The sequence below is a fragment of the Poecilia mexicana genome, unplaced genomic scaffold, assembly GCF_051168715.1.
Source record: "Poecilia mexicana isolate PSO_F unplaced genomic scaffold, ASM5116871v1 scaffold_23, whole genome shotgun sequence".
In the NCBI taxonomy this organism is placed as follows: Eukaryota; Metazoa; Chordata; class Actinopteri; order Cyprinodontiformes; family Poeciliidae; genus Poecilia; species Poecilia mexicana.
This window is the reverse complement of record NW_028263392.1, coordinates 7,803,756-7,866,838: the sequence shown is the minus strand read 5'-3', so window position 1 is coordinate 7,866,838 and position 63,083 is coordinate 7,803,756. Positions and strand designations below refer to the sequence as shown.

The following is a 63,083-nucleotide window of genomic DNA, read 5'->3' as shown; positions in this document are numbered from 1 at the left end:
CGACTAAAAAATTTAAGTTTTAGTGCATTTTATGTAGTTCTTTGCACTGCTGAACCCTTTTCCATTTGCAGTAATTGTCCACTAGATGGCAGCAATATGTCTACTAACGAGGGTCTAAAACTAGGAAAACTTCAGCCCAGTTCTTAAGTCCTTAGCTCCTTGTATCTCAGAGGATAGACTTTAAGATACTTGTGTTGGTCTATATTCAGTTATTCACTGGCACCAAGAAACATTAAGTATCTTTTGTCATTGCATCAAACTTCCAGAGCACTCAGGTCTTTTGGTTCAAGTCTACTTTACACCCCATGTCAGAACCAAGAATGGAGCAGCAGGATTAAATATTTATGCCCCTCTAATCTGGAACAAACTTCCAGAAAACTGCAACTGCTGAAACACCTGAATTCCTTTTAATCTATGCTAAAAAACCCTAATTGATTAGAGTTTCCTTTGAGTGAAAATACATTCATTTTCATCTGAATTGCAGCTTTTCATTACTTCTCTTTATTGTCATGTAATGTTTCTCTTTTTGTTGTGATATGTTCGTATCCTGTAAAGCACTTGCCTTGTTGCCGAAATGTGCTATACAGATAAATTTGACTTTATTTGTAACCTCCTAAGGTCATGTTTTGGCCTTGATATCAAAGAACACAAGGTTATAAAAATGTGAAATAGCTAAGCATCCTCAGGGATAAATAATCACTGATTCAACTTGCCTCAGTCCAAGGGGAATTGATGACGACGCAACACTCCTTTCAGTTTCTTTCCCACAGTGCATCCTGAGAGCTTGAAGGGGCCATCATTCACTTTCTGCAACAGCTGGTGGGATGTGCTATCCAAGCAACAGTAGGCTTGCAGTTCAGAACAACTTCCTCATTGTTCCATTCATTCTGAACTCTTCCTCAATGCAGTGCAAGAGACTGTCCGAGTCTTAAACCATACACTCCGACAAAGTTTATTGCTGCCAACAGCCAATGAACTCCGAGTTCATTGGCTGTTGGAGGAACACACCCGTCATCTTCAAACACTACATTAAGAGGAGAAAGACGCTGCAAACGAACTTGCATTTAACAAATGTACAAGAAAATCAAAGATTTCGTCAACATAAGGATCTCTTCAGAATCATGAGTAACCTTTGGGTATTTATTTTCTCAACAACCAAAACGATTCACAGTTGGGGGTTCTGCAGCTGATTTAGGATCTGCAAGTCAGCAAGTCATGAGGCAACATAGGGAAATAAGGGAGGAAAAAATAATAGTAGTCCTTCTGATCTTACAGCTGATTTTTTTGAATCACCAATTAAATATGACAGTAGTTCTGCTTTTTCCATCCACGCTAAATATGAATAAATTGAAGTGATATTCACACTCAAATGGGTGTGAATGTCAATAAATCAACCTTTTTTTTTTTTTTAAAGAGATGTAGGTTCATAGTTACACAGAAAGTAAACAGTAAACCACTACCACTTGGGATGAAGACCATCAGATCATCTGCAAATTTAAGATGGTCTGTTGGTGCTTTACCAAGCATACTTTCAGCTGTATGAACAGATTATTTACATGCAAATTAAATAAAACTGGAGAGGAAGCCATATGTTCCACATTTACATTGAACAGTATCCAAACACATGCACAATACTTAGTAAATGTAGTCGTACTCTGATAACTTTTTCACATTTTGTCATGTTACAGAAGAAAAATTCATTCATTGCGACACTGGCTGTATGTTGTCCTGCTGGAGGACAGAACCTCTGGCCCTGACCTCTACTCTGTTCCACCTCCTAAAATGGTTTAAGAGTTGGGACTGTATTTCACTCCATACTTCTTTGCAAGGCAATGTGACAGTTTAAACTTGTGGATCTTGGCCGTCTCCACTGGGCTCTGTCATGACAATATTATCCTCCATGTGTGCCCAGCACTACCACTTCAGGGGAAAGTAAACATACCCTAAAATTAAGGTATTTTGGGCAAATAACTCAATACTTCACAATCACTGGAAGCGGTTTTTATACAGGGCAATGCCTTTTACTTTCTTCACATTGTGCCAGTGTTTTAGGCCTTACAAAGGTTAAAAAGGGTCAAAATGTCTGACGACTAATGAGTTTTCCACCAGGTCTTCCCATCAGCTAAACCACAAATGCTGTCTGGCGACTTCTTTTTTTTTTTTTTTTTTTTTTTTTTGGCCACATTTCAAGGTAACTGCTGTGAAGTTTAACAATCTCCAACAGATGTGGATGATGCATGTTGCATTAGACACCGGTGATTAAAGCTGCCAAAATTACTCACTGGGTTTCTGCTGTGCTTTGGGAAACTTAAAAAATAAAAATAAAGACAGGTGGAAAGTTGCAAAAACAAAAAAAAATTATTGTTGCATCCATATTTTTGCCAAAATAAAATAAAAAACAGACCCCTCAAAACAAAAACAAAAAAAAACCACAAACTGTAAATGTACTTATCAGGTGATGTGACCAGTACCAGTTTATTGTTGAACTGTTCCCACGCGCATTTCAGAGTCTGTAGGAAATATTTTACAGATTTTCCCACACACATTTTTCTTGTTACTGTCGATCTTGTGAAATACTTTTTCATTCATAGGAAGACGTGGGGAAGCAGGCAATAAACACATACTTAGAACCCAAAAGTCCTAAATATCACAGCTTTTGGAAGCAGGATCTTTTAAAAATTAAAATTTTATGGCCCTTAAAAACCAAATCCAATTGTAGACAGCAATGAGTCACAACAAATGGGGTAAAATGGTAAAGCTTCTGCTACTTTTGTGAGCAGTTTCCCAATTAAGGAGGAGCAATGTTATTCCAAGCCATAATTCTCTTTTTCTTAGCTTAAACGTCTGTTAACAGTCGGTAGATATGCTAGCCTGGTCAAGCACAAGTTTAATAGACTACTTGCAAAATAAATAGCTGGAAAACAGAGAATTGCTCTTGGCAAAATCCATGTCTGATGTCATTTCTCCGAGTCTCCACAGGATCCCTGCAGAGAATCCAGAGCATTGTTCCACCATGTCAGCTTGCTGACTCCAGACTGAAAGACCCCCCCTTACGCATGAACTCATCTGACTCATGTAGTTCTTCCAGAAAAACATAAAACATATGTACTGGACAGCCGTCTTGGTATTTCCCGAATCTATGTCTCGGAGGAAAATCAGCTGAAGTCCCGTGTGTGTGCCAGTAGCAGTCATGGATAGTTTTCCAATATGACTGAATTGGGATAACGTGTCATCTTCGTTAGGTGTCATAAACTTGGTCTGTTGTACTTAGTTTCCAAAGTCTTTTATGTCAGCGTCTGATGTGAATTCAACATAAATGGGGTGGACGGACGGACAAACAAATAGGATTAAGACACTTTATCAGGGTTTCCCCCCTCGTGTATTATAAGCCTGGCGGCCCGCCATGCTTCACTAGCTCCCCTGCCAGGCTAAGCGCTTAATTTTTCTTATTTATTTTTTTTAAATCAAGCAGGATTGCAAGCTGCTCTGTTGCTCTGAGCGTTTCACTGGCGGAGCATATTTATTCCTAATATACAGCTTTAAAGAAGAGAGGTTTACACTTGAAGATAGGTCACCTGGGGGCCTTATGGAGCCGCTGACTTAATTTGGATTAAACAGAAATGCAAATAACTGACCTTCATTTTAACTGTATTTTTTTTATTATTATTATTTGTTGTTTTTAAGATTCTATAGTTGTGGGTTTAAATAGCGTTTCGCTGGCAAAATTTCCCGTAACATCTAATTACCCAGTAATATCTTTACACTTCCTGTCAACATAACATCTTTTAATACAAAAACACGGTGGACCCCCTGGCTTAGCAAATTTTCCGAGGGGAAACCCTGGAAAGAAAACCTTTAGAAAGACAATTACATGTCTTTTGTGATGCCAAGAATAGTTCTTACTATTCTTTGCGAGACATTTTTGTCCAAAGTTTCAACACTTGTGTGTTAGGCGGTGGATTAATTGATTCCAGGTACGTGACCCAACATGACTCAGTGGTGGAGGCTTTCCCAGGCCTCTCCGAACGTTCCTGAGGATTAGGGTAAAATTGCAACCAGCTTCTTGTATCCGCTGAGAACATGATCATAAGTTCTGTCTGAATTTCAATAATTTTTCACAAACATACATGAACTTCACGGTCAAGGACCTGGGGGTAACATATTAACTTCTTGAAAGGAACCCAAATGCACACACTGGATCGGGTTGTCTTGCCAAAACACATAAAAAACACAATGACTTTGCCTTCTGGAAACGAAGTAGTCATAGAAACAGAGCAGGATTTAATTTGCACAGCATGAAAAAAGTAAAATTTTCCTGAAGAGGCTTTGATGTAGAAAAGCCCCAGTAGTCCTCCTCTTAGTTGTTGCGCCTGGTTTTGTTTTACACCCTTTCAAATGTTTGCATTAGACAAAAACAACCAAAAAAACTGAAAGATAAAAAGGAAAAAAAGAAATTTAAGGACACACGAGGCGAAAGTGTATGTTTCCTTATTCTGGGTAAGGACACCAAACTATTTCTAACATTTTCGGACAAAGTGCTCTTTGACATCCACCTCTCAATTTGCTCAAAAGCAAGAAATTAAGATCACGCGGAAAGGTCCAACCAAAGTCTGATTTAAATTCCATTTGAGATTCTGGAATGTAACCTTAAACAAGCCACTCACAAGCCTGCCTGGGATTATTCAGGGTATTTATTGTTACAAAAGATTGCAATCCATCCTCCTTCACTCATGCTATTTTGTTTGAGGTCTTAAAGAGAAGATGCACACAAGATTACAGCAATCTCAAATCGTTTCAAGACAAACAAAATTGTTGTCTTTTGCTCTTATAGCTGCGATTTTTTTCAACAATTCAGGGAGCCGCATCTGAACATCTGTAGCCTACAGATCTTTGGCATTAACCGATTTACGGGTAAAACTGGGACGTCATGTGAAAATGATAGAAGGAAGGAAAGCTAGACCGAAAGAAGCAGGAAAGAGCTCCTTTTTTTGCACGCCGTGGATTAGAGGATGGAAACAATTATATCCATCTGTTCACCAGAGCTTGAGGACAACCTCTTATATGCATACATTTTCAGTCTGTCGGTACGATTGTGTGCTTTCCACTGAATCAGAGAGGAATCCTCCAGTCTGGCTTCTTTTCTCTTTGATTCAGGCAGCCAGGAAACAGAAACATCCCTGGTAACACTGCCTTCTGCAGTTGAAATGTTTAGGCTTAAGGTTTAATCTCATTTCCTGTCATCACCAATGGCTCTAACCCTGTGTTCCTTAATTAGACGATTCAAAGAACATTGATTCGGATTTGTCGTTGGCTATTGCGGATTCCTTTTAGGTACACAAGACGTGACATTCATTTTCCATCACATGGCATGTTTATACCTCTGCTTGTCCACAGTGCCACAGAGATCACAAGAAGAAGGTATTTTTATATGCATTTTAAGGGAGATCGTGCACCAATTTAGATCCTAACATCTTCATCTCTTGGATGGAACAGTGACCAATTTTTTGCATCTCCATCAATGATTTATCGGCAATCCTTCTAAACTCCCGTTAAGCAGCTACATGTTTAAAATTTTAATTTGCTTAGATTTGGTTCTTCTTAACTTTTACACAAAAGCACAAAACATCTGGCACAAATTCTTTGTGACCTTTCTGCTAGCTGTAGCTTTAGCTAAAAGACGCAAATGTGAAGGAAATCCTTCATCGACGATGTCCAAGGTCAGTCCTCGAGGGCTGCATATTTTAGACGTTTCCCTGCGTCAGCACATGGGTATAAAAGGAATTGGTAATTGGCAAGTTCCCGAAGAGCTTGATAACCCGATGAGGAGCTAATTAAGTCATTGAGAATCAGCTATGTTGGAGCAAGAATACATCTATGTCCAAATTATTTGTAAAAGTGTAATTTTTTACATCACCATTTACAAGGTTTACAGAACTGCTGTATAGATGGACTCAGAAGTTGTCTGATGAACAGTTTTTTTTAATATTATTTTCTGATGTCTAGGCATGCACTTATAGAAGCTTATTGTTGCAGAGGATATGTAGTTTTTTTTAAAACATAGCAATAATAATACAAAAACTGACCATAAAATGTTGCTCTTTTGAGGAAAAAAATCTATAAAGCGTGATTCTTAAGAATTTCACAGACAGTCTAAAATCAATTTTTTTTTTAGGTTTTACTTTAGACCAAGTCATATTTTCCTTACCATAATATAGTGGCATAATCTAACTGAACAGCATGAAAGGCTAAAAGCAAATTAAGTTGTAAATATGAAACATTTACATCACTTTGTCGTACCCGCATGTCTTTTTTGCTTATGTTTTGTGCCTCATTTTATGTTTCCTGTGTTTACATACGTTTACTCAACTTTTATGCACGATTTTTTTGTAACAGTTTTCTTATCTTTACAGTTCTGCACTCATGCAGCGAAAAAGTACCAGACTCAAAATACTCCAGTGTTTTCCTTTGTTTCACTACTTTGCCAGAAAGCCAGACCACAGAGGAGCAGTATAATTTTCCGTGGTTGGTGGTTCATCTTCAATAAGGCACAGTTAAATTTTATGAGATGATATGCTGCATCAACAACTTTTTAATGTGTTTGTGCTTTTTTTTTTTTTTTTCCCTCAGTGGAAAAGGGGGTTTACTGTTGAGTCCTCAGGGTGTAGCTGTCAAAGGAAAAACCAAAATTACAGGGAAGAAAGCTTATATTGAGCTCGAGAGGGAATACAGAACTGTGGTGATACAATACGTCTAATCATCGAGCGGCCATTTTTACTCAAAATCCTAGAGAACAGCAACAACAGAGGAGGCATAAACGACAGAAGAGGGACCGCCTTGTCTCTGCGGAGGTCGTTATGACAACTTGAAAGTTACTCTTTTCAACGTGCAACTGCTATAGTAGGATCCTGGCACTTCAAACAATCTGAACAAACAGCTTTATCTGTGGCTCTACCCTTTTTCTTTATTCAGCTAAGACCAGACAGACTTCACATTCTCCTTCTAATGACTCACTGGCAAAACGCTGAGCTGCAAGCTGACCCCCCGCCTTGGTCCATTCTTCACGCCCTGACACAAAATCCCAAATTCTCTTCACTTCAGTCACAGCTAATAACAGGTTTATTTGCTGAGTCAACAAGTTCACACATGTATTGCGTGAAGCTGGGCGAGAACCAGATGTTGAGGTCAGGGTGAAGGTATGCAGCTCCAGCGTCTGCTGCCGGCTCCCTTTGCGACCTTCGAACCACAACTTGTTTGGGGGCTAGCGGGTTGGGAAAGTAAAAGCTGTGACCTCCGTGCATCCACCCACAACGGCATAAGCCGACAAGATTTTCTGGATTAGCATTCGCAGTACAATTAGAAAAAGAGAGAAAATTGGCAACGAAACCAAACCACGGGTTTACTGCAAACTATGAAAATCCCACTTAAAAGAACTTCCAACTGGAAAGTCGCACTGTACTTTGCGTTACCACATGCTGGCGTATTTAAGCAGGCTTTTTATGAACGCATTAACGTAAAGAAATTAGGCGCATTTTGTGAAACACCAGTTCCTGTCACGCCCATCAAGAACATGCGTCACTCATGACACGCTTCCGTTTTGTACCATCGGATGAAAGATGTCGAATTTTAGATTAGAACAGAATGTATTGTTCGTCGCTGTACGCATGTACAATGAGATTAAAAACAGTGCAAACTCATGTAGGAAAATATGAACGATATAAAATATACACAATATAAACATAAATATGGTGATATTTACAATATTGAATACATCTGCACATGATGACTTCCTCTTACTTACCCTGCACACTAAAGTATGTGAATGTTATTTGAAAGATCACAAGCATGTTTGCAATGCAACACAGAAACGTTCATGCGCAGATCTACCCACAGCCCAAGGGGAAGTAATTACGTTGTCAAAAAGCAGAATGATTTGTTTACTTCACAACAAAAGGTGTGAAGCAGATTGTGTCCAAGCCAATAATGTACTATAATTCTAAATATCTCACCACAAAAAAAATGTTTTCATTCCAAATTTCAAACAATGTTCTCCGGTAATGTGTGTTATGTAAATTCATTGCTGTGTATTTCTTCATAAGATTTTGAGCATCCTCTTAGAACTGTCATACGACACCAGGCTTCGTCAGATTCCTGTAATTCTGACCCTACAGGAGGTATTTCATGCCAACAATCATTCATATTCAACAGATCTATGAAGAAACCTCTACAATATGAGATGGAATATTTATTTTCCATTTGGCATTAAGTCATTAACTGAGGTTGAGAATTTCAAAGTCTTTTCTTCGCTCACTCTTTTGTTTAGATTACTGGAATTTTAAGCATAGCTAGTACTGATTAAATACGCGTATGTCCAAACATATTAAAAGTCACAGGCTTTCATCACATCTGTCCCCACAGAGGGGGGAAAAAAAAGGCGATCGAAAAAGCCAAAGTCAAGACATAGATCTGTCCGCGCGGTCTTATTCGGTATGCAGGCAGGAACTTTGGGTGAAAGCAGAAAAGGGAAGAAAAGCGAGCAAAGAAAACACGGGATGTGGGTTAAATGAGAGGGTTGCTGATGGTTTGGATGGAAAGAATCAAAGGGTGAGGCTGTAGAATGGAGGGTATTTTTTGCTCTGATGGGCTTGTTTTGCCCTCAGTAGAAAGAGCTTGCTACGGTTTCACTGGATGCCGACGGAGATCCGCTTCCCTCCAACACGTTTTTCCACACTGAATATAAAGTTGTTCCATAAGTTCTTTACAACAACAAGGATTTGTAGATTATATATTGAAAAAAAAAAAAGAAATATCACATAAACGGGATCCTTATGCGGCTTCTTTATTACGCCAAAGAGAAGAACCCACTTCCTAAAAAAATAAGTCTATAATGCTATATGTTTATGCCTCATGGAAAGTGGCGATCGCAATGACGACTGCCCAGGCTAGACTAATAAAACTGTACACCGTAAGCAGAAAAACACCAGCCATGGCTAACATCTTCATCATAATACTTGTTTACTTTTGTGTACGTGCTCTTCTCTTTTCACAAACTGCAAAACCAGTTTGTAAATTTGCACTAGATATTTTCTAGTGCTCACATCTTAGAACACTTGAAATAAGACCAACTTAATGAGTTTTCAGCAAGAAAAAGGAGCTTGTTTTAAGTCAGTAAGTCCTTAATTTTGATGGAAAAAATGCCAGTTCCATTGGCAGATTATTTCACTTAAAGCAAGATATTTTCCCCATGTTGTCAGTGAAATAATACGCCAATGAAACTAGTACTTTTTCATCAATATTAAGACATTACTGACTCAAAACAAGGTCCTATATCTTGCTGAAAGGTCGCATGCAAGTTCGTTTCGTCTCATTTCAAGCGTACTAGAAACTAGACCAAAATTACTTGGTAAGATTTTGTGCTTTTGCAGTGAATCCTATAAACGGCAAACGTACAGCACAGCCCTATTAGAGGTAATGTGTGATCAAACACAAACGACAGCTCTGAAGATTGTAAAAAGCGAAAGAAGCTCCATAAGGTCCAATTAAATCAACCCTGAGGCTAAAACAGCTGGACACAAACTGCTTTAAAAGGTTGTTCTTCATAAAACACTTCTTATAGTTCCTTGACTGCCTCTGATTTGTTGTTCAGATGGGAATGTGTTTAATATTGGTTCTACTTTGAAGCAGGCAAATTGTGCAAAATATTACTGATTGTACTTGTAATAGCTGTATAATTCGCATACAACTATTGAAGCACTCCCAGATATTCATTTGGTTATATGAATGAAGGTTTCCTGCACTACAAAATAAATATTTTTGTTGGATGAAACATTGGAACAATTTCTTCTTCTTCTTTTTTTTTTTAAAGGTTTTAGGTTAATCGTAATTTCCTGCTGTCAGTGCGATTTGGTGAATTGTTTCTTGGTCGTGGATACAATTCGACACACGTCAGTGCAACAGCTGCTTTTGCTGTTTGCTTAGATTTTGTGCAACCACCCTGTCTTTGATCAGACGTTTTACACACACACACACACAAAGAGGGGGGCAAAGTACACATAGTGGTTGACGAAAGCCCCCTCCACATTTTTGACAGATGAAACAATCTGTTATAGTAAAAACATTCTCTCTTTCTTTCAGACAGAGTCCAAATATGGGGATGTTCCTTTAGCGATTAAGCAGGTGTGCCAGCAACTGGCACCAACACCGGTGTGTGTGCATGCGTGCATGTGTGTGATTTGGAATTGGTGAAAGGTTGCAACAGTGAATGCAAGTGATGTTAATTTGAAACACTGCGATTACTCCTCTTTTCCAAGACATAAATGTCCTTATGACAGATTTGCATTCATCCAAGTGAACCTGCAACAGAGAAAACCTGAAATTCTAAATTTAATCTACCAAGTTATATTTCTCATGTCTGTTTTTTTTCTTTCTTGTCGAGACAAAAATTACATAAATTGTCTGGAATTGTCAAACTGCCTTTCAGCTGTCCACATCAAGCGAGCAATTAGCCCAACCACACTTGCGCCAAAGAAAATAAAAAAAACTGTTCTGGAATGAAACTTGGCATTATAGAAGCTTTTTTTTTTTAAACGTGGAACTTGTATTGTGTTTGAATATATAAAAAAAAATCTGTTGGACAACTGTTCCTTTTTAAGTCACAGCTTGTCATAACAGCAGCACAAACCAACACTATGAATCTGAAAAAGCGAAAAAATATGGGACAAAAAAAGGGCAATATAATTTACATGTAATTAGCTGAAATTTAATTGAATTAGTATGGGATTTAAAGTGTGCCGTCTATTCCTTGATCTCCTATATGGAAAGCTAAGAACATGAAACGGCTACATGCAATTTTTGCCCATTTAAATGAAAGAAAACAAAATCTGAGTTTTCTTGAGTAACTTTCTAAAAATGCAAAAAAAAAAAAAAAAAAAAAATCAATTTTACATATACATATTTTGACCACTGTCATTTTATATCACTGGCTGTGGGTGGCATGAAAAGAGAAAGAGAAAAAAACATGAGACTCCCATAGAGTCTCTAAAGCACAATTCATGTGGTGCTGCTGGTTTTCCTCAGTGGTTCAGAGACACTTTGATTGAAAGAACTAGACATGCTTACAGTGAGGTTGGTGGCCAATATGTTTGGCAGGCTGGCTCACATTTTTCTCTCATATCTTATGCAGGATAGTCAATACAGGCTCTCCGAATTTGCAGGAGCAGCCAAACTTTTTGGGCAAATGACTTTTACAGTAATACATTTTTGTGTTTCTCTTTCGGCCCTGTAAACACTGAACATATGCTGGAACCGATGTTTTTCTTGGCGGGAGGACTTTCCGTCGTTGGATGAATTGCCTTTGTGACTTTACATTGCACATCCCAAAGGGAGAACAGGTATGAAGCTTCTGTGGTAGTTTGATTTTTAAAGAGTTCACTCGTGTGCAGATCTTTGAGATTTTAAAGAGTTTTCGTACTGATTTATAAGAACTGAAATATATAGCACAAAATAATTTCACCACCTAGATTAACTGACTACCAAAAAAGCAGTCTGTGTGATGACTGTATCCATGTATGCATGCAACTTGCACACTAAAACAGAAACTAAACATAGTCTAAAGATCTCTAAAATTTGGTTTGTTTTGATTTATGTTTAACTCAAAGAAAAATTAAACAGCTGACTATACTGTCAGAACTTAGAAACTCAAACAAAATAATCCCTCTTTCCTGCATTTACAACTAGACACACAGCCAGGTCTATCATGGAAGGGTTTAGATCAAAGCAATGGCCCAGTTAAAGTCCAGTTCTTTATTTATTTCAGAATCTGTTGTGAAATTTATGTTTACAGACATTCTGCCAAGTTGTTCGCAGTATCTACTTTCAGTAAAAAGTACGTTTTAAGTACCTGGTTTTTCCAGGTACTTCAGGTTCTTCACCCGAAAGCCAAAAACCTATTTGGCTGAGTTATTCTTTGTAAAAACTAAATAAAAAAAGCATGAGGGTCCATCCCACATAGAGACGCTTTTAGTCTTCGAAACAGCAGTTCAGGGTTTAATTCCAGACTCTGGGACCTTTGCTGCATACGTCTTCCTCCTTCTCCTTCTACCCATTTCCTGTCTGATCTACTGCAAAGAAAGGCCACAAAAACCAGCAATGATACATTTCCTGGGCACTGCAGGGTCCCTGAGATTCAAGAGTTATTTCTAAAGAGATATTCAAAAGAAAGACGGCAATGCGGCTTCCGCATTACGAAGGAAAATGAAGAATGCACGATGGCTTTGGGTGGCCAACTGCGGTCACTCTGCAAACTTACAATAAACACATTCGAAGCTAACGTTGTGCTGCTGCAAGTCCTCAAATACTGTATAATTAGAGCATGATCGTTGTTGTTTCAAGACGTTTACGACATCAATCTTTAATAATTCAAATGCCAAAATGTGAAGCAAACTTACAAATGACTCATACCACCCCATAAAGGAGGATCGAGTCTTTGAAAGCACCGCTTTAAGACTTGCACCCACCACAAGCATAGTTAAGCAATTGGCAAGCAATTTCTTTGAAATCGTTCAGTGAAAGGATAACAATTTATGGTTGTTGCGGTGATGGGCACTTGCAACAAAGCCACGGTGAATTTCTTCACCTTTCATGTCTGCACATTATGCCGCAGGGAGACGTTGCTAATGCCTCTTTGTGCTTCTCTTCCTTTGTCTCCTTCATTCCTGAGGGCTCCTCAAGACTGTGCACTTCTTTGTCGAGACATGTTACTTTTTTTAATTCGCCGTGACATCCAGAGAAACAACTTTCCGCGGATACGGAATTATTTGAGACGGGAGCGATCCAACAGATACAAGCATGCGCTCCCTTTCCCCTGCACCAGTTTCCTGCCAGCACTACGCGTCATTCAGAACTGCATCGTTACGTTGCCCCTATAATCTGTCACCTTTTTCCACTATTTCTTATTACGCAAGTCCATGATTGTGAAGTCGAAGGAAAATGTTTCATGGTTTTCAAAATTATTTACATGCCACCATCTCCAAATATAAATAAAGCGAGATCTACTTTATAAAAATAAAAAAATAAATAAAAAGTGTGGCTGAATATTCTCTAGATGTAGAAATGTGGTAGAGACACACTTGCAGCTGTAATTCCTGTAACAGTTGTTCCAAAACATTATCTTTCTGCATGCTCATATTGCACAAGTTTGTTTTACCGAACTGAATAAAATCTCCACAAAATACAAAGTTTTAGGTTATAGAGCGACAAAATACAAAAAGAAAAGCACTGTAGATTCCAGTTCTTCATTTTACCTCCATTGTGTCTTTCTTTTTTTGGCTTCGGGCAAAAACAGGAGGGGAGAAAAGGGAGTGAGAGGAAGAAATTAAATATTAGAACCAGAAATAATAGAAAAACATATAAATCTCTGGCAGGAGTGGAGCGGTCCGAGACTGAAAGATGAAGACGGAGCGAGGTTTAGATTTAGCACTTAAAAATTTGCACCAACAACGAACGCAGAGAAACGAAGACCGCAGAAGAGAGGATGATGGTATTCCCCAAAACTCAAGAGAGATTAATGCTCGTTGTCTTTAAAGTGATCGATTACCGCCTGAGTCTGAGTAAGTGCTGTACACCGATAGAGCTTAAGGGAAAAGGGCTTGTGAAACTTTGAAGAATCGCAATTTAAGCTTGCAGTAGGAAAAAAAAAAGTCCTCCCTATTAGTATGAAGTGTTGCATCTGTGCTGTTTGTGTACAAACTGTTTTCTTTTATCCTTCCTTCTTTTTATAGAGAATAGCAGGGATAGGGCACCGATACGTAAAAACAAGTAAACAGTCAAATTGGTCGGAGACAGAAAAGAACGGTAGAAGAACTCAGAAGGAAATTTTAAAATGTTCGTTTATGTAACAAAGTGCTCTGTGGATGTTTCTCTGTAAGCGAAGTCAAAAGACTCACTGGTTTTATGCGAGGTTAATGAAGTCTAATATTTCATAGCAATGTTTGTGCGTCCATGAATTCGCCGGGGAAAGCATTTGAAATATGTATTGATCAAAAGTAGACAATTCCCAACACATGAAAACTAAACTAGCTTTGGTTTGAAAATAGGTTTTATTCTTCATTTTGCATGTTGGGAGTACTGTGTCGAATGTTATTTCGTCACATAAATGAAAGACTTGAACTAAAAAAATAAAAAATAGTCTGAATCATTTACTGCACATCTCAGTTGCTCCTCATCCACAAACATATTGAATTTGTGGTCATTGGATCGCATTAGAATATAGCATGCAGCTGCATGCAAAAGAATAAAGCATCTTTTTATATCTTGGGGAAATTCCAGTCAGGCTTACTAAGCACGAAGGAAATACAGCTTCATTCTAATTAGAAGGTTGCTTTTATGTTTACATGACATGACTGTTAACCGCTCTTCAATTACGATGATTCACGTTGGCTCCTGGACAGATTTTCAACCTCCCAGGTTGCTTTGCAACACTGCAACTTCTGTTAAGGAAGAGAAATGATTAAAATCAATTTTTAAACCTACACGTAGGTGTCAAAACACATTGAACACACTAAAACAGACCTGGACGTTACCAATATAGGTATATGGAACGTTTTCCACTTAACGCATATACTGGTCAAAGCTCAATGTGAAAGCACAGTGTCCAGTTGTCTCGCTCATCTCTGACAGAGGACTAACAAATGCTTTCAGACATGTTTCGCGTGTTTGAAATCAAATACAGCCAAATACAAGCTAGGTCTTTATTTCCAGCCCCCAGCCTCTGTGCTGGCTCCTCCTCACTACTGAAAACAGTTGTTTTGGTGCGTTTGGCGGTGAACAACCCCCCCCCCTTCAAGAGTCAGCTCAGTAGTAATCCTAATATGGAGCTGTTGCTCTTTGTGATGGTGCAGAGGAGAGGAAAAAGACGGGGTGATTATCAGGGCTCCCTGTCTCCCTTCATGTAATACTCCTTAGTAGTTGCTACAATACTCCTTAGCTGTTTGCTCCAAACTTAACAGCTCATTCATGTCATCTGTGAATGGCTGACACGGTTTGGCCGCCATCTTTTATTGCCTCGCACGGATCAGACTTATTTAAGAAATGGAGGAATGTAAACAAGCTCAAGTAAGAAAGGGCTTCCAATAAAAATGTCAAAGCATTTATTTCACGAGATTAAACTCTTACTGAACTTAGAATTCAAATAAGAGACAAAATGTGATGGTTTGCAGCTACACGGCGCATTTTGAGCTAAATGCTAATTTTACCTCTATGCTAACCAGCAAAGACTAAGTAACGTAAAGCTATTTCAAACTGTTTGATTTAATAGCGAAGGTTCAGTGGAGTAATTCGGTTTTGGTTGCATCTTTACAAGAACATAAGGGAACATGTTAATTATGTAACAATATTTATAATATGCAACCTCTCAATCTGACAGCACCGTTTTCAATCATTAACATTTTCACCAACTATGTTAATCACATTTTAACAATCAGACTACATTTTCCGTACTTTTTCACAATACAACCGCAATCAGTCTATTTCAACTGGATTTTGAAATACACTGAACTCAAAGTGTAAAGTAAAAGCAAAGCTTTTAAGAATTGTCACAGATAAAAAGGAAACTGAAATTGACCCCTAGTCAGCAAGAATTTGCACATTTTAACGGAAACGTCCATCAGTTCTTTTCCTTTTTCAACCCAAACCATAATGCTGCCACTTGTGGAAGTTTGAATCTTGCAAAACCACTGTTGCCTGTATGCATGCATACTGAGATCTTTATTAGGGGTTTAGTTCATATCCAATTATTGGAAAACAGAGTGGCTTGAGTCTCAGCGAGCATATCAATATTTCTAGCATTTCTCCAGCACTTTTTGCTTTAACACAACCAAAAAGTAGGCAAGACATGACAAGTGTGCAGAAGGGTGTCTGTGTGAGGAGCTTTTTTTTTTCTTTTTTTTTTTTGCTGCTCTGCCACCCAGGAGCTCGGTCTTTATTTGTCTTTTATTCAGTCTGTCAGGCCAGTTAGCAACACATCCTGCAGTAAGTTCACCAGTTAAACAGAGGGGACCAATAAAGGGCTGCAGCCCTCCCACACGTGTGTCAGGAGTTTGTGTGTGGGTGTGTGTGTGCGTAATGTTAAACCAGAGGCAGCCTTGTGGCTCCTATGAGGATCGGTTTTTGCTCCACAGCTCACAATGTGATTCCAGCTGAGTGGGTGAAAAGGAAGAGGAGAAAAGAGCGAGGGAGACAGAGAGAGGGAGAGCAAAAGAGAGATAGAAAGAGAGCCAGTCTTTGTCCCTCACTCCAAGGTGCTCCAGCAGCCCGGGCCGATATTCTTGGCTTGGATGCAGCACTCATGACAGGATTAGGAGCCTGGGACACTGGACCAACCGGAGATCCGCAGGTTCTAGTAGACGAACCCGGGCCAGATTCTCACCCTGCACGGGTAGGACTGAAACTTTTAATACTCCACAGAAATGCGTCTGGAGTGTGTGCTGAAGTTACCCAGCTGAAAAACGGCAGCTAATCTTGTAATTATTGCTCAGTCATGAGTCAACAAAGCTTGATAAAAAATAAATTGAAATAGGAAAAAAAAAAAAAGCTGGCATGGTACAGCCCCAAGTACTAATGCAAAGTCACAGCAATTTATTCTTATCTTAAGATTTTTGCTTCATCACATCTTTGGGTTGCTTGGGACTAATTGCAGTGGAGTTGAAAATAGATTATGTGGCTATTTAAATGCTTAAATGTTAAAAATGTGTGTGCAAGTAAAAAAAAAAAGAAAGAAATGTACGAGGCATTTTGCACAAGCATTAAGAGCCAAAATTTACATTACCAAGCATTTTTGCAAGAGTTTGCATTTGATTTCCTGCTTGCAGAATTTCTGGACTAGATTTTCTTCTCACTTGAAGAGTTGTAAAAAGGACTTGCCTATTTATTTTGTTACCCAACTACACAGTGCTCCATTTCAACTACCATGACAGACGGAGCCAAGAATCTCATTTGTCACAGTTAGAACTTTTCCAACTGGAATCGCTTCATACTGTAAGAGAGCATTTCTGGATGAGAGTGCACTCCAGATGACTCATGTTCATCGTATACGCAGCTAGCTAACACTATTCTCTTGCATAATAATAATAACATCAGCAATATTAATATTAGTAATAGATTTTGGTTATGCGCTTCTCTGCTTTTTGGATATAATCCAAGCGAATGCTGCTCCACGTTTTACTGCACAGTCGTATGCGTGATGGCACCCCAGAGAGTTACACGCCGCTTTGTTGTTTTCAGAAAGATCCCAAGCTCTTGCTGGGTGAAACTGGAGCACCATGTGGTTTCACTCTGGGATTCTGTACCAAGTAAAACTGGAGGGGGGAACTTGCTTAACTTGCAATTTTGCCCTGATTGTTAAAGAGCAGAAGCCCCTTTTTCTCGGAGCGTTCAGCTGTTTCAGCTTGCCCACAGCTACGTTGGTTTGAAAGCACTTTTTTCGCGTGCGTTTACCACGCAGATGTCTGGCACGGAGCCAAAGCAGTCGACATAGCTGTGCGGCTGGGGGGGGGGGAACGTGGTGTCTGTTTAGCGTCGCGCCACGGCTTTTTCATCTCCGCGAGTCTTAACGAGGCAGCTCGAAGGAAGGTTTGGATCTCCGATGGAAAGACGGCCAGCTAAAGGGAGATAAATTATGTTTTCAAAGTGCTCAAATGACTGACACAGGACCTATAAGCACACATTGGTTACTAATGATCCACGCCGACGTGAAAGAGCTGAGATTTACAGTACCCCCCGGAGCCAGAAAAATGGAAATCTGATTTCGATGCAAAGCCAAGCACTTTGGCATGTTTTCACCAGTCAGGTCCACCCTCCGCTGTTTGTTTGTGTGCTCAACCCCTCTGAACCTCAGTGAAAAACTCAAGTGTCATTTTCTGTTCTTAAACCTTTTTTTTTCCCACTCTCTCTCTCGCTCTGCTGCAGAGGTTAACCTTTCTGGTTTCAATTAGGCTCTCAGGGATGTAAGAGGCACTCTCTCTTCCCAGCTCTATTAATACACAGAACATGTTCTGTATCCTTAAAAGTACTGGATAAATATAAAGATGAAGACTTAAAAAAAAAGAAAATTAAAATTTGTGTTTTGATAAGCTCCAATACCCATTGCAGCCATGTAAATCCCACCTTTGTAAGATTTACTCTCATCACAAACACAGCTGTACTATTAATGCCTCAGATTTGTTAAGAGAATATGAAATAAACGGCAAAACAAAACTCAAGACGTGAAACAGCATGGCTCAACCGCAAACCTGCTCAGACCTGGGTGTCTACCTAAACAGACGGGCCGAGGCGAGAGGGGCAATAGTCAGAGAAGGGAGCCAAGAGGCATAAATCTGCTTGGCTGCGGAGAGAATCTGTTGTTTGGACAAACGTTAGTCACGCACTCCATAAATCTGCTCCTTACGAAGAAGCTGGATGGAGGGAAAAATAAAAAATAAAAATCCAGAAGACGCTTGGGGTAAGTTTGCAGCTAACCTCAAGATGCCCTGATCAGATGAGACGCCATTCTCTCAGTGAAACGTGGTGGTGGCAGCATCGGGCTGAGAAGACCAAACCTATTCAGAGACGATGGGAAGATGGATGGCGATGAATAAGGGGGAAAAAAACCTGGGAGGAAAAACATGCCAGAAGTCAAAGTCTAGAAGCTGGTCATCTCTGAAGATGACTGGTTTGGAGGAAGGATCGTTAGATTATTATCCTTCCACTTCAGTCTAAACTAATCTTTTAAAGTTTCGGTCTGTCACTTAAAATCCCAAAATAAAAAGAAATTCGAGACTGTTTCCGATTGATGACATCCTAAAGTTAAAGCACACACATAGGAGGCATACCCCACATAAATATAAAAAGGAGGCTGAACTGACATGGATGCAATTTAGCTTCATTCTTACAAATTTTCATTGCTTCCCTGTTTGCTTTTCTACAGTTAACAGCTTGACTGAATAACAGAGATTGATTGAGCATGCTACTTGGATGGTAGTAAGAATTTGTTTTCTTTTTTTTTTTTTCTTTTTGCATGCAGAAGAAATCCCTGAGTCTTGCTTTTATAGCCTCCCCTTCTTGTTCTTGCTCTCTCTCTCTCATAACAGTGATCCTTCTGTTTTCCGAACTCTTCCCGCTGGATGCCTGAACTCTCAAGGTTACTCGTACGTAGATATTGCTTTTGGGCTACAAATGCGGTCAGTAATTGTGCAGTCTCCAGACTCCTGGAATAAATTTAGACAGATGAAAAGTTTTATGGTTCTTGCAAGGTACTTCCCTTAACTTTGGAAGCAGAATCGGAGTGTCTTTGACATGCTTGGTCTGTAATTTGGTATGTGCGTATCATGCAGAAGACGGTAACAGTGTAGATCTGGACTTCAGACGTTGAGGAGCCACAACTTTGACAAGCTTACAAAATTGTGATTACAGTCCGTCGCCAGAGCTGCACACTGATCAAAGGCAATCTGTTAGTTTTTCTACAGTCACTGTAGAAAATAAAACAGCTGAAATTGAACACTCCTCGTTTCTGCCGACTTACAAGCATGTAAAACACTATGAGGAGGGCAAGCCGTCTATGTGTCCTTTAGTCTGGTGATGAAAAAGACTTTGGCTCACTGAGACGTTCAAAACGAAATATACTGAGCATCTTTTGCGTTTACGTTCCATTTTTCTCTTCTTCTTTTTCATTGTTCGCTTTTCCCACAACATGCCTGTCTCCATGAGCGTTTGCATAAGTAAGCTGTCGTTAAGAATTAAATATGATGCACAAAGAAGTGTTTTTTTTCCCTTTTCCCCAGCCTTTTTGTCTGTTTCACAAAGACTTCTCAGTCTTCCCACAGGTTTATTTTCGTCATCCGAGCTGAGAGACATGTTGCTACCACATTTTTAGGTCCAGACCAAACGTCCAAAGGTCATTCTGGTTCAGGACAGGCGGAGGGATCAAACAAAAACTGTTCCTGAGGAAATACCTGACCGCAACCGTGAGGGATTCCTACTATGAGTTTTAAAGTGAGAATGCTTTGGGTCAGCATAGGCTCATCCTTGGTACATTGGGTGGGATTTAATGCTAGGCTGAGAGGGCCAATTGAGGCTTGGCACAGCCACGAGGTTAGGGTGAACCACATGGATGGGTTTGGCCTGCGTTGGTTTGTTGGGGCACAGCTATGTGCAGTGGAGACTGCAGACAGACTGTGGCTAAGGTACTCATAAAAGAGATGGACTTCCGATAAAGGTCACAGATTTTAAGGATGTGTTAAAAAAAAAAAAACATGACAAAAAAGTAAACAAAACATGATGTGATGCAATGAACTTCTTGCATTAAGGAGAGACGATTAGCGGTGAATGCTGACGGAGCTACTCTGGTTTGTCATGCTAAAGAGGGCAGCCAGGGTTTAGAGTTACAGGTCCATCTGAATAGGACGTGTCCTGGATTCCTTCCTCTGAAGGTTTTCCCAGCTCATTCCAAAGGGAACACACCCCGCGGCAGACCCACAACTCGTTGGCAGGACTTTGAAATCCTTCTGGTCTGGAAACAAAGGCAAGGAGCTAAAGCGAATCACTGCAGAAAGTCGGGTCTAGATTGTTCTCGTGGATTTGTTAAAAGCAGTACCCGACCTTGGTTGAATGACAAAAGGAGGTCTGAATGGAAAATAGGAAAAAAAAAAAAAACAAATAATAACCTGGCGAGGCTACTTTTGCACCATAAGATTAAGAATTGAACAATTACCCAACATCACTTTACAGGGTTATAAATCTACCGGACACGTATGACAAGTGCCAAATTTACCAGGTAAGCATGGTTGAGGATGTGGTATGCTATGGGCTAATTTGCTACTCATGTAACCGATGACTTAAATCATTACCAAACACTTATTAGCCACACAGCAAAGATTTTGCACCAACAATCAGAGTATGCACATGCAAATGCAGCATCCATGTCGCATTTCTAGGTTTTAGATCTTTGTACAGAATAGATGATGATGCAGGGTACAACACTAAGACCACTTACATTTTGTGCTTGCAAGATTAATTGCAGAAAGTGACACTTTGTAGAATTTTAATGTACCGACAAATTTATCCTTATAAAACGTCTGAAACAAATGACGTGGACTGGAAGTAGCATGTTGGCGAGTATCATGTGAACTAGATTCGGAACACTATTTTTCTGATTCCATATGTAAACACTTGATAAAACACTTTTAAAAAAAAAGAAAAAAAAAAAGAGACTTCCAACAAAAGTTTCTCTTTACAATAGAAACCAGGCAGATAAGGACAACCAGTGGATTCTGGCAGGTTCATAGCGCCACAGCTTCTCATTTGGCTAAAGATGCAGGCCTGTGCCTTGTAAATCAGCAAACAAGTCTACAATTACAAGTTTAAGGGGTGGCTGTGGAACAAGAATTTTTGTAGACTACTGCAACGCGACGGTGTCTTTTTCTGGTCTGAATGCTTTGGTAAACAATCTTATCATTGACCTGTCGAACAAAGAAAAAGGTTACAGCGCCAGTATTTAATCGAGACTTTGCCCTTACAGGGCTACAACCAGAGCACTGTTCACAGACTAGGAATCTGCTTCTTAAACCAAGATTTAACATGCAGCCTCAGCTGGACCTTTTCACTCTTTGGTCTATGCTGGAGTTTGTACTAGCAAAAGCCTTAAATACACAATGCATCTTACAGCAGCTTCATTACAGTCAAGCTCATACAAAAAGGAGTTGAACGATGAGGTTTGCAACCACTGAGGTGATTGATATAGTCGGACAGGTGGGCAATCCCTAGAGAAACGGAAAGTGCATACAGACACATTCTCAGCTGTTTCTGTGTAACTTACACATCCAGTCTGTTATTCCCAATGGAAGCAAACCATCTGCATTGACAGTGTTGTTCCACTGTGCGAGACGGTAGGAGGACTGTGGTTTGCTGGAGTTGGACTGAGTCAAACCAAGCATGTGTGTCTGTGTCTGTGTGTGGACGACGTGTTTCTCGACAGCCTTGGAGATCTTGTCTGAAAAACTAACTTTGCCCGTTAAATAAAGCGTTCAGCAGTATCGCCGACTGTCTTATTTCCTGTGTTGAAGCGATGAGGTGTGGAGGGAGATTTTAAACGGCTCAAGAGAAGGCAGTAAAGCAGGAGACCAAAGTAGTCTTCAAATAAAATTGAGGTAAATTATCCGTTACGAGTTCATTTTAGTTGTAGGTTTTCAAAGTTATCTTTGCAAGAAATTCAACAGCATAATATGCTGCCTCAAAAATCCCCTTCACTATTTGGGTGTGCAAATATATTTCTTCAGGGTAGATCAGTTGTCTACATGTTCAGAAGCAAACTTCAGATGAGTCGATATCCTTTTATTTCAAAAGTGAAGTGTTATGCAGTGAGTGTGCAGAAAGCTTTTGACATTTTCATTAAACTGTGTTCTGCAACTGCACTAAAAGATTAGTGTGATTGCAGATTTTTGCACATCTTTCACAGAGATGTTGGTCATGCAGAACGGGTATGAATGATTTTAACACAGAATATCCACAAAATCTCTTTTAATCTAGGAAAGAACATCTAGGATTCATATTCAGGACTGAAGGGGACAAAAAGTGAAATTCAAGACGGACTCTGGCGAAAATGTAGCACTTTAAAGAAGGAATTGTAAAATAATGAGAGTTACAGAGCTGAACCATGTCACGCATGTCACCAGAATCCAGCGTGGAATGAAGGAAACGGAGAGGCTAAAATATTGAGGAGTGCGATTGCTGACAAGAGGCAGGTGATTGATGACAAACCGGGTGCAGCTGCGACAGAAGGCAAACAGGTTGACTAAAGGAATATGAAAAATAGACAGAAAAACATAGAAGAAACTGAACAGGGGCCCAAAGGCCACAGAATCAAAAAGGGGAAAAAACTGAAAATCAATCCGAGAGAAATAAATACAAAACACAGAACACAAGCATCACCTAAGAAACTAAACATAAAGGAATGAGCCTATATGGCAACATGCAATAATGAATCAAATATGGCAAAACCTTACAAGCAATAATAAGTAAAATAAATAAAAAACACAAACACAAATGAAAATCAAAACCCAAAGGAGTAAAGCTCTTACATAAATTAATGACAAATATAAATATCTAAGTAGCAAAACAAACACTTGTTAGGAACAAGTGTAACGTTACCAAATCCTTAAAAGTGTTTCTTGTAAAGCTGGATCTCTTTGTTTGACATTTTCTAGTTTCTAATTAAAAACTAGACATTTCTCTGGCGTCTGAGAAGCAAGAGAAACATTCTTGTTTTGTAAAAAAAAGTTTCAACAAGAATGCATTTATTTTCTTTTCATTTTTAAGTGTTTTGCACTGTATGCTCTTTTGAGCAACGACATTTGACCTTTTCACCAACATTCTCCTGTTCTCCATTTTGTCTGTTTCTGCATGTACAGCTCTGACCGGCCTCCTGTGTCCCTCCAACATTTTTTGTGACAGAGAACCCTCCTCACCTCCCCCGCCATGCATCTCCTTACCGCAGTTCTCCTCCTGCTGCTCCTTGGGTCGGCTGAACCTCGGAGAGTCCCGGGGTCAAAGGCCACAGAGAGGGGCACCGGGGGTCGTGTCCGAGGCAAAGGAAGGGCCGGCGTCATGAGGCGTCAAACTCAGGAATGCAAGGAGTACATGGAGGCCGGGGAGAAGTACCTGGACTGCCAGGACAGGCAGCTGACCTTTGTGAGGCAGGACTGGCCCAAAGACATCCAACATCTTCTGCTGGCCAGAAATAAGATTCAGGTGTGTGGAGGCAGATTTCAACTCATCTAGAAAAGCAGGAGAACACACATTTCACACATTTAACGACAAATCTTAAAAATGTTCCAAAACTGCACGCCCTTCAGTCGAACGGCAAGCAATAACTTCTAATTCTGTTCAAGCACAATGAAGCTCAAAATAAAGAGAACAGCTCAAAACGGACTGCAGACGCAGCTGCAAAGCCAGCACAGCGCCGAGTCAGCAGACGTGCTTTTTAGTTATATTGGGATCTTAAAAACTGAACGAGGAGTTTCCAAGAAACATTCGCTTTAATTCTGCCCGGCAAAACACAGGGCATTTTTCCTGAGTTAGTTGTTTTAAACTGAAAATAAAACCTGCGCTGTTTGTTGATACTTTCGGCCATCTGCGCACCATTTATTTGGGCCCCGAGATCAAAAACACATTCGCCATGAGGGCTTTTGTGGGGAATGTGTGTGCCACAGGTGGCGAAAATAAAAGCTTTGCCACATGGGTAAGGCATAAAGACGTGTGGCATCAATCTTTTATTTGAACAATCGATAGTAGAATTGAGGTGGAAGGACTAAAACCTGTTTTGTCTGTTTTTGCATGACATTAAGTAGCGTTGTCTACCCTCTAAAATGAAAGTGTGATATGTTTCCAGACTATAGATGCATCATCATTGGTTCACTGATAAGTCCAAAATGTCAGAGATGGTGAAGTTTTAGACAAGAAAGATACATTTCTTTTTTTAAAGCAAGCTTGATCAGCACAAGCCTCTGCAAATAAATCCTTAGGCAGATCAATTCAAAGGTTTATGGATTTGCTTTTAATCACAGATGTTTGTGGCTTTTTTTTTTCCACCCCCCTCTCAGATTTTACGGGATAACATGTTCGAGCAGTTCACCCAGCTGAAGAGCCTGGACCTTCAGCAGAACGTCATCTCGGTGATCGAAGACGACGCGTTCAGTGGCCTTTCCCAGCTCACCACCCTCCTCCTCCAGCACAACCGCATCAGGTCGGCCTCGGAGGAGGTCCTCCTCCCGCTCCCCCGCCTCACCTACCTCCGGATTTTCGACAACCCCTGGAGCTGCCGCTGCCCGCTCGACAGCCTGGTCAGGACCCTGCAGGTGCCCAGCAATCGAAACCTGGGCAACTACGCCAGGTGTGCCGAGCCTCGCTCTCTGAAGGGCCAGAAGCTAAAAAAGCTGAAAGCGGACTTACTGTGTGCCGAGGACAACAGGCCGGAGGAACCCCAGCCAGGGCGTCCCATAGTTCGGACAGACGCCGTGTCCATTTGCCATCTCAAATATCCCAGGCTCCTGCTGGACTGCTCACACAAAGGTGAGAGAAAATCTGGGTGTCCATTTGTCTGCGATACTGTGGGAACACATGACAAAAAAAAAAACAGAACACACACTGGAGCAACAGACAAAATATTATGTTCACGCACGGATCCCAGCCAACAAAATTGGGCTCAATGAATGAAACTTAGTACTTTTTGTGTGCAACCAAATCGTAAAAGAAAAGGCTGGCTCAGCGGTACGAAACAAAAAAGCAGTACAAAACATTAATCATACAGCATAGTCATGCTTGCTTATCCAGTGAAACTGAGCACACGAGTTAAGTTTGCTGTATTCTGTTATGGCTACAGTCAGACACCAGAGATATATTTGCTTTTATAGCGTTTGCTACACGGGCGTTTGCTAGCCACACTGGAAGGGAAGGAGATTTCTTTGGGGCGATTTATCCTCTACTCATTCAAAATCTCCACAGCTCACGACAGCAGATGGTGGATAGGCATAACTGCATTCAACTTGGGGAAGCCGTAGACCGTTTAAAATGTTTCGTCAGTTTTGCTGGGTTTCTACCCACAAAACCACAAACTTGTAAACTACATAATTGCTGCACTTATTTTCCACAGATTTAAATACAGCACAAATATTGTTGCAATGGCCATAAATTAACTTTTTTTTCATCTCAAGTCACACCACGCAGCACCATGTCTGCACCGATGAAGTTTAAGAACACAGCACATTTGGAGTAGCTGCTTTCTGATTAGCTAAGCTATGATCCGACCACTTTTGTGCTTGATGCACTTGTAAATCGTGCATTTAAGCCAAACCTGGGTGTTAAAGAACATTTTGTAAGTGCGTGAATGAGTCCAGTTGTGGAAAGCTACACCTCGCACTTCTAGGTGCGTCACTTCTCAAACAGTAATTCAGATGACTGATTTCCCCAATCAGCAGTCATCCAGGTTTTTAGAGGGCTGTTGACAAGCCATTCATTGGATTTAAGTGTGAACAAGGGAAGTATCCACAAGTTGGCACTGAAATTAGTACCAGCTCAGCTCGACTGGATCCGACTTTGTTTGAGTCGCTTTCCATTACAATTGAGTGCAATCTCCAGATGGCTGAGATGACATAAAAGGTGGCTCGAAAAGAAACGTTAAATTAACTCCCTGCACATTTTCAAATGTCTGCACCTTGCCGATGCACCACTGTGTCCATATAAATGTTGCAGTTTTCATTCCAGTGCTATTGCAAGTTTCTAAATGGGATTAGTTTGATTTCTGTAATAATCAGTGACCTGCAGCCTTTTGACATTGCATTTTAAACTCATTTCAGGGAGCTACTAAATAAAGGAGTTGGTCTTAAATACCAAAATGATTTAAGTCAAGTCAAGCCAAGTAGGGAGTTGAACTTTAATTGAGGAAGCTCTGATGACATCGTTTCCCCAAATATTACTAATATAGACTAAAACAGAAAAACAAGGCTTTGCTTTGTGAAGCATTTAATTTTCTATTAACACGTCGTTTGTGTTTGGAAAAGATGCGCAAAATGCCGCAAAGAGTCTCACACTCAAAACTTTGGGAGACCAATTAATCCTCACTAACGAAGCTGAGGTCACTTCATTTGAACTGTTAGGCCGTGATTCGATATTCACGCATAAAAGGAGAGTTCATACCCTTTCACGGAGAGCAAATCTTCACAGGCCGAAACCACACAAAGTGCCATCTGTGTTGCGTCCGCACGCAGGGAAGCGCTTCACATACTTTCCTAATTATTTTTTTCTCTTCAGAGAGATTTCTGAATCAGTTCTTTATCTCAACTCTTGCAAGGATCCTCTGTTTCCCTCGCGGCGTCATTATACCATCAATCTCCTCGCCTCGTTCAGTTTTATTTATACCCGGTAATAAGTCAGATTCCGTTTCGAACCGGTAGCACAATACTCAAACAGAAATGTATCCAAATTTTTACTGAGCCCAACTATAGTTGCTATGCATGACAATGATGATTCGATTATCCTAGAAGGATTTACTTCTTTTGGTCCAGTAATTTGCTCTCTGGTTTTTTCTCTTTGTGGTCGTCTTTGACTAATGCAGTTCGAATCAAGCGAAATTAAACCCATACACGTCTCCTCGCTTTGCTTGTCTGTTTTCCAAACTAAACTCTCACAGAAGACTTTAGCATGCCATGACATCACTGAGAAATTTGCCTTATGTGGGGGCAAGTTATCTTTCATTTAGCTCCACCTAATTATAAAGTATTGATTAAAACCTCAAGTCACAAATTTAAAAGATGACATGATCTCATGTGAAGTGAGTGGAAACATTTCAATGTGATTTCACTAATCAATGCCTCAAGCATAAACATAACCATCTGTCCAGTTCGGATGGAACTAAAAATAATTTTGGTACTTATTAATAGGCATAAACAGGGATACGATTATCTCGGTATGCTGAGAAGCAACCTTTTCTGACATTTCATTTAAAAAAATCTTACAGTTTGCACCCGGAACGTTTTGTTTTTTTAGCTCGACGCTGGGAACTGGACCCGTGTCAGAGTTAACTCAAATGAATTTGCATATTAAAAATAGAAACCCTGAGGAAAGTCTATGGGTCTATTTTAAAACCAACTTCCAGTACGATTTATATCTTTCTTCCTGTTTTTCTCTGTCTTCGGGTAGCCCTCCTGGTTTGGAGGCTGTCCCTTTAAAATGAACCAGAGTTGATTTCACATGCTTCTCACTGGAGACCAAAACTCTGTGGTTAAATTAAATGAAGGGAGTTATTTAAGACAAAGTTTCTGAAAAAACTATGCTTTAGGCTGCATGTATTTACCTCAAAATTCAGTTGCATTGTACTCCAAGCCAACTAAGCGTACTCACGGTTTGCAAAGTCATTCAGAGTTAAAATCTAACATCCATTGACAAATGTTCTATTCATACCAGAAATCATACTGGAAAAATCTTTGAAATGGTCATGTCTAATTATGCCTCATTTTGCTCATTTGCTTAAATGTTACCTAAAATGAAACACTGGGATTTCTGTACCCAAACTACACAACCACCCCTTTCGGTAAAGAAACAACCCCTCAAGGTTCAATTCAGTGCTGTAAATAACTTCTTCCTTCTTCAGCTGGGCAGCATGAAACGTGTTAAAACACCTGCTGCTTTCCTTTTTGTGTCTGACGTTTTGTGATAATAAAATCACTCAACAGCATTTTACTATGTATTACGACAGGAAAGCAATATTAGGATTCAAGCAAGAGAGTTTCACTCTACTCCATATGTGCTTGTAATTCTTTAAAGGGATCGGCCCATTTCGTTGATACATAAATGTCGGGGAAATAGTTTTCACGGCCATAAAATCACGAAAGTAGTTTCATTCAGTACCTTGCGTCAGTGTACATTTGGTCACATTACAATAACGCCAAAGCCAATTTTAGTTTGCAATACACAGACATGAAGTAAGTGCATATTGTTTAGTAAAATGGTTCAATTCGCTTTATTTTTTATTTTTTAACAAGATGCTGCCATCTTTACTCTGATAAACCGTAAATGAAATGAAGTGTAACGAATATTTCATAGACATCAACTAATTTATAAATGGCTTCAACTTTTAGGTCATTTAATACCAGCATAAGTCCAGCTGCGAAATTTTTTTTAAAGACAAAGTGAACAAGTAGCATCATGAACGCCAAGACAGAAATGCGTTGTTGAAAGCTGGCTTGTTGATAAGAAGTCACCCAAATTCAGAGCAAAAATATTGGCTGAAATTGAAAACTTTAGCAAAAAAAAAAAAAGAACTTTCAGTGATGGTAGAATATTGAAAATGGACTCACGTGGGAAAGGTAACAAACAAGGATGTCTTCTTCTTCTTCGTCTTCTTCTTCTTCTTCTTCCCTGATAAACAGTGCGCATTACCGCCCCCTACTGATTTGAAGTGTGAAATCTTATCCTATTTTCGTATAAAAAGTTCTGGTTTTGCAAGAAACTGACAAAAATGCCTTATTTAAAATGTTATTTGAATTTAAGTACGATAACTCAGCTAATTTAAATTGTACTTTTTCCTCGTGAAATCAATTTTGAGTACTTTTTTCTCTATAACATTTTATACAATTCACAAGTACATGCTCAACTGTATCCTGTGATTGGCCACATTCATAAATTCCTGCAGGACATTTTCCTCTTCTTTTCAGGTTAGAATTTAAATATGAATGACCAAGTCAAAGTCTTGATAAAATGTCACCTTCTCTCATTTCTTCTTTCACAACAGATTTCATTTCTGTTTTCCTGTATAAGATCGATAAAGAAATTTCTCAAACCACGCAACAAAAGGGCGGAATGGAAATGGATAAAGAACCAGGGGATTAATTAGAGACACATGATAGGACAGTAGATGCAAAAGTTTGTTTGCACTAATGCAAAAAACTGAAAAGAATATGAAAAAATGTAAAGAACATAACTAAACCATAAACATAAATATACACACCAATCAAAACCAAACTCAAACACCCCAGCATTGTGACAAAAGAAAGCTATAAGAAGTCAGTTTGGTATACACCCAATTCTGTGTGGCAGAAAATGCCACACATTAAAAAAAAAACACAACTGTGAAACACTGTGATTTTGCAGAGGCGCTTTTCTGAAACAGAAACAGGGAGGATAGTCTGGATATTGGGTCTATATTAGTATAAACGAAAAATGTGTTCTTAAACCAAACTACGAACATGAACAGCGACGCCTTAACAGACTGAAACATTTTTGCTCTAATAGACTGAAAGATCAGCGGGTTTTCATCCAAGGATCATTTTTCTCTTTGGTGCAAAAAAGTGGAACAGATGTACTGCAGATTAATGACTTTAACAGATTTAGCAACAGCACAGTCCAGGCCCGCTTATGACTGGGCCTGGAGTGACAATTACTTTTCCTGACATGTTATCTCTCTTCCTCTGTTATTTGGTCATTCATTCATTCAGCTACATTTGACACTTTGAACAGAGGTAGAAAGTGTTGAGCTTAAGTCTGTAAAGCCGAAACATTTGGTGCATTGAGGGATCTTTCGAGTTGAGATTTGAACCATGGTAATAGCTTTTTGGCTCGACTTTTATTAAACTGGCATTCGAAATTTGAGACTTGTGTTCTTCCTTAATTCAACATACAGAAAATTGCTCCAAAACACATGGGACCACAGATGTATCACAGTTAGACAGAAAAAAAATAAATAAACGTTGATTTTGGCTCAAGGTTAAAGTCTGTGAAAAGAGCCTGGGAATGCAAGTTTGGAACTGAATGCCAGCAGGGTTTTTTTTTTTTTAAAGACAGTTCTGGAGAGACATAGACACCTAAAGGCAGGCTGGGATTCTCTTCGGACCTCTCGGGAGAAGTATTCTCTCGAAGTTGGACCGACAACTTGCAACATGAAACCACAGAGTCTTCGAAGTCTGTTCCCATCCTCTCCACCATGTGTCCGCCTGCTGCGCGTTTAACATCGTCAGAGGAAAATAATAAGTACATTTCCTCATTACGGGGCTCCCCATCCTCAATATATGGGTGTCTTGCTTGTGTGTGTGATTGTTCTCTCTTAAACTAGAAGTGATTTATTGTAACGGGGCTTTAGGATAACTGGCTGCAGCATCTGTCGTAATAAAGCGGATAGATAAAGACTGCAACATCTGCTCCATAAAAGCCCCCATAAGCATTCTCTTTTTTCTTTTTTTTTGCAAAGCATAAACTCTGTGTAAGTTAATACTTAGAGGAAACCCACATAAATAGAGACGTGAACATTTCTAATCTAGATCAAAACATAACCACAGCAATAATTCATACTCCTAGAATCTATTTACATTTTGCAGCATTACAAGCATATATGTCGGAGTGTTTTATTTGGACAGAACGACTCCAAGGAGCATCCAGTGAAAAAGTTTAACCAAAAATAATTCAATGGTCTCCATACGGAACGGTGGTGACAGAATCATGCTGTGGGATGCTTCGTTCGGTAAGCTAATCACAGCTTAGGGTCACAAAAAAAACCTGTTGGAGGCAACAACTAAAAATAGGATTTTAGCCAGAGTTAAAGTCCTATCAAATGATGTCCCAGTCAAAGTCCAGATCTAAATAAACTGCAGTAACGGCTGCAATATAATCAGTTTATACAAAGACTATTGCTTCAGGTTGAACTCAAATGACACACATTGCACACTTTGGAGATTTATGTATTTTCCATCCTATACAATTCTAAAAGAATCACTCTCTAGCTGGTGGTTGACTTCAGGTAAGATGTATAGCAGTTCGCTTTCAATGTTTCTGAAATGCATGGTATGTTTTTCTCATCTGCAACCATTTTGCTTCAGAGATAAACGATGAAACAAGTTAGTCAGGCCACCTATGTTGTTTTAAACACGTCATATGCTACCTCCAGTTTTAACGTTCTCCATGTTACTTTTTCCTTCTGACAGGTGAATCAAGCCTGATGTCTGTAGGAGCCACAAAACCAATTCATAAACTGTAAAAATGTCTTTGTTTTTGGCATGAGGCTTTTCAGCACATGTTAAGCACATATGCAGTTAGCTTTACATGACATTTACTGCCAGAGCATGTTACATGTGCACCTTTTCATTCACAGCTTTGTGATTACCTTGTTAAACGTACGTCTTGAAAGTGCAAGGAGGATGAAGCGTTTGCAAGACGAAAATATGGCATCTCAATCTTATCAAAGACAAATCGGTGTGTATGAAGCCGGAACAATTGGGGGAAAAAACAAGTCAAGCAATGTTGTACACGCTCCATCTTGAACACATAAAAAGGTCGCACACAACCGACACAACATCTTGAAAACATATAAGATCCAGACTGATTGAGTTTCCAACTCTCCACTCAGGCTCCGTTCCAACCTCATGTGTTTTGCGCATCTGCCTCGGAGCTGTAAATCCATCAATGGGGTTAATGCGGTTTTGGTTTTAAAAACCTCGATGTAAATGCACCATTGCGTCTCGCGACAAATGTAAAGTCTGGTTTGGCCTTTTCTCCTTCAACGGTTCTCTTTTCGTTTCCCCTTCCACAGATCTGAATCAAATTCCGCCGGAGCTGCCGTTGGAAATAGTGGGGATGGACATGTCCAATAACATCATCACACATCTCAGGCCCAAACAATTCCTGCTGTCTAAAGAACTCAAGCTGCTCAACCTCAGCAGCAACAACCTGCAACACATAGACACAGGTAACGCATCAATCATGAGCTCCACAGAAGAGCTGCATGACAGACGGATGTACATATTCTTGGAATTCATTGTGCTGCATGCTTTAAAGACTCTTTGTCTGGTGTGGTGATTAATTAAGATGAATTACGAGAGGTCAATCGGAAAACACCACCAAAAGAAACAACTCTACAACATTGGACGTGTTTACAGTCCAAAATCAACATCCTAAGTCTTATTTGAAAGTCTGCGTCATGATTGGTGGTGGAATTGGACGCGAATGCAGAGAGGCAGAAATGGCAAGTTGATGATGAATGTTTAATGATAAAAATTTTAAAAAATTTTACAAAAACTCGCAAAAGAGAGAACACGGGGAACCAGAGCAGGTGCTGCGCTATAGGGGGGCACAGAGAAAGGTGCAGAGATAGTGTACCCTTGCCTGTTGAGAAAGGTTTGTTTAATGTTAAAGCTATTTTCCCTCAATAAAATATATAGTAGTCAGTCCCAGTGACAGTTTCACTCACGGTTTAGCCAACGTGCTTCCTGGGTAAAAATCAAACAAGAAACACAAAATGCATTGAAATCAAAAATAAAAGTATTGAGGTGACAAGGAATCGAGAGCAAATAAATGCGCTATTATTTTTACTGTAGCTTTTCGCATTGATGCATTATTTAGATAAAATAATTAACAATTTATACCATCAGCGCATCAAACAGAAAACAAAATGAGCATTTAGTAATCTGAAGAAGTTTTTTTTCTCTCTCTCTCTCTTTCTCTCTCTCTCTCTGATTGTCTTCTCTGAATTCAGCAGCAGAGAGATTCCTAAAGCTTATCCATTACTCTCACCAGGCTAACGATTTCTGGCTTCGAGTTCTCCTGTCCAGCAGGCAAATCCTGCCACAAACATTTGTAGCTTTCTCGTCAGCCATCGACACGTGCAAGCTATCTACCGCGGCTCGCCCCAGTGTGTCTAAAGCCATTTGTAAACCAACGGAAGAAGTTCCATTTGATTCTGAGAGCTTGTAAGACTCCGAGACATATGGTCACAATCCTCCCCCAAGAAACACCTTCTAATCATGTTCACATTTGGAGTGAATTTTTAAGAGGTTGTTTATTTATCCTTTTCAAGTGGAAGGTGACCAGGGGGCCGTGGGGTGTGGAGTGGGGGAGGGGGGATGAATGCAAATCCACTAAGTTTTATGGATTGTTACAAGCGAACGCGCTGATCAACATCCAGTAACGTCTGGTGGGGGTTGCGCCGGAAAGTTTTGGTTTGAAGAAAAAAAAAAACACCAATTTTGTCTTTGACTTGTAAAGTTTAGCATTTTGTTTTGCTCTGGATGAACCATGGCAGTTAGGGCCTCCCAGTGATGAATGCAGTTTAACATACGGAGATTAGGCCTACTTGGGAGATCTGTCACAGACAGAATTGCCGGGTTCAGAGAGAATCCAGATTGGCATTTTGGGAAATATGGCTGCTAATGACTGACAAATAGCTAAGTGATAATAGCGGTTAATTTCATCCTCTGGGGAAAAGACAGGATTTGGTTTGGTTATGGTGGCTTCAACAACCAACAGTAGCTGATTTGGGAGCACAGAGTCCCACAAGTCAGGAGATGGGACCCTGAAGTGGCGGACACCCCTCATCCTTCCTTCCCTCTCTGCTACGCTTCTGTTTATCCGTGCCGTAAACACAGCTGAACGGACCCAAAGTTTCTCAGACCTTAGCACAAATGAAAGTGTTTGCCGTTTACGTCTCTCAAGATTTCCGCAATGTTTTTAATTTTGCCCCGGCTTTCTACCACGCTTGGTCTTCTCATTCCGTTTTTTGTTTTTTCCCCACCTCCTCCTCTATCCTCTCTTCCGCTCTGTAAAGATAAAAGCAGGGCCGGAGGCTGGCGGACAGCAAGAAACAGTCTCCGCCATCCCATTACTCCCACTCTAAACACTTGCACATGTTTTCATAGGTGCACTCTGAGAAAAGCAGAGCAGCGACAAGACTGGAAGCTCTCAAAGACGTTCATTATCCCTATTTGAAGTCGCTGTCTGTTATTCTATTCACGTAAGCTGGTCTTTTTTATGTGCCGACTGGTTTGGAAAGACCAACAGACTTGTAGGTCCTTCAAAATGTGTTACTTTTGATGTCAGTGAGAAAGCTCCGGCCGTTATATGTGCTGTTCATCCTAAAATGAATCAGCAGCTCAAAGTGGACATGTTATGGGAACATTTATGCACCCTTTTGCACCTGGCATATATTCCCTCAGGTTTTCAATAAGTTTATTAAGTTGGGATTGCAAGGCATTGCATTCAGCACAGAGCAGATCTGAGTTAGCTTCTGAATTCAGAGGTCAGTTTCAGACAGCAGCAAACTTGGCGACAGTGGAGTTAGCTGTGATAAAAGTCGCAGATATAAAAAAAGAGAGGCACTGGAGGTATTGTCTGTGCAGTCAAATCATGAAGTTACATCATAGCGTTTGGAAGTAGAAGTTCTTCCATCATTTCGGTCACCATTCTTTTGCCGATCGTTTATGAGCCACACTGCCTCCATGTTGTTATATTGCTCATTTTTATTCCTTTGGAGAACCCATCCACAAGGTCTCTAATGACCCACAAAACCAACACAGACGGTGAACAGAAGGCTCCGAATAGGTGTCTGTGTTAACGCTGAGCAAAAATGGCCCTTTTTATGCCGGTCTGACTTGCTTAGCCTCTCTCCAAATTCCAAAGTCAGTCATGAGATAGCGATGATCTCGCAAATAGACACAAGTCTGCCTCAAAGCCACACCAGTGAGACTTATCTGAATATCCTCCCGCGGAAAAACATCCAGAGGCTATCACATTCTCAAAACTATCTTGACTGCTAGCTTTTGACACAAATAAACAGAGACTCAACTTTTACTAAAAGCAAACTTCGTCCTAATGGATTGTCTCTGTATACATGTTCAATGTTCAAGGGCAGTCGATAGCAAATTTATGTTTTAAAATCTACAATTATTGGGGGGACATTTTAATACAAGACGTTGTGGGAGTTAAACATGCATTTGATGTGGATAATTATGTTTGGTCCTTTGTGAATTAGGCTAACCTTTATTGCACATTTCCCATCCCAGCTGCTTTTGCAGGCCTGCTGTACCTCCGCGATCTCGACCTGTCCAACAACAGCCTTCGTTACTTCCAGTACGGCGTGCTGGAGGACCTGTACTTCCTGCGGAGGCTGACGCTGGACAACAACCCGTGGATCTGTGACTACAACATCCACTACTTGGTCTACTGGCTCAAGCACCATCCGAGCATCTCATACACGGGCCTGGTCTGCTCGCAGCCGCTGGAGTTCAGGGGCTGGCAGGTGGAAGACTACGTCAAAACCTACAACGGGGAATGTCCTGTGGATAAACCGACGGAGGGGACCGACACTGGGCAGGAAGGACAAGGAGGGTCAGAGAATGAGGCGATTGGGGATATGGGCGAGGGACAAGGGCAGCTTCTACCCCAGCCCATAAAGGAGAAGAAGAATGGTTTTGAGATCATCAGGCTGAGCTAAATCGAACCGGTGTGGTTATACTTTGAGAGAAATTTTAACATGACGATTGACATGCAGGTCAGAGGTCAACATAGATTAATAAAGTGGGATTTGGTGATTAAATGTTTGAGGAAAAAGTAATGTGAAGTACAACATTGGGGTAAAGTAATTTGTAGCGGAAAACTCATGCAGGATGATTAACATTTTATTTTTAACGTTCATCTGTTTCACTGTCAAGTTATGTTTTTCAAGGCATTGATGAGACCTAAATTTCTATTTATCTTATTCCAAATTCAGTCTGTTTAGGTTGCAAAACCCTAGTGACCAGAAGCTACTCTCTTTTTTTCTTTTACAGTAATTTTGGGCTCGGGATATGTACGTTTTTTGTTTATTTTACCATTTGTTTTTTTTCCACATTAATGTCTGTCATTTTTTGCCTGTTTTCTGGAAATAAATTTGGATCTATTTTTTCTGATTGTCTTCCTAAGGAACCGCAGTGATTAATAGCAAACTTTATGGGTAGACATATTTAATTTGGGCGTAAAGCACAACCATGAGAAATGACTGGAAGCTGATTTTGGCTCAGCTTGTCCTACATGGACATTGCTGAGAATTTGCCTGAAGCTCTACTCAAAGTGACCAGCAGAACATTTATTATAGTGATGTGATACTGCACGGGAATTATTATGAAAACATTAGGTCTATTACAAACAAGGTTTTTGTGTTGTTTGGCCTCTGAATCCCGGTACTTACTGCAGTTCTGCCTCAAGGATACATTTCAAATCCATTTTCCACTTTTAACTAGTGTATTAATCAAAAGCACAAAAATGATTTTGTAGCCAAGCCCGATACAGTTCATTAATTGCTTGCTGGAAAGGGAGAAGATCCCCCCACCACCCAAAACACATACTGGTGAATATTAGCAACGTCGCCAAAAGTATAAAATTTCCCCCAATGGTTTTATATGTTTTATGATAGGCCAACACAAAGTTGTACAAAGGGCAATATAAAAAATAAAATCTGTTTTTTTTTATTCACAAATCAAGTTGGTCTATGATACAACCCCACTCCCAAGAGAAAGATTGAATTTTATTAATGAAACATGGCCAAATCTAGCAAATATTTATAGATGTATGAATATCTTAGCGAGGCTAAATTTACCAGTGACTGTCTCAGAAAAGTAATGACCTCTTTTTCTAGTGTGATGACCTTATTGTAATAATACACTATATCTTTTCCGGAAAATGGCTTTGAGGCAAACGGTTTGTGTTTGGACACGTTTTTGTTTCCTCTTTCAAATCACGTTTCCCTTTTTTATACACAAGGCAAAGGCAACCCTAACGGCAGCCACAGATCATGCGGTGCAGCACAGCACCATCTAGTGTTCAGACAGTGTCGCTTCAGTGTTCAATGGGTTAGAAACGTCAGATTTTTTCCCTCAGAGGTCAGAATTTACTGACGGGCTGAAGGAGTTCGCTGAATATATAATACTCATAATAAATAAATAAATATAATACTCATAAAAAACTCATAATCAAATATGGCATTTTTATTTTCACAGCTTTTTGCAGCTGTGTCGTGAAATCAATTCAGACTTTTTTTTATTTCACAGTAGATTTGTGTATGGCAAGCTGTTTTGGAAACTTAAATCCACAGTGTAGCGAGAGACAACAGATAAAAAAAAAAAAATCTTTCAAAACATTTCAACTTCATTTTAACAAAATCGCACCGTAAAACAACCCCAAGCTCTTAGCACACTGTTAGACTTCCAATGGTGTAAATGTATTTGCTTTAAACTGTTTTGAATTTAGAAAAAAATTAGCAACATGGACCAGTTGATATGAAAGTAGGTCGTTGGGCTGTAGCGCTTCCTGAACACTGATCGCAGGTCTTTCCAGTAAAGACGCTTCGTCAGCATTCCTCTCCGAACATTTCTTCACCATATCTTTGACATCTGCCTCCTGGCAGACGCTCAGTACATCATGCCTCGACGTCACAGAACTTCAAGATCCTCTTTCACTCATCCACATTCCCGATAAATAAAACCCTTCAAGCATCTTCAGTCACAGTTTCTCTGCGTCAGCAACACGACTTCTTCTCTTTCTCCGGAGGAACGTAGGCGCCTACGCTGACATCGATTGGTCGAGAGTTCTCTCTGAGGAGGATCCGAGGCACGCCGTTGTTCTCATCCTGCTGGACGTTGAGGCCGTTACGAGACAGCAGCTCCTTGGCCATCATCAAGAAGGCTTCCTCCACATTCTGACTTTCCTGTAAACGAGGAAATGCTTTAAATAATAATAATAATAAAAAATCAACCAAAATTTCAGAGTCTAAGCCTTGCTCGTTTGCATTACCTTAGCAGATGTTTCCAAAGCAGCGAGTATGCCCCTTTCTTTTGCCAGATTGCAAGCTTTCTCGAACGGAACCTCCCGTTCCTCCTCCAGGTCACATTTGTTACCTAAATGGAGACGGACATGAAGCCATATTGGCAGCACACATAATCCTGCTGATGTTTGGGCTTGACAAGCGTGTATGGTTCAAGACCAAGCACTCAAACAGCCTTTTGAAAACATTTTGTTATGCTATGTTCTCTTGCTGTTCCTTTCCTTTAGAGTAAACAGATATGGATCTTTGTGGCATGGTATATTTTTTTACCCAAAGTACATAAAAAGTCATAGATCAAAATCAGTCGATTCATACATGCAGAGTATCTTTATTTGCTACAAAAGTCAAAATCTAACTCACCTATTAGCACCAAGAGTACATTGGCAGCTCCGTACAGCTCTACCTCTTTGATCCAATGGTCCACCGAATCAAAGGTGCAGCCTCGTGTGATGTCATAGGCAATCATGGCGCCGTGAGCGCTGCGATAGTAACTCTGAGTGATGGTCCGAAACCTCTCCTGACCTGCTGTGTCCCACACCTGCATCTGCATCACACAGAAATAATGCATCCGAGTGTAAAGTTCAAGCTCGTATAAGGTTTTCATGTAATAGAAAGTAATATGTAACAAGTGGGAATTTTTTTTTTTTTTTTTTTTACAAAATAATCAGTCTAATGCAGTGCTTCTCAATTCCAGTCCTCAGGCCCCCCTGCTCTGCATGTTTTAGATGTGCCTCTACTCCAGAACAGCTGATTCAAATGATTGCATGACCTTCAAGTACTGCAGAGGCCTGTTAATCACCAAAATATTGAATCCAGGTGTGTGGCAGAAGGGAAACATCTAAAACATGCAGGGCAGGGGGCGAGTGAGGACCGGAATTGAGAAACACTGGTCTAATGGTTTGAAAGTTACATTAACACTATGCATATTGGAAAATGAATCAGCAATGTCTTGAAGCAAACAATTTTCAAATTGATTTCACTGCGAAGAGTTAAAATTATTGCAAAGTTTCACCATTTTGTCATGAGATGACAAAGATGATTATGAAAGAAACATCATTTAGGTAAGGGCTGAACTTCCCAGAAATCTATGAATTCCCACTAGTGCCTGTGTTTCGGGGGGCTGCCAAGGATGAAGAATTAAGCAACATAACTCCCAAAAACAGGGACAGGAAGCAGAAAAATGCACATGTTCTTTTTGCGCTTGTTTGCAGAGAAGCTGCACAGCTTGCTGCTTCTGGAAGTTAGAAGATTACCATTTTTAAATTTGCCTAAGTTATAGAGATAATTTTGTGACAATCTTGAGTCAGTTAAGCCTTATCTTCCTTTACGCCACAAAATGATGCAGAACTTTGTGTAGGCTCAAATTTGAGCAAACTAAAGCATTGAAGGACAGACAGAGTCTGGGAATTTAATCCACCCAAAATCATTTTAATCACATAAAGAGATCTATAGATGTCATTTAGACTCAAAGCAACAACATTTTGCTGAGAGGAAAAGGTAAAGAGTTTGTGTCACGAAAACCATTTAAGGAGATTTTTACTTTTGTGAGAGTGACTGAAAGATGAATGGCAACAAACATGAGATGCTATGATTTAATTGTGTTTAATTTTTCTTTTCATTAAGGCGACTTAAAGGCAGTCAAAAATAATAAGCTGGTTTTTATGAGCATGTTAGTGTTGCACGGCATCAAACAGAAACAAGCAAACCCAGACTCAAAATACAGGCCTGGTTTGAGTCCAGACCACTTTAGCTGTCAAATGTAAATGAGGGCAAAGACAGGAAGTGTCACACTAACACTTCCTCTGCCATATGGTAAACTGTCAGTGATGCAAAAGGACACTGCTCCTCACTATATAATAAAAACCGTCGTAGAAAAACTAAATATAACTTTATGTTGTGCACAACTGTGAGGCAAATGTTGCTCCAGTTAAAATTTGTTACATAAAGAAAGATTCATCAAAAATATGTCATGTGCTTTTTTTGTCATCTGGGGTGTTATAGTTGCCCGATTTTGACCATGTGACTTATTTATTATGGTCTGATCCATAAACTTTAACTGAAAGCTTGTTCTTCCTTCTTTAAAGAGTTTAATGATCACTACTAGAGATAATGAGAAGCTAGAGGCCTTCAGGAAGCACACCAGGATCTTGGAGATGTTGCTTTGAGAGTGTGAAAATTATCCCCAATAATGGGGCATTTGAGTTAATAATTTTATATGTAGACAATATGTGTAGCCTGTAAGCTACAGAGGGCTTTAGCAACAAACACATACGTGGTAGGCAGGAGAAGCCTGTTGGTTTCCCTGCGGAGAATCCCCAAGTCCTTACAGCATATCTCCGAGGATACTCCCCATGGATTTTTGTAACATTGTAGCAACCAGCGTAAACTCAACAGGCCAGCCCCTTCCAATACACCACAACTAGTTAATGGAGACAAGTCATCCATTTAATTTAAAGCAGCTAGAACTAAAGTGTCGTTTCCAAATGTCTTCCGAAAGTAAATGCAGGTTTGACTAGTCTAAGATGTATTTTAGTGGTGGAATAAAAACTTAATTCCTTTCCTTTGTACGTAGAATAAGGTAAAAAAAAAAAAAAAAAAAAGAAGAAACATAGCTGTGCCAGCTGCAAAAAACAACTTCATAGACATAGCCTCAGGCAGGAAATAGCCGTTGGGGTTGAGCGAAGTCACAGACACATGAGCAGTCGAAAATAATAACTCATGTGAACAGCAAGATCTTGGCAGTTCATGTATATTTCCACTTATTACAACCTTAAGGTGTAGTAATTGCAGAGTGACATTTGTAGAAGCAGAAACAAAATTTGCTTGTATGAAAAAAAAAAAAAGAAATGCATCCAGATGTTTCAAATTTAAGCCACTCAAACTCATTGCATTTTATTGACTTGCTATATTCCACCTGTTTTGCCACATAAGTGTTAAAATATTGCTCTATTGTTATACCAAAAAGCTTTTTGACGGTGAAAATCTTTTCTTTGCAATGACAAGAGCGAAAGATTAAATATGCGAAAGTAGTCACCCTTTTTAAACTTAACGAATTAGTACTAAATGTGCGCGATAGGTCACACATGGCAATGCAAAATGCAAAGTGGGCGGAACATAATCTGTGGCTTTCAACCTTTTTACACATAAATACCTAAAAAGACTTGTGTGGATTTGTATTCAGGACTCTTTACCCTAATATACTTAAACATAAACTATTACAAAGTTTATCAAAAGTCATGAAGGGGACACAGCAGCACGTATAGTTATGCGCCGGCCACGTCACACTGAACACATTATCCCCATTGTGAAACATGGTGCAGGCCGTATTGTGCTGTGTGGATCCAACAACATAAAATCCCAATGAAATACATTGAACAATAGCAACATTTAAAAAAAAACAAAAAAAAACACTATGAAACATCATGAGTTTTTGATGAAAGTTTCCTTTTCAAGAGCAAGTGCAGGAGATGAGCGATCAGTCCAAGATCTAGTTGTGCCATTACAAAGGCACAAAGGGAGGGACCTGATGGACCGGTTCTTCATACCAGCCGCCTGTCAGGCTTGTTTTGGACCGAGTCAAACTGCCACTGCCGCTTGCTGTTCTGTCACTGGAGGAAACTCCTTCGAAAAAGAGTTCTCCTAAACGTGGAGCCCAGGGACAATAAATTTGGGAGCTATTAATTTCAATTTCATTTTTTCTTTTTTTAAAACTAACAAAACAACCCCCAAAATAGAATCTCTACTTTCCATTATAGCTCACGTGTGTCTTACTAATATATTTCAGCACTGCCGAGTCTTACGCCGATGCAACGTTTGGATTTATACTCCTTCATTTAATGTCTTTTGCATGTCTAAAACAACAAAACACACGCTATGTAGAAAGCTTACCTTTACTTTCTTTCCTTCAATATCCACCGTCCTCACTGTGAAATCCACTCCGATGGTGTTCTGCTGTTTGTCAGAGAAAACCCCTGACTTAAAGTTCTGGAGCACGCAGGTCTTCCCCACATTGGTGTCCCCAATGAGGATGATCTTAAACAGGAAATCAAAAGTGTCATCGTGCTCAGGTGGCGGTGCCTGCATGTTGGAAGTACAGTGGTGTGTGTGTGTGTGTGTGTGTGTCGTTTTCAGTGTGAGTAGAGGAAATGATCCCTCCTTTAGCTGAACTGTAGATCTCTTGGAATGTTTGACCTTTTGTAGCTGAAAGGTGATTAGTTATCTTTACGGTTGAATTGAGGCATAAAAACAAGCCCAAAATGATACTTGGGAAAAAAATAAAATAAATATGTTCCAAGCAGCAACAGCTAAGGAGAATATTTATCACCGAATTAGTTTGTGGTTAATGTAGTAGATGCATCAGAAATCAACTGCTTCTATGTCCATTTCCCCAAAAAGAGAACAAACAAAAAAAAGACGGTGCTTCCTGTCCAGTTATGCATCCTCCCTCTTCAGTATCCCCAGAAAGTTTAGCATGTCCTTCCTCTCTTGTGCTCTTTCAGCGGGACAAAACGGTCTCAGTTCAGCTTCTCCTTTTAGCTCCTTCTCAGGTGTTGACCCACTTTACTGCCCAAGGCAACAAATGACATGAAAATCCATCCCATTCTTTAAGTCCCTGTAAAACGGGCTCCAGTAATCCCCCCCACCAAATAATACGAATAAATAAAAATAAAATAAATCTTAGTAGTAAATAGTTAAAATTTAAGTCTTGTTGTAGCAGTCTGCAGTCCCAGGCACTGACTTACGCTCTCTTACACACATAAACATTCGTTCACGGTTCCTCCCACTGAGTTTCTCCCATCAGTTTTTCCTGTTCTTCCTCACCCGAGTCCTGCCCTCTTCACATCACCTGTGTGTAACAACAGAAACCTGCCCCACCTGTTTTCTCTACCCAGCCAAGCCTCATACCTCATGATGCACTATGGGAAATGAAGTCAGTTGGGCAGTGAACTTACTCAACCCGCTCGTCCTGTAAGGACTGTTGCAGTAGCCTACAGCACCACCTTTCAGCAACTTGTTTTACAGTTAACTTGTGAGACGATGAGTCAACGGGAATGAGATAATGCGTTTTTCTGTTTTTTTCTTTTTTTCCTAACCTAAGTCAAATTGTTTAAGAAATGGCATTTCAGATCTAAAGGTTTAAATTCCAACCATATTTTATAATTCATTTGATAAGTTACCAAATCTTTTTACTGATTTCAATTGTCCTTATTGATAAAAAGAAACAAAATTAAAAGCTTCATGTGTTACTGAAACAGTAATAGTAATAGTACACCATTTTCAGTAACATTTTAAAGGTAACGTATCAGTACTGCAATAAAGTCCTGACCCTTCCCTTGTTTTTTTTTTTTAAAGGTTTTTCTAATAAGATGCTAATAAGGCTCTTCTGCAGAGATCCTGAGTGCAGACATTAACCTTGTGTTGATTTGTTTAGCTTTTCTTTGTACCCTCACCCAGTGCCTTTGTGTTTTTTTTCTTTCTCTCCTCCCTGTCCTCTCAACCCAAAGCCAGTTGTTTTGGATTGCCTGGTTCTGCTGCAGCCTTCTCTTGTTAACAGGGAGTGGTTGCCACTTCAGGTGGATTCAATATCGGACAACATGAACGACCTTTTACCAACTAGTATGAAATAGATTTGATTGTGATGTGATATAATTTTGATTGGACTCCTGTATAAATAAATTGAGCCAAGTTGTTAATGTATCTATTCCTAACTAGCAATTCCAAAAACAAGTGTTTTAACATAAACATTTTTAATCTGTAATTATATTAGAATAAAGAATCATATTTAAAGAATGTTACAACTACTGTGTTTGGGCTTATTTGAACCACCACTAGATATAACAATAATCTGGGATGTTAGGATTTTTCCTCAAAATTATGTCTATCAATTTTCAGATTTCCCTGAGATTTCTTGGAGAAGAAAGAAAGCACTGGACCACACTCACAGAATACAAAGTGATAGTGGATTATGACTCATATACCAGTGGAAGCTTGGTTTCTTGGTCTGAATGTATAAATATTGATGGCGTTGAAGATTTTTAAAGTAAAAGACACAGCCGGAACTGGTGCTGGGATGAAAAGAGAGCCATAAAATTTATTGGAGTTCCAATATTACATTTAATTTATAAAAAGAACATGATTTATGTGAAACATCCAGAGCAGACCATTTACAGTTTGCCATGTTTTGGGATATTTTCTTTCAGGAGAATAAACTGTTCTGAAGGCAAAACATTTAGATAAATGATATTTTATAGGATTAAATCATATCTAAAGCTTAAAAAACAATTAAGAGTGGATTTCGCTTACTTAACATGTCTATAATCCTGGCTACAGCCTTGCTAATGCGCTTTTATAATAACCGGGCTGTTCATAACTACTAGACTTCTTATTTCCTACGCTTCCGGACGCCACCTGAAGGCAGCACGGAGCCAGCATCCAGCACATCACAGTGACGTCCTGTGCGGATGCAGACGACAGATGCCCTTACAGTCTCCACGGCAAGCTTCTTTCTGTTTTCTTCTTATGTAAAGAAAAACAAAGAAAAGAAAAAGAAAAACAGGGGTGGGGGCGTTTTAAAGCCTGGAAGAGTCACCAGCGAGAATGCAGAAGAGCTCAGTGGTCGTGGTGGCGGATAAAACGAGCCTGAAAAGGCCGTTTATTTTCGCTAACGCTGTACATATGGTAAGCACATTCCAGCGGCTCTGAATGCAGTTTACCCGAACAGGCCTGTTTGGTATCTTCTGAAAATGTATCAGTTAATGTTTTTGCCTTACATAAATACTACTGTTATATGAAGAAATTGTACATTTGAAGGGGGGTAATGCTTGTCACACGAGTTACATGCAAGCAGGTCGATGTTTTGATTGGTTGGGTTTTTACTGCTTTTCTTTCTTTTCTAAATAAGTCACTGCTCCTTTAAGAAGTAACAGCAGTGGCTTCAAGAAAACATAGCCTTTAAGGATTTACGAGATAAGCTATGATATATAATTTCAGATGTCAAAAACCTGAATTAAATCTGCTTTAAATTTTCTAAAAGCAAAAACAATTAATTGAATAAATAAATGTTTGTTTTTTTTCTAGGCTTTGTGTTTTTTCATGTTGAGGATGACTGTTATTTGGCATAGGGACCTCATACAAACTGGCAAGGTAAGATACACTTCTGATGTTTTTGATGTAATTATATGAATTATATGCAGCTTTTAAGCAATGTCGAGGGCTGAAAAAAGCTAACAAGGCAGGAGAGGAATTATTAATGAATCGCAAATGCAAAATAGAAGCAATATTTCTATTTTGTCCCCCTGGAATAACCTGGTCATTCAACTATTTGCGAGGAAGATGTTGAGTTGTCTTCAAAAGTTAGGTTCTGAAGCTTTATCATGCTATATTAGTTCTGCACCTGTTCAGATCAAAAATAGTAGACATTTATATAATAAACTTCATCTTTAGGGGATTTTACCTGACAGACTAACCGGAAGTAGCGTGTAGAAGGGAAGTAGTAGATTTTCAACTTGATTTAATTTTCTACCAAGTGAGAATTTTAAAGTGTGGCAAGAGGAAAGCAATGGTTAATCAAAAGCCGTAAGTCCCATTTCCAAAGACAACCAAAGACTGTAAACCAAAGCTGAGGTTCACAATACTTATTTGTGAAAACAATTCATACCCATACATAATTTTCCTTGGAAAACAAGGGGCATTTAGTGTTTCTTTGTGACATATTTGTGCAGTATGAACACTTTAGAAGGCACTGAAATGCACTTTTATTTTTCTCTTCAGATGGTTCCCAGCATTTCTGTAGCAATGATGTATGTGATCGAGGTTGGCTGCCTGCTGCTGTCTGTGCTCGGTGTGTTTGGGGCCTGCAAAGGGAAGCGATGGTGTTTGATTCTGGTAAAAAATAAAAAAATTAAAAAAATCTTAAAACTCCTTGTGTGTTTTTGAGTTTCTGTTTGTGAAGGAATAATTATTGTATTTAACTGCCTGTGCGTCTGCGTGCAGTACGCAGCCGGGATGGCGGCGGCCAGTCAAACAATAATCATCAGAACGGCACTGAGTTACCAAGATGTTTACGAGGTACGATGTTTAAATCCCACGCGTTTGCACATTTTGCAAACATTTTCTTCAGAGCTCTTTGTCTGTTTTCAGAAGCGTGTTGTGCGTGAGGAGTCCAAGCTGCTGGCCATGATGCCGCTCACTGCGCCAAACAAAGCCAACAGGACGTTGCTACATAATATCCAAGAGGAAGTAAGCCAGAGAATTTATAGTTTAATAATATTTTTATATGTTCTTTAAAATTTCTGTGAAACTTAGTTCTAATAAGAACATTAGCTCAACATAAATTGATGCCTCTACCTTTTATTAAGAGTACAATTTATCAATAGTTTTCAAGAAAACTCTTAATAAAATTATCAACCCACATAAAATAAATCAATCTAATGGATTCTTGTAAATTCTGCTTACTTTTTCAGGTCACTATAATAAATAGAAATATTTTAGTAACTAATGTCTTCTGGTTTTGGTTTTGTTTTTTAAAGTTATTTTAAGTGTAGATTACTGATATTGAAGGTCTTTCTTTCCAAAGGCAAAGCTAAAGGAACAGCAGCCTCACTTAAACATAGTAGCTGAACTTTAAATAATTTTCCTATCGCCACCCAGTGGTGACAAGAGCTTACTGCATCCCTGGTGAAAAGCCACTCACTAACTTTCTCATTTAACTTTAATATAACCTCATATGCTGATGTTAGAAAGCCTTGGTGTTGTGTCATTTAGAGATCCCAGAAAGTGAGTTATTAGTTTGCTAAAACTTTGCCTTCTTGTTAAATGTTTCACACAAGTTGTTGATTAAGTGGCTCTTGTTTTATGTTCAATCTTAATCCGGTTTGTGTCCGTTCCAGTTGGAATGCTGCGGTCTCATTGAAGGGTACAAGGACTGGGGTGCATCCATCCCCGCCTCCTGCAACTGTCACTATCCAGGAAAATGTGTGAGTACTCCCCGCCTTTTAAAAAATTAGCAACATAATCACGATTATTTTATGCAATTTGGTCGTCATGTTGCACTTTAATCAAAATTAATATGGTTACAAAAACAAAAGCGTGTTGTTTTTGGTCTTTTGGTGTTGTAACATTAACAATTAAGACTAAGAGAATTAGGCTTGAGAATTTTAACAATTAATATTACAACTTTTTGTTAACCACAAAAAGGACATTTTCAGCTTTCTTTCTTTCTTTCTAAAAACAAAATACTTTGACTACACCTGCAAATATAGACTCTATACAGTGTAAAAAAACTACAACAAGAAAGTGGCACCAGTGAGTTGTTGATTCACAATCAAAAAGTTAAGAAAAACAATTAAAGGAGGATTTGAAATTTTGCATTTTTCATTTTATAATCAAGGTTAATCTTTGGCCTTTCAACCAGGTTCGACTACGGGGCAGCGCCACTATCGGGGCGCCGAAGAACCAGTATGTTTATCGAGAGGTAAAACACGTCACAGACACAGTCTCATAAATAACTTCATCAGTTCTATAAGTGTTTGGTGTTATCCCAGAAGTTACTGTCGACAACTCTTATGTCTTAACAAATGGGGCTGCAAGTGGAAGAGTGATGAAAACATGACACGGGGAACGAAAAAATAAAAATAAATCGAGCCTTACAAATCCAGTGTGGAGCTGAATTTCTGAAGAATAAGTACCAGAGATGATGGTTGCAAATTCACTACAGGTATGCTGATTAGAAACTGAAGCCAGGTGTAAAACCCATGAAACAGGAAGTAGCTCTAACTGATTCCACAGAGGGGAAATTGTAACAAAATAAAACCAGAAGTTTAAATCAAATGCTGTTTCTAGATAACAGAAACAGAAAGTCTTCAATACAACCAGAGACGGAAGCCATTTTGTACCGACGATGCCCAAAAGGATGCGTGTGACAGCGCTACAACAATTTTAATGTGTCGGTAGAAGGCGGGACGTACCAATGCTCCACACCAAAATAAAGCAAAAAAGACTGACAACAATGATCTCAGGAGGCCTAAAAGCAACCAGTTTGTTTTTATTGATTAGATAAATGATCAATTTATCATTCCAGGATGTTTTGGCCTCATCCAGTTCTCCTTCTTTATGCGTTTCTTCTGACATTTAAGTGACTGTTGATTAAAAAGAGGAACAAACCGTTTCCCGCCGACCTTCGCTGTCACTCTGTAAACAGATTTTTGAGTGCGACAAACACTCTGTCGGGTGCGGCTAATAAAGCCGGCGAGTGAACTTCAGTAGGTGTAATTGGACACAGTGGAAAACAACATTAACACCACCCAGATCAATACCCTGTTTACGCCTGCTGCTTCGAGCCTTTTATGTTGCCGTGCTGTTTCGTCCCGCAGCCTTGCCTACCGATTTATCTCTCCGAACTGAAGCTGGCCTTCTCCTTGGTGATGGCTATACAGTTTGGGAGCGGAGTATTCTGGGTGAGGCTTTCGCTTCGTCACATTTACGTCAACCTTCTACTTAACCTCGCTTAGCGATTAGCGAGTAAGCTGCTCGAATCTTATGCATTTTATTTTGTTGTTGTTGCATTCTGTTTCCGTTCTCAGATCATCTTACTCGCCATGAGCATCAAGCTGATGGGACAGATCAAAAGGAAACAGGAATTTATAGCTCTCCTCCAGTCCAACAGATACGTTCCCGGCGCTTTCTAGAGGCAGCAGTACGTCTTTAAACACACACACACGCACACACACACTTTACAAACTCCTACAAGCGTACGTGGTTTGAATTGCCACATGGAGCTGCATACCATAGCCAGGCTATAATGTGCTGTAGCAATATATGTTATGATTTTATACATGTTACTGCATGTAACTGATGTTTGAAAAGTGATCTACATGGTTAGATTAATATTATTATATTACTGTTTGAAGCCTTACTGCTGTAAAACAAAGCAATTTTACTTGTATTTACATAATATTCACACTTTTACATGCTTCCATCATAAAGAAGATTGTGCTTTCAAAGGATATTTTGTCAAGTAAGTTGTTTTTCTGGTGCTGTTTTTCCCCCCCCTTGGGACATGTAACAATGTCCCTTATATTTTTTTTAATTCAATATGCACATAATTACTTTTTTTTATTTCATTTGTTCAAAAATGGTCTGAAATGTATTGATTATTTTCTCATTTTCTGTATTCCAACCTTCCGAGATTAATTCAGTGTTTTTAACAGGTTCAGTACCACAGTAGACACTGCTTGTTATAAAAGCTGGGATTCGAAACTGTAAAATAATGACTGCGGTTTTCTGCACTCTCCCAAGTTATAATGATGTTTGGTGAAGAAAGATGTATTTTAAATGTACTTAGCTGCTTGAAAACCCTTTGGAAATCCTGTAATATATTGATTCATAACATCTATAGCTCTAAAACATGATCATAAATGCTCTCTAAGGAAAAGCTTTCTTCAAAGCCGTTACGCTATAGGTAGATACGCCAAACGGGAAGTGAGGTTAAGGTGTTAATCAAGCACAAATATGCCCTTTTGTGTTGCTGCTTCCTTCTTCTCCTCCTTATAATGCTTTTTTTTTTTTGCATGCGGGTTAGGTTATTAGCATATGCCTGACCGCTGTATATAGGTATTTTTCATATATTCACAGAACTGGGCTAAAAAGGAAGGACATTTGAGCTGGAAAATTATAGTTTTTTGCCATTAAAAATGTGTAGAAACCATATACTTAATATATAATGTATTATCTCAATCCAGTCGATTCAGAGGCTATCTAACATTTTATCAAAAACACTGCAGTATTTAGTTTTCCAAGCCCTATTGGTGCATCATAAGCAGCTTTCAACAACCTCACTGTATACCAAAAATTGTGTTCTTGTATTATATGCAATTTTTAAAAAAAATAGAAATTAGATGAACTTCCACATGCACACACGATGCACTTTTTGTCTTTTCTTTCTCCATTTGTTTCACTGTTTGTGATTAAAAATAGACTCTAACTTAACATGTCATCTGCAATACAATCAGTTATGAAAAAGATGATTTCTTTTGTCACTTAAGCACACATGAAACTGCATTAGAGTGAACAATAATCATTGGAAAATATTAATATTTATAAGCTTCTTTCAGCACCTTTTTTTTAAAAACAGTGTTTACATATGCTTCTATTGAATATAATCAAGTATTTCTTGCATATATAATCAGGTTAGACCAACAGAATGAGTCACATTTCTCATTGAATGTCTTGACTTCTTGTTATGCACATTGTATATAACTTAAATGTTGTCATTGCAGTTTCTTTTTTGTTTGTTTTGAAAAAGCACATGAAATGGGTGAATGATATTTGATCAGATTAACATGATTGAAGAGATGTCTTGGTTTTTGTTGCACACTGAAATGCAGTTAGACCGTCTTTTGATTTGGAAAAAAACAAAATGCTGAACTGCATAGAGGTCTAGAGATATTATTGTTGGGAAATAAGTCATCAGCTTTCTAGCAGAAATTCCACTGAAAACATTTGAACGATTCACCACCATTAATATTGATTTTTTTCTGCATGAACTACCTGCAGTGAGAGAATCTCCTTGGTTATACATTTTGAAATGAAATTTGTCTACCTGTGCACTTAAACCATAAATGCCTGATATGCAGTACATTGTTTAAAGTTATGGCAATCTTATTTATGCAGTCACTGTTTATTATTATGATGATGATGATTATTATTATTTACAATGTGAACCTTAAATAATGTTCTGTGTAGGAATAAAAATGTGATTTTTGATTTTCGCTTAAAAATTTGTTGTGGTGTGATTTATTACAACTTTAAAATATGTGTTCATAATGGGGGTGGCTTGGTAGCATTACACAGTTACCAACTGTTTAAAGGTTGGCATTTATTTATATATATATATATATTTATATTTATATATATATAATATGGAAGAGGAAAAACATGTATTCACAAAATAAATGGTGTGATTTTTTTTATTCAATGTTATAAAAGCAAGAAAAAGGAGATAAAAAATGGAGTCACAATCAGTTATGAAAAAAAAATCATGCTTCTAACATTGTATATTTTGTAGTATTTAAATTTCAGAGGAACAATATATATGTAATATGTATGGCTCAGTTAAAATATTTAAAAGTTGTTTCATTGAGACACAAACACGCACGCACGTACGTACGCACACGCACACACACACACAGTGTGACATTTTCCAAACAACAAAGGCGGTCCTCCAGTATGAGGACCCCTAGTGGTCAGTGGAGGAAACAATCCTGAACATAGAACTTTCATCTAACCAATATTTCTGCAGTTTTTTTTTTTTTATGCTTTGTGTATTTTTTATGATTTGAATTTGGTTTTCAATTATGTTACGCATAAGCATCAAAATGAGCACACATAGATCCAAATACATCACTGTGTATCGCCCAACTGTGTGATGAAATTAGACGTACAAATTCCTACTTTTTCATGATATTCACTTTTGATGAGAGTCACCTGTAAGTTAAAGACAACATCAACAAAAAAATAAAACTTAAAAAGTACAGCCTAAACCACTCTAAACGCAAAGACGGTTTCCAGAAGTCTCCCCACAGGGTGCATATGCGTAATATTTATAACACGTTTGATTATAAAATAGCATCGCTTGATGTTGACAATATTTGGGAATCGCAAAAGAAAAACAAAATCATTCGGTTTTCAAAGACGGTTCCTGAGCATCGCTGAGGATGTCATAATTCCCTGCTTTTGCCTCTCGACTGTAGACCACGTTTGGAGTTTCCACCTTTTTATTCAGCTGACACAGAATCGCAATACACAGCCCGACTGATAGTATCTATGGAAACATGAAAGAAAGACAGTTCTTTACTTTGTGGCGCTTTTTATTTACTAGTGTTTGCAAAACAAAATCTATTTTTTTTTAAAGCCTACATGACTAGCAACAATTTCTTCTGTACACAGATGTACATCATGCAGAAATGAAAATGAGCATAGTACTTACCCACAACAATGTTTTTGCCAACATTATGCCAAGTAATGTGGAAAAATAGCGCATCTCAAATTGAATTAAGACTTGAATGCATGGCTGGGAATGAGAAAAGATTGGTCAGTACAACTTGTCATGTAGCTTTTAGAGGATGGAAGAGTTGAAGCCTTAACGTATGACTTGTAAGAAAATCTCATGTATTACAGGTAAAAAAAAAAGAAAAAAAAAAAAGAAGAAAGAAACTGAATCCTGAAACCAGGTTCTTCTTACTCCTGAATATACAGAAACCATAACTTGGAAATACAGCATGCAAAGATTTTGATTGGTACCTTGGCAAAAATCCTGATGGGCTTGACATCCAAAACATTCAGTCCTGAATCATTGTGCATAGGTCCATAAGTATCTATCTACAACACAGAGACATGAATGATCAGGTGAATTATTTCTTATGACAGTTCGAAATCTTACCATGCGTTAGACATAAGTAGTGCAACTGTAAGGTGAACAAAAATTATATTCTGACAGGAAGAATCTGACAACAAATAGATGGTACATCATAAGGACAAAGCTAGTGGACCAAGAAATACCAAACTGATTCATCCAACTGCATGTTTCTCAATCAACAGTTCCTGTAAAAGATGAACAATCTATGTTTTAAGTCCTTCAAATCAGTGGAAACTGGGATGTAAATCCTTGCTAACCAGCCAAAGCTGCCATTTCAAAGCTGAGGTTTTTTTTTTTTTTTTTTTTTTTTTTTGCTGCCTAAAGGAATGCAGACCGTTTTCTTTTAACGCTGATAGAGAAATCCATTTCCTACAAAAAGGACTTGGGACAGACAAACACTCACACAGTCATCAGAGGAGTCTATATCACACTGGCACGATTCGGGAATGTTGTTTTCCCAGTCCTCGTGACTTGTGATGCCACAACAGCGAAACTGAGAAGAAAGTAAAGAAAAAAATATATTATTCTCTTCAATTTTAGAAAATGTAACTAAACATGTTAACTCATGGTGAAGAGCTTTGTTATCTTAAAGCCCCAGAAACAGCAAGCAGGTTTTCATACAATGCCTAAGCCCCATTTATCAATGAAATATATGACGTATGTCCTACATACATCCTACTACACTTTTCTCTAAAAAGTACGCAAAGGATGTGTATACTTGCACATGAATGTGATTTCTTGGGTTTCTATTTTTAATAAATGTGCAGAAATGCGTCATTTTGGGGTATTTGTATACTTTTGAAGAAAGAGATTAATTTAATGCCATTTGTATTTTGTAATGAAGAGGAAACACTGCAACCATAGCAGTGGAGTGAATTCTGTCTAATTAGACATTATTAATAGGTGTTACAATTCCAACCAATAAAGATATCAAACAAAATGAACAATTGAAAATAACCAATGACTCAGTGAAATTCTCGGCAACTCTACAGACATTTACTTGGTGACGAACTAGGCTACTTACCTCACTCTGTGTATGGTTGAATTCCGATAATTCGCTCTCACTGACATTTGAGAGAGGCAACATGCTGAGGTAGTTATTCTTCAGTGAAAGTTCCATCTAGTCAACATAAAAAAACCCAGAATTAAAATAAGAGAGGTCGATAGTTAGAGTCACACTCAAGAGTCGTACTGCGATTTACTACTGACTAGTTAGCAGACGAAGCTTCAAATTGAGAATGCAGATGGCAGTACCTCTTTCTGTGCAAATGGAAGGGATATTTCAAGAAAGATAAAGAACAGACATCCCAGGATCATTCCAACTGCAAACTGGCAAACACACACTGGCATTAGATAATGGAAGATTGTTGTCTTCACTAAAAAGCATTCCTTTCTTTTTTTTCCTGTGTTTTACCTACCACTATCAGAGCCCATTTTTGCTCCTTCCAGACCCCAAACCCACCAATGACGGCAAAGAGGAGAGTGATGACGGAAAACCCATAGAAGAAATATATCCCCATCAAAGCATGGTCATCCTGTAGATGAAACATAACATATTCTGAACAGTGGAAAATCTCCTTTTTGCATGCATGATGATGCATTCGATTTAGTACCTCAAGAAAATCAAAAGGATTTTCTAACTGTTGTACCAACTTTTATCCGCCAATCATGTTGATAATGTGTTTCTTTTCCTTTTAGGTTTCGGAACACTTACGGAACATGTTGACAAGTGTAAATGGCAATAGTTTACATCAGCGACTTTCAGTATGTTTTACATGCATAACCATATTAGATATCGGACCTATAGGAGTGTTCTGCAATCTCCAATATTAGGCGAGGGCCTTCTTGTTGTTGTGACCGAGAATTCAAATAATCCAACGCCCCCACAAGGTGCAATAAAACACAGCCAATTGTTAAAAGGTGAAATTAGCACAAGTTAGAATTTGTTGCGAGCTTCACGTCAGATTATTCACGCATTAATTTTAAGACATAAAAAACAAATTTAGCTTCAAATTTGTCTGCATGCGTGTTACCTCCTCGTACAGAATAATTCCATGACCAAAGAGAGATATTCCCAAGGTGAAGACAGCGGTTACCTATAATAGCAACAACACACACACACACACACACACACACACACACGCAAGCGCACACACACACACACACACACACACAATAATAGGAATGAATTGTGTTGGGAGACATGATTCATTTTACTCTTCACATATTTCTTTTGTTTCTGCATTTTTGTCACTTTGAAGTGTTTTACATCATCAAATTTCAAGATCAGATAAAATGATATGCCTGCTGCATACATAATCCAAGTAAATTCAAAATCCAAATAATAAAATAAAAAATACTGACTCCACTGAGTCCTGTAATACCTTTTGTCAGCAAAGAAAAAAATTGTTAGTAAATCGAAAACACTTACCGCCATCACACCTATCGTGCAGACGTAACTTCGTTTCAACCAAACGTTGACTTTCCCCATCTTCCTTTTGCAACCTCACCTCCCAAAAGAGATTTCGAAATACGCCCAACTTCCACTCGGACAGTTTGTTCTTGTTGGAGGAATATTGGGCTGGCCCAGTGGGAGGAGACTGAAAGGAAGTCATGGTGTTTTCTTACTGCAAAATACTCTGCCCCATTTGGAACGAGAGCATCAGTGCTATAACCTCTGAGAGTTCTCTGTCGGAAGATTTCTCTGGAGCTCAACACAGATGGCGAACATCCGGGAAGACCGATGTTTTTCGAATACTGCACAGAAAGACATGATTGTTTTCTTCATGAGTCACACCGCTTCATTTACTGAACGTCAACAAAATCTTGGCATACATCAAATGTTTTTCTCTTGAAGGAATTGTGTGGTGCAGAATGAATAGGAGTTCTATTGGTGTTTGAAGCTCTTTCAGCTACCCTAATGTTCCACTACGCTTTCCGTACTTCAGACAACTTGAATAATTTGAGTTAAGCTAATAATGCAAACAAAATGTAATATATTGAGGACACAGTATTTTACTCTGCAACTTCTGGTCAGGGGTTGTTTTCTGAAGACATTTAAAAGTTTCTTTGGCATTGTTTTTATGATAACTATTTCATCTTCTGATTTCCATTGTGAAAAACACTAAATTTCTACAGTGATCCTTCCTTTAAATGATGTGAAGCTTGGCAGAAATACTCCGATGACTCTGCAGCTCGGGTGCATCAGAGATGAAGAAGAAGCTGAGTAGTAGTACCGAGAGCTTGTGGACCGCTTTGTGTCATGGTGGGGGAACAATCATCTTATCTCCAACGTGAACAAAACAAAGAAAATGACTGCAGATTTGAAAAGAAACATCTTTTGGGGGGGTCTGATCTAAACTTTTGTGCAGATTTTTCCTCTAGATGAGAACCAAGAGGAAGTTGTGACACTACGCGTTCAGACCTCAGCAGGTGAAGCTCTCCTAATTTAAGTGGAGTCATTTAATGTCATTGTTCTGTCAGTTTTTTTTTAAATTATTACTGCAGAAAAAAAGCTGAGCTTAATTAATGTGGGATTTGATTCTCTGTTTAAGTTGTAATATGAATAAAACCACACAAAAAATTAAACGGAGTAGAGTAGTCAGTGTAAAAGTGGACGGTGTAAAAATGGAGACTACTGGAAAATCTTTCTTTGTCGGTTTAAAATAAAATATTACGGAATCAGTCGAAATGACGAACAACAATAAAAGTCTCTTGTAATTGGTGGGGGGGAAAAATCAAATCCATTGCCTTTTAAGTTGCAGTCAACACAGATTTAGTATAAAGCAATAAAAATATTTTTTTTTTCTTTTTGTCTCACAGCGCAGATTTGACGTGTGCATGTGTTTGCAGTCATCGTTTATATATAAAAAAATAATAACGCAAACGCTCTCCCTTTAAGAAACGTCACATGACTGTCACGTGGTACGGAAGTAGACCTGGATTGTGTCACGGCGTGGCCGTGTTTACAAACTGCTGGTTTACACGGTGCTTGCGGCACCGTTCCGTAAACAAATAGTGGAATGATTTAAATAAAGTCATGATACATTTACAGTTTAATTTGAAGAGGGTCAGATAAGCCGCACAGACCTTTGTTTTTAGGGAATGACGGAGTCACTAGTAAAGGTAGGTCTGATTTCTTTGTTAAGATAATTCTAGATGTTAAGTGTACCGCAATTTGTGATGCTTATCAATGCAATTTTGTCCGATTGGTCTATCAAGGTATTAGAAATAGCATTGTCACTGAAAGCAAAAAACAAAAATGTTTTTGATCTTGAATATTTGTTCTGCTTTTTAAAGTTTTTATATGAATTGTGCTCTTAATATCTGAGTATAAAAGTAATAACTGTCTTATAATCCTGATAGTTGATTTATGATCAATAACTAAATATGTTTTTTTTTAAAGGTGATAATGAAGGGCGATGAGCCTGTAAATGTTCCTGCATACTTCATCTCAAAACATGAAGGCTTCATTGGAAGCATCAAAACCTTCATCGAGGACTTTGTTGTCACCGAGATCGACATTAATGGACAGAAGGTCAAAACAGGACAAGCCGTGCAGACAGCTGGCTGCACCTCCTCAGAGGAAAACCAGACAAACAAAGAGTTAAAGGAGAATCTTTACTGTTCCAGCTCACAAGATGCTGATGTTTCATCAGACTGGGGGTCGGGTTCAGACACCCCACTTCCTGCCTTGGGAAGCTTTGATTTAGATGTTATTTTAGGCCCGTCTGTGAGTGAAGACCTGGAGCAGTTTGTGATGACCCTAAGAGAAAAACGGCCATCCGGTCCAGAGCTCTCCCTGGGCTCCTTCTCCGACAAACACCAGAGAGCCAACGTCCACCGAGCTGTCCGGCACCGCTTCCCCTTCCTCTTGACCGTCACCATCCAGCCCGAGATCAGGGTGAGGGAAGACCCCGACTACAGGGAGCTGGCCCGACTGGTCAGAGAAGAGGAGGCAGAGGACTTCTTCAGGTTCATTGACGCCAAGGTGCGAGGGTCGTCCTACACTTTTGGTCCGGATGACAGCAAGGAGCACAGGACTGCAGTGCACCACTTTCTGAACAGAAGGTTCGGGAAGCTGGTGGAGACAAAAAGCTTCAGCAGCCAAGGGAGGACGTCGATCTCAGTGAGACTGAGAGAGCACGGCAAGCCGAAGAAGAGGACAGCGGAAGAACGCAAGGAAGAAGATATTTATACTGGTAAGATCTGGCTTTTGGGCATCACCTATGTGTTGTTATCAGTATCGAGGTCAGGATTATTCTTAATTTTTAATTTGAGCTTGCTTTTTTCACCCTCGCGCCAAAGTGCCTCTGAAAACTTTAACACGGGCTGTGGAATCTTTCACATTGAGAGGCTGCATGTAGTATTTTAAGTCTACGAAGCATAGAGTTTTGCTCCAGCACATTGCTAGTTGGCTGAAATGTTCCACTAATATGCTACACAGCTTTCACCCTGTGTAAGGAGAACCTGGAGACACTGGAAGCCATCAGCTACATGGCAGCTACTCTCGGGGTCCTGCCTTCAGACTTCACCTACGCCGGCATCAAAGACAAAAGAGCCGTCACTTACCAATCCATGGTGGTCAAGAAGGTCTCGCCACAACGGTATTTCGGTGTCGCCTTTATAAATCAAGAGACTACTGGAAAAATCGTTCTGTGTCGGCTGCTTCATATGTAAATGTTTTGTTTTTTCCTCTAGGTTGAAAGAGAAAGCAGCAGAATTTGAGAAGAGAGGGATGCGTCTCTCTCAGATCCGCTCTGTCAACGAGCCCCTGAAGCTGGGACGGCTGCGGGGGAATCACTTTGACCTGGTGGTCCGCAACCTCAGACCACACGGAGCCTCCGACGAACGCCTCTCTGGTGCCGACAGGGACACTCGCCTGGCAGCTCTCGTGAAGGAAGCTGTGGAGAACGTAAAGGTCTTTTAGCTTAAATCTTGCTATCATTCACACAAGTGTATCGTACAAAGAATATGTTTGGTGGTTTTACGAGTAAAAGCAAACCCTGTCATAAACTAAGAAGTACAATCAACAAAACCTTTTCGAATAAAATGTTTTTGAAGTTATGTCGTCAGAGGAAAATTTGTGATGCTAAAAAACACATTTTCATGTTACGTACTAGAGCAGCCAGCTGTTGTAGGTAGCTACACTTGCTACTCCTATGTTCATCTTTATTGTGTCTCTCTGCAGAGGAGAGGTTTTGTCAACTACTATGGGCCACAGCGGTTTGGGAGCGGACAAAGTGTTTTGTCAGATCGAGTAGGATTGGCTCTGCTGAAAGAGGACATGGTAAGACACTTGAGTGAAAATGATCCTTGACTATGTATCGGTCCATTAAAACAAACTGTATATCAAGAGTTTAAATTTAGTGGTGGTATTGTATTAATTTTAATTATTCTTTTTGTCATTTGTATTACTTTTCATGTCATCATTTATCATCTCTTTATTATCAGTTCTGTTTCGTTTTGAGATTTTATTTTGTATTTAATTATTCTTTTAATTTTCATTGCATTACATCATTATAGGAAATAAAATATAACTTCATTATTACTATACATATATAGTTCATGTTTTTTTTTTTTGTCTTTATGTGCTACTATTTTACTGCTTGTCATGAGTGCAGAATGTATGTGTAAGCGTTGTAATCTACAAGAGACGAGTTAGTGACTAGTCAGGTTTTAAACACCTCAGGTCTTGGTACTCAGTGGTTCCACATCATAGTAATCTGTAAGTAATTACTTACTTACCATAAGTAAGTAAGAAAGTACTTACTTACTTATAGTAATCTGTAACAGAACAAATAATAAAAATAAAAATTCCTAACTGCTTTTTTGCATTTCTTCTATTATTTCAGGTCAATGCTGTACGTCTGTTCTTCTCTCCGGAGGACAGTGATGATCCTCACAGCCTCGCGAAGAGACACTTCCTTCAAACAGACAACCCTAAGGAATCTTTGGCACTCATGCCGCTGTCCAAGCCCAGGGAGAGGCTGATGCTCCGCGCCCTGAATCGCTACGGTACCGGCCCAGATGGTTGTGTCCAGGCGTGGCTCAGCCTGCCCCACAGCATAAGGGTGTTCTATCCTCACGCCTACTGTAGCAGGTTAGCTTCAGGCAAAACTACAACTCCAAAATACTGGAATCCTCTTGGTGGTGTTTGGCAGTTCTGTGTTTGTGGTCATCAGGGTTTGGAATGACGCAGCGGCACACAGGCTCTCCGCTATGGGTCTCGGTGTCCGACAAGGAGACCTGGTGTGGACACAAACGGGACAAAACCGAACCGAGGACGCTGGAGAGATCATTTCTCCCCAAGTAAGATCAGAAATTGAGCAGAAACAGCAACTTCCAAGGACGTTTTGAAAGATTTCACATTAAGTCCCAACAGTAAAAGACTTTGTTGAACCTTAACTGCTTTCAACTGATCAAGTGTTCCTCATTTAACTCTTTTCATGTCAGTTTATAAGTTGTTTCTCCAAATAAAACACAAAATAAATTACCACATTGGAGGTTTTTCAACCCTTTCATACATTCATCTTAAATATTTCACTTGCTTTTTATGACCTTTTGTCTCTTCAGATCCATGTGGTGACGCGTGAAGAGGAGCAAGCAGGAGTTTACGCATTAGAACAAGTACGTCGTTTCCTGAGCTTTACTTTTTACTGCTGCACACATGCAATAATCCAGTGGGTTTTTTTTTTTTATTATTACATCATCAATATTTTGCCATCCTCTCAGGTGTTATTGCCAATGCCAGGAAACTCCGTAAAATATCCAGAAAACGCAATGAGAGCCTGGTACCAGGAGAGACTGGCAGGGGACGGGCTGGCTGAAAGCCGCTTCAGAGTCAGCAGCCTCAAACTGAACCTTCCGGGCTGCTACCGCCCCCTGCTGGCCGTCCCGCACAACCTCAGCTACCAGCTGCACAGAGCCGCCTGCGGCCATGGCGCAAAGAAGCAGGAATCGGACCCGGAGTCTCTCGCACTCAGCTTGAACTTTGACCTAGACTCCTCCTGTTACGCCACCATCTGCCTCCGAGAGATCATGAAGTGCGAGACTTGATGGCAAAATACAAAAAAAACTGTTGTATTTTATTTCTGCTGTTTATCGTCAGTGATGTTGTGTTGATGAACATGAGCATGAGCTGCAAACCTAACAAAACATAAGTTTGATAGTTTACTTTGAAGAGAGGAGGCCGACAAACGCGTCTCTATGTAAAAAATGTTCAAATTTGTCCTTTGTGCTGTTATTAAAATTAAATCCGTTCATAAGTTTTTTTTGTTTTTTTTAAACTCTGTTTACATTTATTTGTGAAATTACAAGTGTTTTCTAGCGTTGACATGAAGTAACTTGTACAATAGCGTTTTAATGCCCACAGTAAAATATGAATTTGTTATGAAAAGTATAATCTGCATAACTGTACTGTTAGCTTTCTAGTAAATACTGCGCAGCAAATGGCAAAAAAGACTTTTTTCATTTATCACCAACTTAGTTTTGGAAAAACACTGAGTTCTTTTTCCTTTGCTTTGAGTAGAATTGTCAAACCCAGGAAATAAATTCCTTAAAGTCTTTTGTCAATGTCTGAATGCGGATTTTTCTCTTGCCATATCCAAATACCACGCATTTTGCCTTAATAAAGTTTTATAACTATTTTTTTAAAAAGTATTACAGACAGAAACAAGAATATCAAAGGTATTTAACCTTTTGATGTACAAAATCGCTTCCAAGCAGAAACCTAAAACATTAATTGAAAACAGCAATTGCACAACCAGTTTCAAAATCATAATTATATATATATATTATTATTATTCAAGAGGGAACTGTGAAAATACTTGAGAATTCCTTGAAGTTTGAGGCTTTGGCTTCAGGATTTTTATCAGACTAATGTATTGTCCACAAATGCCCTCTAGATGGCGACAAAAGACGTATTTTCAGCCATATGACGAGTCGTCCGTATTGCTTCTGTCGTCCGTCTGTTTCCTTTTTGCTCCGCACCCTCACGACATAAAACAGCACTTGTCTCACATTTTTCGCAATTAGTAGACAGCAACTCCTGCGTCGCATGGTTTAATTACCCTACAGAAACGCTCTATTGACTGCTGATGGAAAATCTCTCATACGTCAATCCGGAAATACCTTTTATAAGGACCTGTTTGGTTTTTTAAAGCTTTCAAAATGTCACGTTATCATAATGAGATGTGAGTTAGGGGAGGGGGAGTTTCAGGTTGAGGTTGGTTCTGACATGCAGCCTGTCATCACGCTAAAAGCACAGCTTGATGAAGTACCTGCCTTTAAGCTAAACTGTCTGCCATAGAGACACATTAGCCATAATTAGTTCCTTCACATGTTCACTTTTGATTGAAAATAACAGAAAAAGGAATTTAGAAATAACCATATAAAGTAAACTAAAGCTAAAAACATGGCAACCTTGAAGAAAGTCTGTTGTAGGCTCCTAAAGAAATCTAAACTGGTTTGGAGGTTCACCTTTCAGCTGGATAATAATGTGTAATGTCCATTCAGAGCTACAATGGAAAGGTTTACGTCATGTTCAAAGATGTAACTGTTCACAGACCAGGCCAAAATCCAACCAACACTCTCATAAACATTGTTATTCACAGACACAATCCATCCACTTTGCCTGAGCTTGAGCTATTTTGCAAACAAGACTAGGCAAAAATGTTGAGAACCATGCCATTTTTAGCTATAATTACAGTGAAATGCTCTTCAACACAGTATTTCCACAGTTTTCTGATTCTGTATTGTTTGAAATAACATAAAAATGGACAGTTTTCCTTCCACTGCAGCCATGTGCTGATTTGTGTCGTTCCACATAAATCCCCAATAAAGTACGTCCCAATGGGAGGATACGATGTGTGCAAAATATTAAAAAAATTCAAGAGGTGACCAGGCACGATAAGTTGCTAAAAGGCTAATATCTGTTTTCTTATGTAAAATGTCAGTGCCAACTTGAACCACAGAACAATTAGTCTGATTTTAGATTGCAGGCATAAATAGAGGGACGATTTATTTGTCCGCCTGAATACGTTCACACAGACAGAAGCAGCGAGCGAATCTGTTTTCAGCCTCGGGCGTAGATTCTTGGTCCAGCCGGCTGTGGAAAAACGTTGACCCAATTCAGCAGCCAAGATGACAAAATTATTATGCATCTTGCTCGTCAGAGAGCAGAGCGAAAAGCAGGAAAAGGAGAAGGAGGTCAGGAGCTGTGAGAAAAGTTGAGCATCAGTGAATTGTGGTGGATTTTTCTTGCACATTGAGTCAAGAAAAAAAAGGCATCTAAGTTATTTGTCTTTTTCTTTTTTTAACCTGATCTGGACAGATTCAAGCTTACAGTGTTTGCAACAAAGGATTTATTGTGTCCTTCAAATGTAGTGTCTGCAGAACTATTGCATGGGGCTATAAGCTGATTTTAATTCAGTGGTCCACTTATGGAGGAATTCCTCCATAGTCAATCACTTAAAAAAAACAAAAACAATAAAACTTGATGTTTTATAGTTATTTGAGACAAAGCTTTTTTTCCCC

At 39.2% G+C, this 63,083-nt stretch overlaps 5 protein-coding genes and 1 long non-coding RNA gene across 6 annotated transcripts; 3 read left to right on the top strand and 3 right to left on the bottom strand.

Moving 5' to 3' along the window:
- Positions 1 to 15,760: 15,760 nt before the first annotated feature.
- lrrc17 (leucine rich repeat containing 17) lies at positions 15,761 to 36,219 on the top strand. Its single transcript, XM_014970744.2, has 5 exons — positions 15,761 to 16,429; positions 23,433 to 23,772; positions 24,624 to 25,092; positions 32,096 to 32,251; positions 35,340 to 36,219. The coding sequence occupies exons 2-5, from the start codon at positions 23,500 to 23,502 to the stop codon at positions 35,768 to 35,770; spliced, it is 1,329 nt and encodes a 442-aa protein (XP_014826230.2). The 5' UTR covers positions 15,761 to 16,429; positions 23,433 to 23,499; the 3' UTR covers positions 35,771 to 36,219.
- LOC148152488 (uncharacterized) lies at positions 23,678 to 28,948 on the bottom strand. Its single transcript, XR_015762225.1, has 3 exons — positions 28,875 to 28,948; positions 24,973 to 25,128; positions 23,678 to 23,798 (listed from the first exon to the last, which is right to left on the bottom strand). It is a non-coding gene; the product is annotated as an uncharacterized LOC148152488 (long non-coding RNA).
- Positions 36,220 to 37,283: 1,064 nt separating the features above from the next.
- On the bottom strand, positions 37,284 to 42,906 carry LOC106905785 (ras-related protein Rab-19-like). The gene is made up of 4 exons (XM_014970774.2): positions 42,023 to 42,906; positions 38,495 to 38,678; positions 38,104 to 38,207; positions 37,284 to 38,017 (listed from the first exon to the last, which is right to left on the bottom strand). The coding sequence occupies exons 1-4, from the start codon at positions 42,215 to 42,217 to the stop codon at positions 37,829 to 37,831; spliced, it is 672 nt and encodes a 223-aa protein (XP_014826260.1). The 5' UTR covers positions 42,218 to 42,906; the 3' UTR covers positions 37,284 to 37,828.
- Positions 42,907 to 44,343: 1,437 nt separating this feature from the next.
- On the top strand, positions 44,344 to 50,749 carry LOC106905778 (uncharacterized). Its single transcript, XM_088003425.1, has 8 exons — positions 44,344 to 44,812; positions 45,212 to 45,277; positions 45,905 to 46,018; positions 46,127 to 46,372; positions 47,023 to 47,109; positions 47,547 to 47,606; positions 48,505 to 48,588; positions 48,715 to 50,749. Exons 1-8 carry the CDS (start codon positions 44,732 to 44,734, stop codon positions 48,817 to 48,819), a joined length of 843 nt encoding a protein of 280 aa, XP_087859551.1. The 5' UTR covers positions 44,344 to 44,731; the 3' UTR covers positions 48,820 to 50,749.
- Positions 50,750 to 51,085: 336 nt separating this feature from the next.
- On the bottom strand, positions 51,086 to 58,253 carry LOC106905714 (uncharacterized). Its single transcript, XM_014970690.2, has 10 exons — positions 58,119 to 58,253; positions 54,979 to 55,304; positions 54,581 to 54,643; positions 53,966 to 54,082; positions 53,802 to 53,876; positions 53,572 to 53,667; positions 52,951 to 53,040; positions 52,433 to 52,510; positions 52,119 to 52,202; positions 51,086 to 51,953 (listed from the first exon to the last, which is right to left on the bottom strand). The coding sequence occupies exons 2-10, from the start codon at positions 55,036 to 55,038 to the stop codon at positions 51,807 to 51,809; spliced, it is 810 nt and encodes a 269-aa protein (XP_014826176.2). The 5' UTR covers positions 55,039 to 55,304; positions 58,119 to 58,253; the 3' UTR covers positions 51,086 to 51,806.
- pus7l (pseudouridine synthase 7 like) lies at positions 56,455 to 61,121 on the top strand. Its single transcript, XM_014970577.2, has 9 exons — positions 56,455 to 56,672; positions 56,953 to 57,748; positions 57,994 to 58,153; positions 58,248 to 58,467; positions 58,738 to 58,836; positions 59,402 to 59,649; positions 59,732 to 59,858; positions 60,123 to 60,176; positions 60,282 to 61,121. The coding sequence occupies exons 1-9, from the start codon at positions 56,652 to 56,654 to the stop codon at positions 60,603 to 60,605; spliced, it is 2,049 nt and encodes a 682-aa protein (XP_014826063.1). The 5' UTR covers positions 56,455 to 56,651; the 3' UTR covers positions 60,606 to 61,121.
- Positions 61,122 to 63,083: the final 1,962 nt, after the last annotated feature.

Bases quoted from the DNA above. Each gene is read 5' to 3' on its own strand.
- LOC106905714 (XM_014970690.2), bottom strand. From the start codon at position 55,038: ATGGGGAAAGTCAACGTTTGGTTGAAACGAAGTTACGTCTGCACGATA. The intron at 53,668-53,801 runs GTACTGCCATCT...TATGTTGACTAG, and splicing joins TTCCATTTGCACAGAAAGAG to ATGGAACTTTCACTGAAGAA. The intron at 52,511-52,950 runs GTGAGTGTTTGT...TCTGTGTTGTAG, and splicing joins TAGACTCCTCTGATGACTGT to ATAGATACTTATGGACCTAT.
- lrrc17 (XM_014970744.2), top strand. From the start codon at position 23,500: ATGCATCTCCTTACCGCAGTTCTCCTCCTGCTGCTCCTTGGGTCGGCT. The intron at 23,773-24,623 runs GTGTGTGGAGGC...CCCCCCTCTCAG, and splicing joins TGGCCAGAAATAAGATTCAG to ATTTTACGGGATAACATGTT. The intron at 25,093-32,095 runs GTGAGAGAAAAT...CCCCTTCCACAG, and splicing joins GCTGGACTGCTCACACAAAG to ATCTGAATCAAATTCCGCCG.
- pus7l (XM_014970577.2), top strand. From the start codon at position 56,652: ATGACGGAGTCACTAGTAAAG. The intron at 58,154-58,247 runs GTATTTCGGTGT...TTTTTCCTCTAG, and splicing joins AAGAAGGTCTCGCCACAACG to GTTGAAAGAGAAAGCAGCAG. The intron at 60,177-60,281 runs GTACGTCGTTTC...CCATCCTCTCAG, and splicing joins GAGTTTACGCATTAGAACAA to GTGTTATTGCCAATGCCAGG.
- LOC106905785 (XM_014970774.2), bottom strand. From the start codon at position 42,217: ATGCAGGCACCGCCACCTGAGCACGATGACACTTTTGATTTCCTGTTT. The intron at 38,679-42,022 runs GTAAGCTTTCTA...TGTGTGATGCAG, and splicing joins TTGAAGGAAAGAAAGTAAAG to ATGCAGGTGTGGGACACAGC. The intron at 38,208-38,494 runs GTGAGTTAGATT...GTCTCCATTTAG, and splicing joins TGTACTCTTGGTGCTAATAG to GTAACAAATGTGACCTGGAG.
- LOC106905778 (XM_088003425.1), top strand. From the start codon at position 44,732: ATGCAGAAGAGCTCAGTGGTCGTGGTGGCGGATAAAACGAGCCTGAAA. The intron at 46,019-46,126 runs GTAAAAAATAAA...GTCTGCGTGCAG, and splicing joins AGCGATGGTGTTTGATTCTG to TACGCAGCCGGGATGGCGGC. The intron at 47,110-47,546 runs GTGAGTACTCCC...CCTTTCAACCAG, and splicing joins GTCACTATCCAGGAAAATGT to GTTCGACTACGGGGCAGCGC.